The sequence below is a fragment of the Salvelinus alpinus genome, chromosome 39 (genome assembly GCF_045679555.1).
Source record: "Salvelinus alpinus chromosome 39, SLU_Salpinus.1, whole genome shotgun sequence".
Lineage (NCBI taxonomy): Eukaryota > Metazoa > Chordata > Actinopteri > Salmoniformes > Salmonidae > Salvelinus > Salvelinus alpinus.
The window spans coordinates 8816695-8887898 of NC_092124.1; the positions used below are offsets into that span (position 1 = coordinate 8816695).

Consider the following 71204-nt stretch of genomic DNA (forward strand, 5'->3'; position numbering starts at 1 on the left):
AGTGGACTTCTGATGATTTCTGTTTTTCTTCTGCCCAGAGGGAGTGGGCGCTTCGCATCACATGCCTCGGGACAAGACCTGTGACTTGAACGGAGTGATTACTGGGGTGACGTTGAAGTGGAGCAACTGAAATGGAAGATTCCCTGTGTCTGTGACGCCCGCCGTTTGGTGCGACGCAGACCCGGTGGCAAGCGTGGTGAAACTGAGAAGACACGTCTCTCCTTTTGAGTTTTGAAGCAGTCTTTACCTGATGAAGTCATGTTAGGATATGTCAGTTGTCCCATGAGAGCTTTTGTGCCGAACCCACTAAGGTGTTTCAGATGCCAAGCTTATGGTCATATTACAGAAGTGTGTAGGAGTGAGATTCCAAAATGTGATAAGAGGGCATAGGACAATAGAATGTGTAGTATCGGTGGAAAAAACTGTGTCAATTGTGGGGGTGCCCATGTTGCAGAGGATCAGAAGTGCCCGGTGCAAGAGAGACCGGTTGAGGTTGCCAGGGTCAGAGTAGAATAGAAGGTGTCATATGCTGATTTAACCGATGTGAAATGGCTAGCTAGTTAGCGGTGGTGCGCGCTAATAGCGTTTCAATCGGTGACGTCACTCGCTTTGAGACCTTGAAGTAGTGGTTCCCCTTGCTCTGCAAGAGCCGTGGCCTTTGTGGAGCGATGGGTAACGACGCTTCGTGGGTGACTGTTGTTGATGTGGGCAGAGGGTCCCTGGTTCGCGCCCGGGTCGGGGCGAGGGGATGCCATAAAGTTAAACTGTTACATTGATGCTGTTGACCCGGATCACTGGTTGCCGCAGCTTTTGTGGAGCGATGGGTAATGATGCTTCGTGAGTGACTGTTGTTGATGTGTGCAGAGGGTCCCTGGTTCACGCCCGGGTCGGGGCGAGGGGACGGACTAAAGTTAAACTGTTACATTGATCCTGTTGACCCGGATCACTGGTTGCTGCGGAAAAAGGAGGAGGTCGAAAGGGGGGTGAGTGTAACGGATGTGAAATGGCCTTTCTTTAGAGGCAAGTGGAAACATAACCAACCCTGTTACACTGAGGCAGTGAAGAGAGTAGAGGATGATGGGTCAAGTGTGAGTAGTAGGCCTAGGCCAATACATAGTGATACGAATTTGTGCTTTGGTAAGGTTGGCTTCTTAGCATTCATTGTCATGGTTATCAACTGTACCACAGTAATGGCATGTAAATCACAGAAAATAGCTGTTGTGGTGGCAGCTGCAGAGAAGTACTTGGATGTACAAGGTTTTACAGCAAAAGAGTCAAGGTGTGTTGAATTAGTCATGTCCTCCCCAGGCCATCAGCCTGTTGTAGGATCAGTTGGGGTCAAAGTAGTGAAATGGGGTGGTGTTAATTACATGTTTTTTTAAGTCCCTCTTTTTATTTTTGTGTCATGATCGACCACACACTCCTCCTGTACAGTAGGTGGCAGGATGCACAAACAAATGTGGAACGCCATGATAACAAAGAAGACCAAGAACCATTTACACGTCAGCTTTTTATTGTTATTTAGACGTTCATTAACACCCTGGAACTCATACTTAAACCATGTAGTCTTTAATTCACGTTTGATACAAGACTTGGTTTATAGATGTTATCGAGGTAAAGCTAGCTAGCTGCTAACAATGGCTAACTGTGTGGGTTTTCACACTCAAATAGCCTCCATCATGGAGGTACTAGCGAATGCAGCCGTGGCAGAGATCTGTAAACTCGTAGACGACGACTATGCAGTGTTTCGTTTGGAAGTAACTCAAAGCCAGAAAGAAAACAGGGGATTGCGGAGGAAACTACAGCTACTGGAACTGAAGGTGTCACGGGAGCGCGCAGAGAGGACAATACGAGAGCGCGTACTCGCCAGTCGTCCCAGTAGTGTTAAGATCCTCGACCGATACAGAGGAATGGCAAGAGGTACATTTAGCAGGCCGAGGCGGCAACGGCCTGTCGCCCGTTTCCCCTCTGCACATATGCTTAGATGTATTACCCAGATTTGGGTCTTGGTCAGTTTTTGGATAGTATGCAATAATTCCCCTGATTTACATGGCTATCTTGTGCAAATAAGAGCCAATATCATAGTGTAGCTATTGTACAGTCATTGCACCTCAAACCATAGGGATTATATGGTGCTCACCAAGTGTTGGCACGTCCCCTGTAATTCTATTGGCTACTGTTGTTCATGGGAATTTCATATATAGTGGGCATGCGTCTGGTGATTGTCTTCTTTTGCTTCATGGTTTAACGAAACTTAGAGCACTGCTCATCTTGTGCCAAAGCTAAGCATTATAACACATACTAACGAACCGGTATAGCTAGTTGCTACTAAACTCCCACAGCACAGTGTGAATATCTTACTTGTGGAAGGTAATTAACAGCATCAACAAGAGTACTCCTTGTTGTGGCATCAACGTAACCCATACACCATACAAAAGATGACCCACAACAAAATTCTTACCAGGTTCTTGATGTACTGCATTTCCTATTATTTACTCGATGAAAACAATGTGATGCATGGAACATAATACATCAATCAATAAATCGTATATCAAGAAGTTATGAGAAATGTTACCTTACATCCTTGTCAATTCTAGACAGTGTCTATAGTGTACAATATACTGTTGCATTGACAGTAGCTAACCTAACCACCTCTTTTCCCCCAATCACTCTCTCAGGAGAAGGACATATCACTGGAGGCCACAGAAACTTTGTGAAGCCAGCAGGGCACAATACATGGAGAGATGATCAAACAATCACTGTTGATGAGGGGAGTGGAACCTCAACCCAGCATGTTATCATGATAGAGGTTAGTGTAATAGTGTTATGTAAAAAATTACAGTTACTTTGTAAATCAAATGTGGACGGTTTATTTCAAAGGCTCCCCTCAGCTATTCACTTGCTTACATTTACATCCTAAGTTATATGCCATAGGGGAGCTTGAGACTTCCCTTTGACATTGTTATCCAATTCAACCCATGTACTGATAGTAATGTCCTCTCTTGTGTCAGTCTGCAGATGCAGAGGCTGCAGGTCCTGGGGTCAAGCAGGAGAGGTCTGAAGGAGAGGAGGACCCACGGCACAGCAGAGACAACCAGACTGGAGCAGCTGGTGATCCCCCTGTAGCCACGGAGGATACCGCCCCAGCGCCGCTCAGGACCCAACGCAGCATCACGGAGGTCAGTGGAATGCCGAACACCGTCCTCAAGTCAGAGACAGACACAGAGACTTTAACTGTAACACACAGGCTCTTACACACAGGATCTGACCACAGATCAGACCCAGAGAGACAGGGCCTGGGGAGACTGGGCTGTCCTCCTGCCCCTGGCTCGGAGTATTTACCGGTATTTCATCAGAGCCACAGGATGGTTCATACCCGTGGGGATAGCTATGGTGATGTGTTAAACATTGGCGGTGATGATCCGTCTTGTTCTTATGCTACAGAGATGGACCCAGGCAACATGCCTTTGGGTTTAGAGACACAGACTGATCTGTCTAAAGGGGACTGGAACCGGTACAGTAGTAGTGTACACTCTGAAGGGTGCCTAGATAAGAAAGGGGAGGTTATCGTCGTAGATGAAGTGACTGTGAAAGTGGAGGGCGACGTTCCTCCCACATGGAATGCAGAAAGTCACCTCGTAGAGGGACACTCACAGGGCAGAGATTTCTTAGATTACAGGGGAAGCTTAGAGACAAATCTAAATATCTCCACCCCCTCCTCTTTACATGCGTTCAGGGATCGCGACCCAGTGTCCGCGTCGATGGGGCCTTCCGATTCACATGGAAGCGTCCGTTTCGATCAGGTATTGAACTCAAATGACAGGGCTAAAGCCCTGGCTCCGGGAGGGGAAGACACATCAGGCAATATTAAAGAGAAACGGTTCCTTTGCATGTTCTGTAACAAAGGCTTCAGCTGCCCCCAGAAGGTGGAGATCCACCAGAGGGTCCACACAGGGGTGAAATGCTTCAGCTGTACCCAGTGTCAGATGCGCTTTGTCCAGGCTGGTGACCTGAAGAGGCACCAGAGGGTCCACACAGGGGAGAAACCCTACAGCTGCCCACAGTGTGAGAAGAGGTTCTCCCGCCAGGACCACCTGAAGATGCACATGAAGGTCCACACAGGAGAGAGGCCGTTCGCCTGTACGCAGTGTGGGAAGAGGTTCTCAGAAAGGAGATGCCTCAGGATACACCAGCAGAAAAACCATTCCACTCTATAACATAGAAAGAAACCATTCCACTCAATAGCTTCTCACATTTACATCAAACCCTGCATTAAAGACAAAGATGAATTTTCATTGTTGTCAGCAGAATGGATCCACAGAATCATTTGGAATAACGAGAGAAACAGATTTCAGTGTTGAATATTCCTGGATAGAATATCGCATCCAGACATTGTGTGATATACACTACCGCTCAAAAGTTTGGGGTCACTTAGAAATGTCCTTGTTTTTGAAAGAAAAGCACTTTTTTTTTAGGTCCATTAAAATAACATCAAATTGAGCAGAAATACAGTGTAGACATTGTTAATGTTGTAAATGACTATTGTAGCTGGAAACGGCTGATAAAAATTTAAAAAAGAATATCTACATAGGCATACAGAGGCCCATTATCAGCAACCATCACTCCTGTCATTCTTTAGACTAGTTGAGTATCTGGAGCATCAGCGTTTGGGGTTTCGATTACAGGCTCAAAATGGCCAGAAACAAAGGATTTTCTTCTGAAACTCATCAGTCTATTCTTGTTATGAGAAATGAAGGCTATTCCATGCGAGAAATTGCCATGAAACTGAAGATCTCGTACAACGCCGTGTACTACTCCCTTCACAGAACAGCGCAAACTGGCTCTAACCAGAATAGAAAGAGGAGTGGGAGTCCCCGGTGCACAACTGAGCAAGAGGACAAGTACATTAGAGTGTCTAGTTTGAGAAAGAGACGCCTCACAAGTCCTCAACTGGCAGCTTCATTAAATAGTACCCGCAAAACACCAGTCTCAACGTCAACAGTGAAGAAGCGACTCTGGGTCCTCTGTCCAGTGTCTGTTCTTTTGCCCATCTTAATCTTTTATTTTTATTGGCCTGTCTGAGATATGGCTTTTTCTTTGAAACTCTGCCTAGAAGGCCAGCATCCCGGAGTTGCCTCTTCACTATTGACGTTGAGGCTGGTGTTTTGCGGGTACTATTTAATGAAGCTGCCAGTTGAGCACTTGTGAGGCATCTGTTCCTCAAACTAGACACTCTAATGTACTTGTCCTCTTGCTCAGTTGTGCACCGGGGCCTCCCACTCCTCTTTCTATTCTGGTTAGAGCCAGTTTGCGCTGTTCTTTGAAGGGAGTAGTACACAGCGTTGTACGAGATCGTCAGTTTCTTGGCAATTTCTCACATAGAATAGCCTTAATTTCTCAGAACAAGAATAGACCGACAAGTTTCAGAAGAAAGGTCTTTGTTTCTGGCCATTTTGAGCCTGTATATAAAGGCATATATAAGCCTGAAAAGTCTGTTACATATTGTTTGTACTGTGTAGGATATATGATGTTCACACAATTTCCCAAGACACCTTTTATGAGAAAATTAATGCAGTTTATCAAGTTCATGCTGACTTTTCTTGTTGATGTGTGGTTTTCATATGGTGTATTTTACTCTTGCTTATGTTTAATAAACACAAAATGGGACTTTTGATTCTAAAGACTCTATAATAACAAACCTAATGCAATGATAAATCTTAGCGCTGGCAGTAATGCAACAGGTCCAGGGTTGTGTCTGAAATATGTTTGCTATTTTCACAGCGATAATTGTGGGTGCAGTAGCTAGTGGTGGCGAGAAAGGGCTGGAGTTGGTGACCATGAGACATCCTGAAAATCGGTTTTCTCACGAGAACAACTGTAGCGTCCAAACCTGACCATAACCAAACACTCCAGTACAATCAGGTTGCTTCTCAACCAAATTTGTGGCAACTGTTGTGAAAAAGGTTTTGAATTTATCAGTTACCACTTCCTTGTCAAATGTTATTTCCCCAATGACCTCCAGACCAACTATTTTACAATTTGCCTTCTGCCCATCACTGTTTAGTGACTGCCACAACTTCTTAGTATTATTCTTATTTTCACTATTTTAGTTTTTTTAAATGTTTTGTTGGCATCTTCAATCATCTGACTAGATTTCTTCCTTAGGATTATGTGTCTATTGAGAGGCTCTTCATCTTTGGTACTGTTATATTCTTGAAAAGTAGTATTCCTTGATTTATTGGCCTCAAGGATTTCCTGATTCATCCAAGGTTCAGTTCTTTGTTTAATTCTAACAGTTTTCCATGGAGCCGTAGTATCCACAATGCTTAAGAAACATTTTGTGAAATAGTTAACCTGTTTCTTTTTTTGGTGTTTTTGTTAAATAACATTTTTTAATTTTTTAAGGGTTTTCAGTTATTATCCATATCTAGACATTGAAGTTATGGGTCCCAGTTAACTTTACTCAATTGATCAATAAATGCATCTTTGTTATCATGTTTCATTGGTCTCGCAGTTATTGTGTTGTGACAGTGAGAGCTTTTTTTTTCTTTTTTTTACCTTGTGCAGTAAATCATAGAATGATCACTAATCCCCAAGGGAATGACACCACTTTTTAAAAAATCTTAGATTTATCAGACACCAAGATCAAATCAGTGAAGGTTTGGTTGGGGTTACATACTCTAGTGGGCTCCTTTTTTATCAGTTGATGCAAATCAAATATCCTGCAAAAATTCCTGAAAGCTTTAAATAACCGTTATATCCAATGTTCCAATATAGACAAGTTTGTTAAGTAGCATACAGAAACAAAATAACAAAATCTAGGCCTATCTATTGCTAAATATGTTGAACATGTTTGCAGTCCACATTGTTCTAAGTAATGCATGGCTTCAATATGGAAATACAGTGCCTTCATACCAAGAATTGTTTCACTTGTCTATTTTCAAAGAAGAAAGCTAAGAACATGAACAGCTTCATAGTTAAGAACACTGTAACAATATGGAAGAAAATGAAACGTATTCTACAAGAACCAATATCATTCACTAACAACCCTATGGAACAATTCTTGGATAGCTTTTCACATTTCAGCAATGGAAAGGTCAAATGCTGTATTATCTAAATGTTGAAAGTGTGCCGGCGACGGAGAGAAACAAAATGGTGCAGTTTGAGGCCATTTGGCAGAGAGTGATGGGGGTGTGAGCAGGTGGGTCTGGGCAGAGATGATGTGGATGTTTGTGAGCATCTGTATGTTGTCATTTGTATGTGGATGTATTGTAAAAAAAGATTGTACAAAAAAATAAGTATTAATGCCCCATGATTTATTCCACATTTAGTTACATTACAGCCTGAATTCAAAATTAATTCGATTTTTTTTCTCACCCATCCACACGCAATACCCCATAATGACAAAGTGAAAACATGTTTTTTGAGATTTTTGCAAATGTATTAAATGAAATCCAGAAATCTAATTTACTTAAGTATTCACACCCAGCGTTCAGCTACCCCAACCCCTCCCATCTATCTCTGAACACCATCCAGTTTTGATTTCTAGCTGCCATATATTTTTCCACTGTGCTGTGATTTTTCACAAAAGTTCTGAACCTTTCAATTCTCAGTTTCTACAGATTGTAAGTTAAAGTTAAAGAAACACCTATGCTAAGAGTATGATTGATTGACTATGACTATCAAATCACCCAGCAGTGCTATTTGCAGAGTTAGCTCCAAGTAAATGTTGCATTTTTTCAACCATTCCTGAACCTGCAACCAAAAACAAGCTACATATGGGTAGTACCAAAACAAGGGGTCTAATGATTCTGTCTCTTCACAGCAAAATCTGCAGAGCTGGGATGGTTGTATCCCCCATATACAGTGGGGAGAACAAGTATTTGATACACTGACGATTTTGCAGGTTTTCCTACTTACAAAGCATGTAGAGGTCTGTAATTTTTATCATAGGTACACTTCAACTATGAGAGACGGAATCTAAAACAAAAATCCAGAAAATCACATTGTATGATTTTTAAGTAATTAATTTGCATTTTATTGCATGACATAAGTATTTGATACATCAGAAAAGCAGAACTTAATATTTGGTACAGAAACCTTTGTTTGCAATTACAGAGATCATACGTTTCCTGTAGTTCTTGACTAGGTTTGCACGCACTGCAGCAGGGATTTTGGCCCACTCCTCCCTACAGATCTTCTCCAGATCCTTCAGGTTTCGGGGCTGTCGCTGGGCAATACGGACTTTCAGCTCCCTCCAAAGATTTTCTATTCGGTTCAGGTCTGGAGACTGGCTAGGCCACTCCAGGACCTTGAGATGCTTCTTACGGAGACACTCCTTAGTTGCCATGGCTGTGTGCTTCGTGTCGTTGTCATGCTGGAAGACCCAGCCACGACCCATCTTCAATGCTCTTACTGAGGGAAGGAGGTTGTTGGCCAAGATCTCGCGATACATGGCCCCATCCATCCTCCCCTCAATACGGTGCAGTCGTCCTGTCCCCTTTGCAGAAAAGCATCCCCAAAGAATGATGTTTCCACCTCCATGCTTCACGGTTGGGATGGTGTTCTTGGGGTTGTACTCATCCTTCTATTCCTCCAAACACGGCGAGTGGAGTTTAGAGCAAAAAGCTCTATTTTTGTCTCATCAGACCACATGACCTTCTCCCATTCCTCCTCTGGATCATCCAGATGGTCATTGGCAAACTTCAGACGGGCCTGGACATGCGCTGGCTTGAGCAGGGGGACCTTGCGTGCGCTGCAGGATTTTAATCCATGACGGCGTAGTGTGTTACTAATGGTTTTCTTTGAGACTGTGGTCCCAGCTCTCTTCAGGTCATTGACCAGGTCCTGCCGTGTAGTTCTGGGCTGATCGCTCACATTCCTCATGATCATTGATGCCCCACGAGGTGAGATCTTGCATGGAGCCCCAGACCGAGGGTGATTGACCGTCATCTTGAACTTCTTCCATTTTCTAATAATTGTGCCAACAGTTGTTGCCTTCTCACCAAGCTGCTTGCCTATTGTCCTGTAGCCCATCCCAGCCTTGTACAGGTCTACAATTTATCCCTGATGTCCTTACACAGCTCTCTGGTCTTGGCCATTGTGGAGAGGTTGGAGTCTGTTTGATTGAGTGTGTGGACAGGTGTCTTTTATACAGGTAACGAGTTCAAACAGGTGCAGTTAATACAGGTAATGAGTGGAGAACAGGAGGGCTTCTTAAAGAAAAACTAACAGGTCTGTGAGAGCCGGAATTCTTACTGGTTGGTAGGTGATCAAATACTTATGTCATGCAATAAAATGCAAATTAATTACTTAAAAATCATACAATGTGATTTTCTGGATTTTTGTTTTAGATTCCGTCTCTCACAGTTGAAGTGTACCTATGATAAAAATGACAGACCTCTACATGCTTTGTAAGTAGGAAAACCTGCAAAATCGGCAGTGTATCAAATACTTGTTCTCCCCACTGTATATACAGTGCCTTGCAAAAGTATTCATCCCCCTTGGCGTTTGTCCTATTTTGTTGCATTACACCCTGTAATTTAAATAGATTTTTATTTGGATTTCATGTAATGGACATACACAAAATAGTCCAAATTGGTGAAGTGAAATGAAAAAAATTCCCTGTTTAAAAAAAATTCAAAAAAACAGAAAAGTGGTGTGTGCATACTGTATGTATTCACCCCCTTTTCTATGAAGCCCCTAAATAAGATCTGGTGCAACCAATTATCTTCAGAAGTCACATAATTAGTTAGATTGCACACAGGTGGACTTTATTTAAGTGTCACATGATCTGTCACACGATCTCAATATATATACACCTGTTCTGAAAGGCCCCAGAGTCTGCAACATCACTAAGCAAGTGGCACCGTGAAGACTAAGGAGCTCTCCAAACAGATCAGGGACAAAATTGTGGCGAAGTACAGATCAAGGTTGGGTTAAAAAAATATCAGTAACTTTGAACATCCCACGGAGCACCATTTAAATCCATTATTAAAAAATGGAAAGAATATGGCACCACAACAAACCAGCCACCAAAACTCACAGACCAGGCAAGGAGGGCATGAATCAGAGAGGCAACAAAGAGACCAAAGATAACCCTGAAGGAGCTGCAAAGATTAGAGTATCTGTCCATAGGACCACTTTAAGCCGTTCACTCCACAGAGCTGGGCTTGGCCAGAAAAAAGCCATTGCTTAAAGAAAAAAATAAGCAAACAAGTTTGGTGTTCGCCAAAAGGCATGTGGGAGACTCCCCAAACATATGGAAGAAGGTACTCTGGTCAGATGAGACTCAAATTTAACTTTTTAGCCATCAAGGAAAACGCTATGTCTGGCGCAAACCCAACACCTCTCATCACCCCGAGAACACCATCCCCACAGTGAATCATGGTGGTCGCAGCATCATGCTGTGAGATGTTTTTCATTGACAGGGACTGGGAAACTGGTCAGAATTGAAAGAATGATGGATGGCGCTAAATACAGGGAAGTTCTTGAGGGATACCTGTTTGTCTTCCAGAGATTTGAGACTGGGAAGGAGGTTAACCTTCCAGCAGGACAATAACCCCAAGCATACTGTTAAGGCAACACTCGAGTGGTTTAAGGGGAGCCATTTAAATGTCTTGGAATGGCCTAGTCAAAGCCCAGACCTCAAACTAATTGAGAACACCAGCTTGAAGGAGCTGGAGCAGTTTTGCCTTGAAGAATGGGCAAAAATCCCAGTGGCTAGATGTGCCAAGCTTATAGAGACATACCCCAAGAGACTTGCAGCTGTAATTGCTGCAAAAGGTGGCTCTACAAACTATTGACTTTGGGTGGGTGAATAGTTATGCATGCTCAAGTTTTCTGTATTTTTTGTCTTATCTGTTTGTTACACCAAAAAATATTTTGCATCTTCAAAGTGGTAGTCATGTTGTGTAAATCAAATGATATTAACCCCCCCCCAAAAAAATCTATAATTCCAGGTTGTAAGTGCCAAGGGGGGTGAATACTTTCGTAAGCCACATTCCATTGGTTGCAAGAATTCTGTATAATAATTTAAATTGAAAAACTAAGATTTGAATCCGGCGTCGTTTTGTGTATCAGTTCATAAACCATGTGCCATGGAATCGGTACATCCAAAACTATTTTGTATGGTGCAGCTGTACATTTTTTGGTCCTTAAATGAAACTGGTTAACTTTTTTTAATTATCACAATTTTCTTTAGCAAATTTTGGTCTTTAATGCACGGCCGACAGACAAGTTCCTTACCTTCTCCCCTTTCCACTTGCCTCCTCCATTTTTGTGGCAATGCTGCAATCAGTTGGTTGTAATTTTGGATAGAGCAGACATTTCCATATATTTTTGTTAACTGCATGTGCGACAACTCCACCAGTCCTCTTTATGATATCATTTACAAAGATTACAGTTTTTAATAAATTTCCATTTTTATTTTCATCGATTAGTATATTTGAATTTAACCATAATAAACGATATATACAAACGTACACTACCGTTCAAAAGTTTGGGGTCACTTAGAAATGTCCTTGTTTTTGAAAGAAAAGCACATTTTTTGTCCACTAAAATAACATCAAATTGATCAGAAATACAGTGTAGACATTGTTAATGTTGTAAATGACTATTGTAGCTGGAACCGACAGATTTTTTATGGAATATCTACATTGGCCAATTATTAGCAACCATCACTCCTTTGTTCCAATGGCACGCTGTGTTAGCTAATCCAAGTTTATCATTTTAAAAGGCTAATTGATCAGTAGAAAACCTTTTTGCAATTATGTTAGCACAGCTGAAAACTGTTGTGCTGATTAGAGAAGCAATAAAACTAGCCTTCTTTAGACTAGTTGAGTATCTGGAGTATCTGGAGCACCAGCATTTGTGTGTTCGATTACAGGCTCAAAATGGCCAGAAACAAAGTACTTTCTTCTGAAACGCATCAGTCTATTCTTGTTCTGAGAAATTAAGGCTATTCCACGCGATAAATTGCCAAGAAACTGAAGATCTCGTACAACGCTGTGTACTACTCCCTTCACAGAACAGCGCAAACTGTCTCTAACCAGACTAGAAAGAGGAGTGGGAGGCCCCGGTGCGCAACTGAGCAAGAGGACAAGTACATTAGTGTCTAGTTTAAGAAACAGACGCCTCACAAGTCCTCAACTGGCAGCTTTACCCGCAAAACACCAGTCTCAACGTCAACAGTGAAGAGGCGACTCCGGGATCCTGGCCTTCTAGGCAGAGTTGCAAAGAAAAAGCAATATCTCAGACCAATAAAAAGAAAAGATTAAGATTGGCTAAAATAACACAGACACTGGACAGAGGAAGATTGGAAAAAAGTGTTATGGACAGACATCTATGTTTGAGGTGTTCAGATCACAAAGAAGAGCATTCTTGAGATGCAGAAAAAATGAAAAGACGCTGGAGGAGTGCTTAACGCCATCTGTCAAGCATGGTGGAGGCAATGTGATGGTCTGGGGGTGCTTTGTTGGTGGTAAAGTGGGAGATTTGTACAAGGTAAAAGGGATCTTGAAGAAGGAAGGCTATCACTCCATTTTGCAACGCCATGCCATACCCTGTGGACGGCGCTTAATTGGAGCCAATTTCCTCTTACAACAGGACAATGACCCACAGCATAGCTCCAAACTATGCAACAACTATTTATGGAAGAAGCAGTCAGCTGGTATTCTGTCTATAATGGAGTGGCCAGCACAGTCAACCCTATTGAGCTGTTGTGGGAGCAGCTTGACCGTAAGAAGTGGCCATCAAGCCAATCCAACTTGTGGGAGGTGCTTCAGGAAGCATGGGGTGAAATCTCTTCAGATTAACTCAACAAATTGACAATTAGAATGCTAAAAGTCTGCAAGGCTGTAATTGCTGCAAATGGAGGATTCTTTGATGAAAGCAAAGTTTGAATGACACAATTATTATTTCAATTAAAAATCATTATTTGTAACCTTGTCAATGTCTTGACTATATTTCCTATTAATTTTTCAACTAATTTCATGTATTTTTTTCATTTCTAAGTGACCCCAAACTTTTGAACGGTAGTGTATGTGGACACCCCTTTAAATTTGTGGATTCGGCTATTTCAGCCACACCTGTTGCTTACAGGTGTATAAAATCGAGCACACAGCCATGCAATCTCCATAGACAAACATTGGCAGTAGAATGGCCTTACTGAAGAGCTCAGTGACTTTTAACGTGGCACCGTCACAGGATGTCACCTTTCCAACAAGTCAGTTAGTCACAATTCTGCCCTGCAAGAGCTACTCCGGTCAAATGTAAGTGTTGTTATTGTGAAGTGGAAACGTCTAGGAGCAACAATGGCTCAGCCACAAAGTGGTAGGCCACACAAGCCTTTGGGATGAATTGGAACGCCGACTGCAAGCCAGGCCTAATCGCACGACATCAGTGCTCGACCTCACTAATGCTCTTGTGGCTGAATGGAAGCAAGTCCCCGCAGCAATGTTTCAACATCTAGTGGAAAGCCTTCCCAGAAGAGTGGAGGCTGTTAAAGCAGCAAAGGGGGGACCAACTCCATATTAATGCACATGACGAGCAGGTGTCCATATACCTTTGGTCATGTATTTGTTCTAATATTTGTTCTGTTTTTTTTTCTGGTGGATTAAATTGAAATTGCAACCAGCTTTCTATTGCTTGTTTTAAAAATAGCGATATTATGGAGATCTTTTCTTTTCTGCTTTTCTGCTGGAGAACCAACTAGGATTTAAGTATAGTTTTTGAATGACTGAAGCCTTTCCTATGCTTTCATATTTAATCATTTCTGCCCTCCGAATTCATATTCATTATAGAAATAGGCCCATTTAAATTTTTCCTGGCTTGCCATTCCAAATAAAGTGGAACATAAATAAATGGGTAAACTGGGATATGACTAAAGAATTAATCAGGGTGATTTTTCCATAAATTAATGGGTAAACTGGGATATGACTAAAGAATTAATCAGGGTGATTTTTCCACAAATAGACAGGTGTTGTCCTTTCATTGGGAGCAAAATCTTATCTAATCTGGCTAACTTTATATTAAAATGTATTGTAGTGAGAATTTATTTATTTCGCGATATGAATGCCGAGTATGTCCGCCTTACTGTCGGATAATTTTATTGGGAAACTACACAGTAATGTAAAAGTTTTTTTTTTTTTAGATGTAATATGGCATTTATCATAATTTGGTTTTATGAACCTCCAGAGAGGTTAGAAAAGTTATCTAGATCCTTTATGAGGCTGTGCAGGGATTCAAATTGCAGAATTAAAAGAAAACATGAATCATCAGCGTACAATGACACCTTTGTTTTCAAGCCCTGGATTTCTAGCCCCTTGATATTATTGTTGGATCTGATTTTAAAAGTTAGCATTTCGATGGCCATAAATAGATATGCCGATAGTGGACAACCTTGTTTTACTCCTCTTGACAATTTAATACTTTCAGAGAAGTAGCCATTATTTACTATTTTACTCCTGAGTTTACTATACATAACTTTAACCCATTGTATAAGAGATTCTCAAATTAAAATAGTCCAGGCGTTTTATATATAAATTCCAGTCGTACTTTATCAAAGGCCTTTACCAAAGGAATACCAGACCTGGTTCCCCCCCCCAAAAAATGTCATAGTGTTCTTTTGTTTCCAGTATTTGTCTTAAAGTGCATTTGGAAAGTATTCAGAGCCCTTGATTTTTCCCCCTTTTGTTATGTTACAGCCTTACTTTAAAATCTATTTAAATTGGGGGGTTTTCCACATCAATCTACACACAAAACCCCATAATGACAAAGCGAAAACAGGTTTAGACATTTTTGCAAATGTATTAAAAATAAAAACATACCTTATTTACATAAGTATTATTTACATAAGCCTTTAAAATGATAAAAAAAACGTTTTTGCTTTATTACGGGTTATTTTGTGTAGATTGATGAAAAAACAAACATTTTAATCAATTTTAGAATAAGGCTGTAACGTAACAAAATGTGGAAAAAGTCATGGGGTCTGAATACTTTCCGAATACACTGTATATTATCTCCAATGTATTGTCCATGTAAAACACCTGTCTAATTAGAATGAATAATATCCTACAATACCTTTTTAATGGAGAAGACTGAAATTAAAACATGCTTAAAGTACTTTGCTTCCTCCTTCAAACTGTAAGTTGGTGAATCATTTCTATGTTGAAGATAAAACAAATATTTATTCCATCCAGTTCGCTTTATTTTTATAATATTTACACTTGATCTTTCTTGAATAAGTTCCTCCATTTCTATTTGTTTACCCTCTAACTTATTCTCTGCCTCTATGGTACTGTTTTTATAACTATCTATTTGTACTGTTAGTTCTTCTTTTTCCTTTTTAAGATGAACTCCTTTGACCTAAAAAAGAAATGGCACCTAAAGGCACAGTTAGATGCCATTTTCACCGGACGAGCTACCTGTCCCAGACCTGCTGTTTTCAACTCTCTAGAGACAGCAGGAGCAGTAGAAATACTCTGAATGATCGGCTATGAAAAGCCAACTGACATTTACTCCTGAGGTACTGTACCTGTAGCACCCTCTACAACCACTGATTATTATTATATGACTCTGCTGGTCATCTATGAACATTTGAACATCTTGGCCATTTTCTGTTATAATCTCCACCCTGCATAGCCAGAAGAGGACTGGCCACCCCTCATAGCCTGGTTCCTCTCTAGGTTTCTTCCTAGGTTCTGGCCTTTCTAGGGAGTTTTTCCTAGCCACCGTGCTTCTACGCCTGCATTGCTTGCTGTTTGGGGTTTTAGGCTGGGTTTCTGTACAGCACTTTGTGATATCAACTGATGTAAGAAGGGCTTTATAAATAAATTTGATTGACATTTAAAAGTGTCCCATACAATAAGGGGATCTGCTGTACCTATGTTATGTAGGAAAAAGTTATTCTGTCTTGGTTATAAACTATTTGTCATCCAGTAGGCTTAGTGTAGTGCTAGAGCAAAAACCAAAACGTGCACTCTTTGGGTTCCCGATGACCAAGTTTGGGAAACGTTGGATTAGACTAAGATCAACATACTGTATATTCACAGTGGCACATTTCCTATTGCCAAAGATGGCCCAATAACAAGGTCCCTGAGTCCATATTCATCAACCCTTTTCCCGATCTCTGGGCCAAAAAATTGCCTATCTGCCCCCCAGTCACTATTGTCCTCATAAGATTGAATACTTTCTTACATTTAGTCTCAATACATGTAATATGATGCCTCCATGTAAGCTTTTTCTCAAACCATAGCCCCAAATACTTAAATTCTGTTACCATTTCCAATCATTGTAAATATAATCTATCACTGACATCTTCCTTTATCTTTTTGTTTCGCGAACATGGTTTAAATACAGATAACTTGAAACCCCATGATAAGGATCATTCCTCTGCTACTAAAACCGCTCCTTGCCTTTTATCTATTACAATGGCACCATCATCTGCATATAAGGCCGCCCCATACCCGGTCCGATATTTCCTAAGATATCATCAACGTGAATAAGGTGGGACTAATGGTGCTACCCTGTGGAGTTCCATTTTCCACCTCATATTCTCTTGATAACTCCGATTCCAACCTGACCTGGAAGGTTCGGTCAAACAAATCCATAATCCAGTTGTATAGGTGGGAGAATGTACACATGCCATGCAATGTAATCAGTAGACCTTCCCTCCACATTGTATCATATGCTTTTTTGTGTCAAAATATACTTTTGACATCACTTCCTTCATTGCCAAAGCTTTGGTCACCTAGGTACTAACTGTAACCAATGCATCAAGGGTAGTCCTTCTTTTTCTGAATCCACTCTGAGATGGACTTAATAGACCCCTATGTTCCAGATAATGCAGCAATCTACCCACAATCTAATTTTCTATTAGTTTACAGAGATTTTATGTAAGTGCAATAGGTCTATAACTAGCAGGACTGGATGGATCTTTACCAGGCTTCAGCTGATTTCTTTTTATCCACAACACCATGATGTGTTTACAAATAACAAAGTAATTATATAACTACAGTATAGGACTCAAGCGTAGTGGGGATGGGTAAACACTCCATGTTGAAAGTGTGTTTATTATCTGTGTGTATGTACCTGAGGGAGTGTATGTCTGTGTAATCTGTATCACCTCTCTTTTCCAGGAGGAGGAGGGTCCAGAGGTGCTGCTGGTGAAAGAGGAGGGGTGTGAGGAGGGTCTGGGAAAGCCTCAGGGGAACATGGTCATGGAGGACAACCAGACTACACCTCCTCCTGAACCCACAGAGGATCCAGCTAAGCAGCACAGGACCACACACAGTCTTACTGAGGTGAGCCTATTGTGAACTACTGGCTGAATGGTATTCGATCAGGGCCCGTTTTCAAAAAGCCTCTCTGAGTAGGAGTGCCTTTTAGATCAGAATGAATAAGACTATATAGACAGGTAGGGAACTGATCATCGATCAGCACTTCTACTCTGATATTTTTTGTGGATCCGGGCCCAGATCTTGATACATTTTATCCTAAGTGTGGGACCATGCCTTTCAATGATCAAACCATTAGAGTGTCAAGTAATCAAATCAACTAACATGTTTGCATAGTACTCATAGCAATCCCTCATTGCCCAATCAGAAGATGCTCCATAGCAGGGTGCTTATATCAGATTTCTCACTCTGTATCTCTTACAGTCAGTAGACTGTAAGAGCATTTTGCTACACTCGCATTAACATCTGCTAACCATGTGTATGTGACCAATAAAATTTGATTTGACATGTAGGATAGGAAGCCTGATCTGCTGCTAATAAAATAAGACACCATACAAGATGGATCAGAGAGCATTGATCTGCTGAGTGGACTAAAGATGGGGGCGCAAGGTAAGGGAGAAATACATATAGCCTACATACAGTAATAGATCTTCAATGGGAATTTTCTTCATTCATAAAATGAAATCAATACAACTTATGTTTACTTACAAAAATACACAATGTATGAACTTGACCAGGTAATTGACAAAAACTCCAGAGTAGAGTTCTCTGTCATGTTTTTAAAGTATATTTTCTAAACTCTTCATGCAGGTGGTTGGCTGGAGGCTAACAGAGGAGACTGGGCGGCCATCTTGGATTCCCATAGATGGGGAGGACATCACTGAGCATGCCAGGACCAGCGGCGACATAGTGGAGGTCAGTGGATTGGACAGTGTCTTCAACTCTGGGCTGGGGAACAACACTGTTAACTGTCGGGGTAGGTTCCTTGTCAATCATTGGCTTATTGGTGAAATCAGCAGTCAGACAATACATTTTTTAAGTAAATCAATCAAACCTTTATTTCAGACAGAAGTTGACAATGGAAACACAGCATGTGTGTTTCAGATTAAGTTCTGCATCCCACCTAAGGGCGCAGCTGATTTTATACAAGTGATCACTCCCTGGTGGTATGATCACCTACGTCAATGTATGTATACAGCAATATGCTGAGGTTACCTTATAAGGTAACCTAGTACACTAGCTTCTCTGAATTCATTAGCATTGTCCACTGTCACACAAGATCAAAATGTCAAAACCAGACAGTGGTTACTTCTCTTTATCTAGTTTCGGTCTGACTCAGACTTAGTCTGCAAGCACACTCTTACAACAGCTAGGTCTTAACCACAAATACTAATATAGATGGCTTGTACAACGTATAGTGGCAGAGTTTTAGGCACATAACAGTATCTATTATAAGGCCTGCAGCAAAACATATGACTCTTAAGGTCGCCTTAATCAATAATGGGGAGGGTCTTTGGGACCCTAACCCCTTCATAACCACAATCAGAAACACAGTCGAATACAGAACAACAACCAAACTTAGTCTCCATGACAACAGACTGGCAGAGACGAGGGCAAGGTGTAGATTTGGTCTACGGGGAGGTGTCCATATGCGTTGGGAGAGAACAGACACAGACTTGGCTAGCGATGCTCCATCCTGCTATTATAGTTGTGATTCAGAGAGACTGACGCCTCAGGTTAACCCCCTAACAGGTGCTGCCTTCAGCCTGCCTTCTATAGGATCTATCAACTGAACCATGGATCCTGCAACAACACAAACACTGCCTGACCTTCATCCTTCTCTCCTTATGTTAAACCAGACCTCAGACAATGTCAGTTCCTCAACACTAAATCGCTACACAAGCCCATTGACAAATGACAGTAGTAGTAACGCTATCAGCAGATCTAATGGCAAAGAGAAGCATTTCCCCAAACAGGTGGAGATCCAACAAGAGGATGCACACGGGGGTTGTACACTTTTGGCTGTACCCAGTGTCAGATGCGCTTTGCCAATGCTTGTCACCTGAAGAGGCACCAGAGGGTCCACACGGGATATATCTATTAGCTGCTCCCAGTGTGACAAAAGGTTCTTCCACCAGCATCATCTGAAGATGTTACTTGAAGGTCCACACGGGAGAGAGGCCACTCGCCTGTATGCAATGAGTTTCTCAGAGAGGAGCTATCTCAGGAATGACCCGCAGAAAATGCACATGGCCCATGTATAGAGTATAGTGACATGTAATGTAGTCCTAGTTAGTTAGTTTGTAGTTAATTCTGTTGGTTTTGGATGTAGTAGGGAACTGGATGAGGTGAACTGAGGAAAGAATGAGTATGATGAGGCAGGGTTGATGGTTGGTGTGATGGCATCTGTAAAAATGCTTCTCTGATAAAGTGACAACCATGTCCTGTTTGATGCCTGTGTTTTATCATGTGGAAATGATAGTGCCTTAATTCATGTTTATTTGACATGAAGATGTGTGTAATGTTGAACCTTTTCCAAAGTATTCTCAAATAAATGTTCTCAAAGCGAGGGTACCAAATGTACAGAAAGGCAGAGGCTACGAATAGAGTTTTCATCCCCTCTTTCTCAAATCTAAGGATCCAAATCACATTCTGCGCATGTGTTATTTACGCATGTTCAAGTTTCTCTATTTACTCACCCTCTTCTGAACCCAAAAGCAATTTGATCGATATGATGATATAGCCGATGTCTCATATGTCTGAACAGCTTTTTAATGAAAGTTCCAAAAATATGTATGAAGGCTACAACCTTCTCTGTCTGGTGTAACTGATATTGCTGTAAAAAATAGTCTCAAACAAGACGGTCTACACATTGGGACAAAACAATTAGCGTTTTGTGTGATGATATAAATCTTTATAGTTATGCTGCCATATAGCCAGTTTTCTGCCTCCTGTTTAGCCCATGTTTGCAATGATGATGAAAAAATAACATTGCTAGACGACTGTTACAAGAGACATAACTATGTTTTTTCTAACTGTTTTGTGTACAGTTGAAGTCGGAAGTTTACATACACCTAGGTTGGAGTCATTAAATATCGTTTTTCAACCACTCTACAAATTTCTTTTCAACAAACTATAGTTTTGGCAAGTCGGTTAGGACATCTGCTTTGTGCATGACACAAGTCATTTTTCCAACAGTTGTTTACAGACAGATTATTTCACTTATAATTCACTGTATCACAATTCCAGTGGGTCAGAAGTTAACATACACTAAGTTGACTGTGCCTTTAAACAGCTTGGAAAATTCCAGAAAATTATGTCATGGCTTTAGAAGCTTCTAATAGGCTAATTGACATCATTTGAGTCAATTGGAGGTGTACCTGTGGATGTATTTCAAGGCCTACCTTCAGACTCGGTGCCTCTTTCCTTGACATCATGGGAAAATCAAAAGAAATCAACCAAGACCTCAGAAAAAAATGTGTAGACCGCCACAAGTCTGGTTCATCCTTGGGAGCAATTTCCAAACACCTGAAGGTACCACGTTCATCTGTACAAACAATAGTACGCAAGTATAAACACCATGGGACCACGCAACCGTCATACCGCTCAGGAAGGAGACGTGGTCTGTCTCCTAGAGATGAACGTACTTTGGTGCGAAAAGTGCAAATCAATCCCAGAACAACAGCAAAGGACCTTGTGAAGATGTTGGAGGAAACAGGTACAAAAGTATCTATATCCACAGTAAAATGAGTCCTATATCGACCTAACAGGCCGCTCAGCAAGGAAGAAGCCACTGCTCCAAAACAACCATAATAAAAGCCAGACTATGGTTTGCAACTGCACATGGGGACAAAGATCGTACTTTTTGGAGAAATGTCCTCTGGTCTGATGAAACAAAAATAGAACTGTCTGGCCATAATGACCATCATTATGTTTGGAGGAAAAAGGGGGAGGGTTGCAAGCCGAAGAACACCATCCCAATCGTGAAGCACGCGGGTAACAGCATCATGTTGTGGGGGGTGCTTTGCTGCAGGAGGGACTGGTACACTTCACAAAATAGATGGCATCATGAGGCAGGACAATTATGTGGATATATTGAAGCAACATCTCAAGACATCAGTCAGGAAGTTAAAGCTTGGTCGCAAATGGGTCTTCCAAATGGACAATGACCCCAAGCATACTTCCAAAGTTGTGCCAAAATGGCTTAAGGACAACAAAGTCAAGGTATTTAAGTGGCCATCACAAAGTCCTGACCTCAATCCGATAGAAAATTTGTGGGCAGAACTGAAAAAGCGTGTGCAAGCAAGGAGGCCTACAAACCTGACTCAGTTACACCAGCTCTGTCAGGAGGAATGGGCCAAAATTCACCCAACTTATTGTGGGAAGCTTGTGGAAGGCTACCCAAAACGTTTGACCCAAGTTAAACAATTTAAAGGCAATGCTACCAAATACTAATTGAGTGTATGTAAACTTCTGATCCACTGGGAATGTGATGAAAGAAATAAAAGCTGAAATAAATCATTCTCTCAACTATTATTCTGACATTTCACATTCTTAAAATAAAGTGGTGATCCTAACTGACCTAAGACAGGGCATTTTTATGAGGATTAAATGTCAGGAATTGCGAAAAACTGAGTTTAAATGTATTTAGCTAAGGTGTATGTAAACTTCCGGCAGTGGAGTCACAGAGCATCAGCTGAAATGAGAAGGCTAGTAGATCCCGCATGCGCAGAAATCTCTATTTTTAGCAACAGCAAGGTTCCAGAAAATCCAGAACTGCAGCCACTTGGTTACAGAAAAAGTAAAGTGTTACCATATTGAGAAAAGTTATTTTACTCTTAATGTATCGTTTTGTGCAATAAAACTACTGTACACGTTATGTGAGTGTTTTGTTGAAATTAAATACGAACTACTCTGTGCTGACTGACTTGGTTATTTTTGTATCATTGCAGTTTCCCTTATCTCATTTGAACCAAAACATTATACTTAATTATTGAATCAACCATTATGGAAATGTTTTTAAACTCCAAAGGCCCCATATTGTTAGTTACTTTAACCACAGTGTTAGAAATGGGCTTGACTGTGGTTAACATTTTGTTTCTGTGTGTACAGCAAAGAGTTTCTTATATAAACCTGTATATCCTTTTCTGTAAAATTAGTGTTTGCAGTCAATGAGAACCTGCTGAAATCTGGTGTTGCTGGTGGTAGAGACTGGACCTCTGAAGCGGCTGGCTCCAGATCAGGACCTTAGATCAAGAGCCTTCACTCTTCCTTCCCAAGTCGGAACCAGGATCAAACCACAAGGGACAAAAACTCCACCACCACACAGAACACAACCAGTGGACAGGTGGGCTGAACAACCTCAGTCCTGGTGGTCATCAGAGAGATGGATGGTCCAGTCAGGGATCCAGTCTGCAGCCCAGACCCTTCTCTTCACAGTCTCAGTGCAGGGATGAAGCAGGGCCTGGAGCTGATAGAGATAGACCCTCCGTTTCCTATGATACAAACACCACAGTATCAATGATTAACAGAACAGGTCACCCTGGGCTTCAGCCTTCACAGAGAGTAGTGGGAGACTAGGAGGTCTGTCTTCTTCAGGGTCTCATCTTTAATATAGATCCTTTCTGTTCAGTGTAAACGCAAGTGGTCCGAGTATGGAAAGTCATGACAGTGAGGATGAGTGGGTTTGTGGCGAAAAAGGAAGGAAACCACAGAAGTAAAGTTGTCGTGGAAACCCTTAGACTCGTCTTTAGTCTGAGTGAGTGTTTTGGAAATCTGTTTTAAGTCTCAATAGATGTCATGGAATGGGTTAGGTGAAGTGGTGTCAGAGTCACAAGAAGTGGGTTTATTTTGATTTTTTGTGTGTCTGCAGAGTAGAAGAGGTGTGCATTGTGTCTCAAGAAGATATGAGTGGAATGTTTTGTGTATGGATCTTCAAAGCAGAGCACCTATCAACAGGATTATATCTGGGATGGTGCATAAAGTGTGTACAGATTTAATACCTGAGGAAGTAGGTGGAGTTATTGGAGCAGGTTGACTGACCCGTATGGTAGATTTAATGAAGAAATACACTTAATCCACAATCTCTCCCTCATGTAAAGTTGGGCTATGTGAGATACCCTTTAAGAGCCTACATGCTAAATATTTGGTAAGGTGTCAAGTGTATGCAGACAGGAAGAGTATCGAATGCTAGTGGAGGTTAGATGCACCCGGATCGAACAAGACAGAATTGGACTGTCCAGCGTGTGTCCTACATGGAGGCGGTGAGAAGAGTTGAAGGAACGAGTAGAGCTGTAGATGCGTGCATCAGTGAATGTGTGTGTAAAAATGTGTGCTTTGTAGCATTTATTGCAATGGTCATTAACTGCACAGCACAAACGGAGAAGAAATAGGACTAAATTGGCATAATTTTAAGTGCAGCTGAACGTTTTTTGTGGGACTCAGGGATTTGACAGAAGAGGCAGTACAAGTAACCCTATCAACGAAGATACTGCCCTAACAGACTCCTGAGCCTGTGTTGGGATGTGATTTAAATTGTAATGTGACTGAAGGAGGGGGAGTTTTATTTTTTACTTTGTATAATGTCGGTTTTAACCCGTAGTTTACCACCCATACAATAGGTGGCGGCATGCACCTCTAACAGTTTTTTGCGAACCGTCATAAAATCAAAGAAGTTAACGGAAGTTACCAGATACCGTTACCAAGAACAATTTCCTCTTTTGAATTTGTATGGGTTATTTAGATGTTTATTAACATCATGGAACTCACAATATGACTCATTTAACTAGACAGTATCACATACTAACCTCAGGTAGTCTTTAATTCGCGTTGGAGACGAGACTTGGTTGATTTATGTTATCTAGGTAACGCTAGCAAGCTAGCTGCTAACCTTAGCTAACAATAATGGCTAACAGTAATTGTATGGTTTTTCACACTCAAATAGCCTCCGTCATGGAGGTGCTAGCGAATGCGGCCGTGGCAGAGATCTGTAAACTCGTAGATGACGACTATGCAGTGTTTCGTTTAGAAATAACTCAAAGCCAGAAAGAAAACAGGGGATTACGGAGGAAACTACAGTTACTGGAACTGAAGGTGGCACGGGAGCGGGCAGAGAGGACAATACGAGAGCGTGTCCTCGCTAGTCGTCCAAGTAGTGTCAAAGTCGTCGACCGATACAGAATAGCAAGAGGTACATTTGACAAAAGGCCGCCCGTTAATGCCTGTAGCCCCATTACTCTGCATTAGCCAGCAGATCCGACCAGCTTGCTTGCAGCTGCACTAGGTCTAGGTCAGCCATATTTTCTGAGTAGATTAAAACAACGGAGCCGGGGCGAGACATGGCTCAGAAAGCATACCTCAATCCAGGGATTAAAAAATGCTTTGTATTCTGAATTGTCCAATTATCCCAACTGTTACACTGAGAGAATTGAAAGACTGCTAGTTTTTCTGGAAAACTGGACTGTTCGTTATCATGCTAGGTAGCAGAAACCACAGCGGCCATTTTGGGAATGGCAGTGTCAGCCAATCAGCTCCTTTGTTGTTCAACGCCATTCCATAATGGCTACTGTTAGCTAGCATGAGGACAAACATGGCAGTTTAGCACTCTCACTAGCACTCTTCAATATTCTCTGTGTAACAGTTGGGATAATGGGACAAGAGTGTCCAAAGCAGTTCTCAATAGAAGTACATTTTCTAAACCATATCTCACTCCGGCTCCACATTTCTTAATCTACACAGGAAGTCTGTCAAATCCTAGTGCAGCTGTAAATAAGCAGATATGATCTGCTGGCTACCCTCTGCACGTGTTCAGATGTGTTAGCCAGAATTGTGTCTTGGTCAGTTTTTGAATAATAAGCAATAATTCCCCCAATTAATTAGCTATCTTGCGCAAAGACACATGATCATTTCGAACCAGACTCTTATCTGATTATTGATTTACCCCATTTCCTATTTTTTACTAAATGAAAACAATGTGATACATGGAACACTATACATTGATCAATAAATAGTATATTAAGAAGTTGAGAAGTGTTACCTTGCATTCTAGCCAATTCTAGACAGTGACAAAACTGTCAATAGTGTACAATATAGCATTGACAGTAGCTAACCTAACTGCCTCTTTTCCCCCAATCACTCTCCCAGGTGAAGGACATCTCACTGAAGGCTACAGAAGCATTGTGAAGCCAGCGGGACACAATACATGGAGAGATGACCAACCAATCACTGTTGATGAGGGGAGTGGAAACTCAACCCAGCACATTATCGTGATAGAGGTTAGTGTAATAGTATTACATCAAAATTACAGTACATCAAATGTGTCCAGTTTATTTCAGAAAGGCTCCCCTCAGCTGTTCACTTGCTTACATCCTCATTTATCTGTGAGATTTCAATATTACATTGTTATCCAATTCTACTCATGATACCGGTAATAACTGGGGATGGGCATTTGAAATATTTTCACTATTCAAATAATTATAATTGTATTTAATTGAGACAAAGCCTTTTCATAGTTAAAATAGGCCTATGATTTTTTTCATTCCAAAATGAATACTGTTGCAAGTATTCGAATACTAACCTCCATTCAGATATTCAAATAACCTCTCCCATTCCTGGTAATAACCTCCTCTCTTCTTATGTCAGTCTGCAGATGCAGAGGATGCAGGTCCTGGGGTCAAGCAGGAGAGGACTGGAGGAGAGGAGGACCCACAACACAGCATTGACATCCAGACTGGAGCAGCGTCTGGAGTGGCGCCCCCTGTAGCCACAGAGGACCTATCCACCCCCAACGCGCCCCAGGCCAAGACATGGCACAGCATCACGGAGGTCAGTGGAACGTGGAATGCCGTCCTTAAGTCAGAGACAGACACCAAGACTTTAACTGTAACACACAGAATCTGACCACAGATCAGACCCATAAAGACTGAGTCTGGGGCCACTAGGCTGTCCTGTTCCCAGCTCAGAGTATTTACCGGTATTTCACCAGAGCCAGAGGACAGTTCATTCCCCTGGAGATGGTGAGGCGTTAGACACTAGTGTTGATGATCTATCTTGTTCTTACACTACAGAGATGGACTCTGGCAACATGCCTGTGGGGTTTAGACACACAGAATGATCTGTCTAGAGGAGAATGGAACTGGTACAATAGTATTGTATACTCTGAAGGGTGCCTAGATTTGAAAGGGTAGGTTGTAGTCTTTGGTAGATGAGATGACTTTGAAAGTGGAGGGTGACGCTCCTCCCACATGGAATGCAGATAGTCACCTAGGAGACGGACACTCACTGCAAATATTTCTTAGATTACAGGGGAAGCTTTGAGACAAATCCAAATGTCACGACCCACTCCCCTGTACATGCGTTCAGGGATCGCGATCCAGTGTTCATGCCGATGGCACTTTCCGATTCACACGGCCGTGTCCTTTTCGATCAGGTTTTGAACTCAAATGACAGAGCTCGAGCCCAGGCTCAGGGAGGTCGCGCAACATCAGGGGGTAGTAAAGAGAAACGGTTCCTCTGCATGTTCTGTAACAAAGGCTTTAGCTGCCTTCATTGGGTGGGGATCCACCAGAGGGTCCACACAGGGGTGAAATCCTTCAGCTGTATTCAGAGTTACATGCACTTAGCCCAGGCTTGCATTCTGAAGAGGCACCAGAGGAGGCATACAGGGGAGAAATCCTACAGCTGCACCCAGTGTGAGAAGAGGTTCTCCCGCCAGGACCATCTGAAGATGCACATGAAGGTCCACATGGGAGAGAGGCCGTTCGCCTGTACTCACTGCGGGAAGAGGTTCTCAGAGAGGAGCTATCTCAGGATACACTGGCAGAATTACCATTCCAGTCTATAACATAGAAAGTAACCATTCTGCTCGATAGCTTCTGAGGTTTAGATCAAACCCTGCATTAAAGACAAAGATTAATTTTCTTTGTTGTCAGCAAAACATATCCACCGATGCATTTGGAGTAACAGATTTCAGTATAGAATATTACTGGGTAGAATATTGCATCTATACATTGTGTGATATACAGTGCCTAGTGAAAGTCTACACACACCTTGCACAGTCTTCACATTTTGCTGCCTTAAAATTAAGTCTAAAAAGGGATTAATTCGGATTTAGAAAGTTAAAGTATTGTGGTGGCAACACCTAACCCTGGAACAGTTGTATTCTTCACAAATTATACACATTTTAATGCCAAATACACACCAGAATGACTTTCCAAGAGGTGTTGAGTGATCCTGACTTAAATCTGAGACAATGTTTGAATATTGCTGTCCATCAATTATTCCCAATCCAATGTACTGAATTTGAGCAATATTGACAGGAACAATGAATATACAAGTAAAAGAATAGAAAGACTTGAGTAAATAAGGATAAAGTGTGTGTGTGTGTGTGTGTGTGTGTGTGTGTGTTTGACGTACCAGTCAACAGTTTGGACACCTACTCATTCCAAGTTTTTTATTTATTTAGACTATTTTCTACATTGTAGAATAATAGTGAAGACATCAAAACTATGAAGTAACACACAAGGAATCATGTAGTAACCAGAAAAGTGTTAAACGAATCAAAATATATTTGAGATTCTTCAAATTAGTCACCCTTTGCCTTGATGACAGCCTTGCGCAGTCTTGCCATTCTCTCAACCAGTTTCATGAGGTAGTCACCTGGAATGCATTTCAAAACTGAATTTGTGGAATCTGTCTGTCCTGAGTGGCGCAGCGGTCTAAGGCACTGCATCTCAGTGCAAGAGGTGTCACTGCAGTCCCTGGTTCGAGTCCAGGCTGTATCACATCTGGCTGTGATTGGGAGTCCCATAGGGCAGCGCACAATTGGCCCAGCATCGTCCGGGTTTGGCCGGAGTAGGCCGTCATTGTAAATAAGAATTTGTTCTTAACTGACTTTTCTAGTTAAATAAAAATGATTTAAAAAATTGCCTTGACGACAACTTTGCACACTCTTGGCATTCTCTCAACCAGCTTCATGAGGAATGCTTTTCCAATGGTCTTGAAGGAGTTCCCACATATGCTGAGCACTTGTTGGCTGCTTTTCCTTCACTCTGCGGTCCAACTCATCCCAAACCAACTCAATTGAGTTGTCAGGTGATTGTGGAGGCCAGGACATCTGATGCAGCACTCCATCACTCTCCTTGATCAAATAGCCCTTACACAGCCTGTAGGTGTGTTTGGGGTCCTTGTCTGTTGAAAAACAAATGATAGTCCCACTATGCACAAATTAGATGATGGCGTATCGCTGCAAAATGCTGTGGTAGCCATACTGGTTAATTGTGCCTTGAATTTTAAATAAATCACAGACAGTGTCACCAGCAAAGCACCATCACATCTCCTAGTCCATGCTTCACGGTGGGAACCACACATGCAGAAATCATCCATTCACCTACTCTGCGTCTCAAAGACATGGCGGTTGGAACCAAAAATCTCACATTTGGACTCATCAGACCAAAGGAAAGATTTCCACCGGTCTAATGTCCATTCTCGTGTTTCTTGGCCCAAGCAAGTCTTCTTCTTATTGGTGTCCTTTAGTAGTGGTTTCTTTGCAGCAATTCAACCATAAAGGCCTGATTCACTCAGTCTCCTCTGAACAGTTGATGTTGAGATGTGTCTGTTACTTGAACTCTGTGAAGCATTTATTTAGGCTGCAATTTCTGAGGCTGGTAACTAATGAACTTATCCTCTGCAGCAGAGGTAACTCTGGGTCTTCCTTTCCTGGCAATCCTCATGAGAGCCAATTTCATGATGGCACTTGATGGTTTTTGAGACTGCACTTGAAGGAACTTTAAAAGTTTTACGGAGTGACTGACCTTCGTGTCTTAAAGTAATGATGGACTGTCGTTTCTTTTTGCTTATTTGAGCTGTTCATGCCATAATATGGACTTGGTTTTTTACCAAATAGGGCTATCTTCTGTATAACACCCCTACCTTGTCACAACACATCTGACTGGCTCAAACGCATTAAGAAGGAAAGAAATTCCACAAATCAACTTAAGGCACACCTGTTAATTGAAATGCATTCCAGGTGACTACCTCATGAAGCTGATTGAGAAAAGGCCAAGAGTGTGCGAAGAGGTTGCTACTTTGAAGAATCTAAAATATATTTTGATTTGTTAAACACTTTTTGGGTTATTTCATAGTTGTGATGTCTTCACTATTATTCTGCAATGTAGAAAATAGTACAAATAAAGAAAAACCCTTGAATGAGTAGGTGTGTCCAAACTTTTGACTGGAACTGTATACGCCAAAAAGGTATTTTACACATTGTGTTTGTACTGTGTAGGCTATGATGTTAAAAAATGCCTATTTCATTACTTCCATTCAACTACCTAATTTTTTTCGCCAGATAGTTTTAATTTGAAAATTAATTCAGTTCATCAGGTTCATGCAGATTTTTAGTTGAGACGTTGTGTGGTTATCATGTTGTGTATTAACGTTTTAATAAACACAAAATGGGACTTTTCATTCTAAGACTTTCATTGAGACATATTTTAACATACATTACATATGATCTGCATACACACAGTACTTTATAACCAATACACTTACCAAAATAGTTTAGTCACATTTGAATGACTTTTGACTTGTCATAGCTGACTTATATTTACCCACAACATCATATTTATGTCCACCATGATGGGTTTAACGACAATGAAGTCATTCTGTAACTACAGTATAGGACTCAAACATAGTGGCGATGGGTAAACACTCCGGCGTCATACTTGCTAACATGAGAAAAAGTTTAAGTTAAACTGTTTCTCTGTCTCAAAATGTGCATCAGCCAAATAACATTGTTGATTAACTTGCACGTGATAAGAGGGTTAGCCAATTAAAATTGTCCATGTAGTTGGACGTGATCCAACACTTGTTCATTAAACCCAAAGATTCGCCTCTTCCTCTCTGTGAAAGCATTCTGATAATCAAAGCAACTAGATCACATGCGTTTAACTGACTGGTCATATAGTGTAGAGCGTCTCAAACTTTTTTCCCTTTGAAATGTAGAGTGTGAAGGGAATTGCAGCCAACAGCTTGAAGATTAAGAATGAATTTAATAAGTAGCTACGTCTTTCTTCAGCCTTTCAGACAAAGATATTGCATAAGCTATTACACGGACGTGTCCACTTAAATGTAGGCCTACAACCTTTTTATATGCATTTATAATGATCAACTTTGTCACATGCATTATTTGACTCGAGGACTAACAGTGGAGCGTCTTTTCCTCTAATAAAAACTTTCTCCCGAGGGGGATCGAAGCTCGCGGCCATCATCTCTCTCCGTCTCTGGGTTTATCACGCCACCAATTAGTGATGGCAGTCAAGAGGAAATTACAGCAATTTGACAAGAAGACCACGAGCAACTTCAACTTTTTTTTATGATGTACGCGAATATAACTTGTATAATCCTCCTACATCTTTAGTGCTATGAAAGCACATTAATATATGTGAAACGGATAGGCAAAAACTTTTTGGTCATATATGCGAGGTAGTAGCCTAGTCAAGGATGCATCATCATGCAATATTGGGACACAACACTTTACAGACCTAGACCTAGTGGAACAAAATAACCTTGAATTTGTAGGTTTTAAAATAATCCCTCTGGTGGCCAAATTGATCTATTTTAATTAATGCCATTTGTTTGTGGATAAAAAGTCTAAGGTCTTTGATAGGATGATGTGAAATTTGTTACAGGAAATAATCACTGCCACCTTGTGAGATTCGCGTAAGGATAACATGTGCCAGGTTTTCTGATCGGACCAGCTAGAATGTAAAGAAAGAGAAAGGGGGATACCTAGTCAGTTGTACAACTAAATGTATTCAACCCAACCACTCTGAATCAGAGAGGTGCAGGGGGCTGCCTTAAACAACATCCACGTCATCGGCGCCCGGGGAGCAGTTGTATAGCTTTTATCATGTGCAAGTAAATCAACAATTTTAGTTGGCTGATGCACATTTTGAGACTGAGAAACTGTTTATAATGTTAGCAAGTATGGCCTATCCATGTTGAAAGTGTGTTTATTATCTTTGTGTATGTACCTGAGGGAGTGTATGTCTGTGTTATTTGTATCACCTCTCTTCCAGGAGGAGGAGGGTCCAGAGGTGCTGCTGGTGAAGGAGGAGGGGTGTGAGGAGGGTCTGGGGAACCCTGAGGGGACTATAATCATGGAGGACAATCAGACTACACCTCCTCCTGAACCCACAGAGGAACCAGCTGAGCAGCACAGGACCACACACAGTCTCACTGAGGTGAGCCCACTGTAAACTACTGTCTGAATGGTATTAGGTCAGGGTCTGTATCCACAAAACCTCTCAAGAGTAGGAGTGATGAACTAGGATCAGTTTAGCCTTTTAGATCATAATGAATAGGATTATATGGAAAGATCAGCACTCCTACTCAGACTCTTTGTGGATACGAGCCCAGGTCTTGATAAATGTTGTCCTAAGTGTGGGACCATGCCTTTGAATTTAAAACCATGTAAAACAATCAAATCAACTAACAAGTTTCCATAGTACACATAGCAATCCCTCATTGCCAAATCAGAAGCTGCTCCATAGCAGGGTGCTCATATCAGATTTCTTGATCCAACATCCTCTCACTCTATCTCTTACAGTCAGTAGACATGGAGGATGGGAAGCCTGATCTGCTACTAGTCAAAGAGGAGACTATAGAAGACGGACCAGAGAGCATTGACCTGCTGAGTGGACTAAAGATGGGGGAGCAAGGTAAGGGAGAAATACATCTGGGTCTTTTATAAATAATGAGCTCAGAATTGGGATCAAAATTTCAAAATGGTTTGAAACAAAAAATATTTATGATTTTCTTGCAGTTCCACAGTGTACTTAAAGAAATATATGCAAATTGTCCCTTAACGCCACCTATACAACAACATAGGCCCAAGACTATACATCCTTTAAGAAGGGTTCATACAGACATTGGAAAGTCAAATTCAAGGACTTTCAGGGACTTTTTTTTCAGGCACTTAATAGTAATTTTCAAGGACCTCAATATTGTACAATTGTATAATTTATATAATTGGAAATATAGGGCCTAATATAGAACCCCCCCACCACCAAAAAGTGTCCCCCCAAAAAAGTAAACCATTACAACTTTTTTTTTGTCCTTGTCAATGCGTTGATATTCAAATTAGAATTACATTCTAAAATATGAGAATAATGTGGAGTTGCCTGACTAAATAGATTGGTTGCATGCATGGCGGTTTTCCTGTAGCCGATGCAGGCACACATAATAAAGCCGTGAATAGCGGTAGCATCAAACTCAAACTCACCGTTTGAATCTCACCATCAGTTGTTTTTTTATGAAGAGAAAGCGACCAAAAACCAGGTTCCTTTTGTACTGGAAGGATTTGTATGGAAAGACAAGTTGAAGCCAGAATTAGATGTTGTCATCCTCTTAATAACCACACGTGGTTTTACCAAAACAGAGTAGTGCAACACCCTTTAATTGAAGCAGCGGGAAACAAACGCAAGTGGCCACTCACAAAAACGGATCAAAAAAGAAATCAGGGATAATTATAAGGGAGCAGGAGGACTTATAAATTGGCTACAATAATTACAAGGACTTTTCAAGCACCAAATTGAGGAAATGTCTGATTTTCAAGGTAGGCCAATTCCAGTACTTGAATTTCTCAGCTACAAATTAAAGTTCAAGTAGGCTACTTCAAGTCCCTTGTATTATTTAAAATTACAGGTGTAACATGGAAACCAAAATGTATTTGTCATGTCATTACCAGATCATATTGGGATGAAGCCCACTGGGCTGTGTAATGTGTTGTCTTTATATCCAGAATAATTCATAGGAACAGCTTGGGTGTTGCGCAATAGTCTATCCTTCACAACTGTGTACAGTTGACTCGGTGTAATAGTCTATCCTTCACAACTGTGCACAGTAGACTCGGTGTCCAATCTGAGGCACAAAAACATATTAAAACATCAACTCATTACCTTGATGCTTTCTCTGTTAAATCTTACGAGACCCTGCTGTAAATCAAGCAGATGACCAACATCAATTCACTAGGGACATTAGATCCAACGTGGATCCATGCACAACTGTCTTCACAGGCGTAACAAATGAGACAAATATTCAGAACATTCCTCGCAAACACCTTTTTTTCCAGCACTTGTGCCGATGTTTTATCGCATTTGCTATCACTAACAGCTGTTCATCACTTGAATGTAATTCAAAAAAATTCAGATGCCGATGTGTGAAAATATCACAGCATAATTAAACAGCTCGACATCAAATGCGCATCCAACAAGTATTATGTAATTATTGAAGAACCACGTTAATGACAGTATCGACTTAGGTTTTAAGTATCAAGGTAAGGTGACTCATTCGGTTGGAAGCATTCGATTTTGCAATCTTTTTGGGGATTTGTGTCCATAAACTGTTTTCACCCCGTAACACACGGACACACAAAATGTTACGTAGTTGCACTGTATTTCTGAGATCTCTATACAAAAAACTGTCCGACAGCTAGATCGAGGATTCTTACAGGGTTAAAGTTAGTCTAATATATGATATAATGGCAACACTGCCATAAATTTAAGGACAGAAAATAATGTTTTATGTCACACAGTGTTGGACAAATCCGTCAAGACACAACCCATGAGAAAGGGTTAACAGGTTTTAAATCAACTCTGCAATTGTATTGAATATATACTATATATACAAAAGTAATTGGACACCCCTTCAAATTAGTGGTTTCGGCTATTTCATCAACATCCGTATAAAATCGAGCACACAGGCATGCAATCTCCATAGACAAACATTGGCAGTAGAGTGGCCTTACTGAAGAGCTGTGACATTCAACGTGGCAATGTCATAGCATGCCACCTTTCCAACAAGTCAGTTCAACAAATTTCTGCCCTGCTAGAGCTGCCCCGGTCAACTGTAAGTGCTGTTATTGTGAAGTAGAAACGTCTTGGAGCAACAACGGCTCAGCCATGAGGTGGTAGGCCACACAAGCTCACAGAACAGTGCTGAAGCGTGTAGTGTGTAAAAATAGTCTGTTCTCGGTTGCAACACTCACTACCGAGATCCAAACTCCCTCTGGAAGCAACGTCAGCATTAGAATTATTAGGCAGGAGCTTCATGAAATGGGTTTCCATGGCGGGCAGCTGCACACAAGCCTAAGATTACCATGCGCAATGCCAAGCGTCGGCTGGAGTGGTGTAAAGCTTGCTGCCATTGGATTCTGGAGCAGTGGAAACGCGTTCTCTGGAGTGATGAATCATGCTTCAACCTCGAAGTCCGACGGATGAATCTGGGTTTGGCGGATGCCAGGAGAACACTACCTGCCCCAATGCATAGTGCCAACTGTAAAGTTTGGTGGAGGAGGAATAATGGTCTGGGGCTGTTTTTCCTGGTTTGGGCTAGGTCCCTTAGTTCCAGTGAAGGGAAATCTAAACGCTACAGCATACAATGACATTCTAGACGATTCTGTGCTTCCAACTTTGTGGCAACAGTTTGGGGAAGGGCCTTTCCTGTTTCAGCATGACAATGCCCCTGTGCACAAAGCGAGGTCCATACAGAAATGGTTTGTCGATCGGTGAGGAAGAATTGACTGGCCTGCACAGTGCCTTGACCTCAACCCCATCGAACACCTTTGGGATGAATTGGAACGCTGACTGCAAGCCAGGCCTAATCGCCCAACATCAGTGCTCGACCTCACTAATGCTCGTGGTTGAATGGAAGCAAGTCCTTGCAGAAATGTTCCAACATCTAGTGGAAAGCCTTCCCAGAAGAGTGGAGGCTGTTATAGCAGCAAAGGGGGAACAATGCCATATTAATGCACAGGATTTTGGAATAAGATGTACGAGGAGCAGGTGTCCACATACTTTTGGTCTTGTAGTGTATCTATGCTCCCCCCCTTATACCTTAATGTAATGACACAAAAAAATGTGGCAGATTATTATCAATGTCTTATCAGCAGCTATAACAAGTTGTCCAGCTTAGGAAATCCTCACTGGTACCATAGTCTATAGAAAGACCCACATACAGAACATAATAGATATACTTCAATGGAAATAGTGATGCACCTGGCTATTTAATCAATACAACTTATGTTAACATACAAAAACACACATTATATTGTATTGTATGAACTTCACCAGGTAATTGACTCAAACTCCATATGTAGAGTTCTCTGCCAAGTTTGTAAAGTCTACTTTGTAACCTCTTCCTACAGATGGTTGGCTGGAGGCTAACAGAAGAGACTGGGCTGCCATCTTGGAATCTCAGACCCAGATGGGTGCAGCCAAGGGCCCGGGGGACAACATCACTGAGCAGGCCAGGACCAGAGGCGAAATAGTGGAGGTCAGTGGATGGGACAGCATCTTCAACTCTGGGCTGGGGAACAACACTGTTAACCACAACCAGAAACAGACAGTCGAACACAAAACAACATCCGATCTTAGTCTCCATGACAACAGATTGGCTGAGACCAGAGCGGGGCGTAGATTTGGTCTGCAGGGATGGGGATGTGTCGGTTCGCGGCGGGAGAGAATAGACACAGACTCGGCTAGCGATGCTCCGTCCTGTTCCTATAGTTGTGACTCAGAGGGATTGGTGGCACCTCAGGTTAACCCCCTAGCAGGTGCTGCCTTCAGCATACCTTCTATAGGATCTATCAACTGGAACATGGACCCTGCGACATCACAGACCCTCCCTGGCATTCGTCCTCCTCACACTCTCCTAATGTTAAACCAGAACTCAGACAATGCCAGTGCCTCAACACTAAATGGCTACACAAGCCCATTGACAAATGACAGTAATAGTAACGCTATCAGTAGATCTGGTGGCAAAGAGAAGCGCTTCCCGTGTTCGTTCTGTGGGAAAGCCTTCAGTTTCCCCAAACAGGTGAAGATCCACCAGAGGATGCACACAGGGGAGAAACCGTTCAGCTGCCACCTGTGCCGGGCCAGTTTTTCAGACTCATCCAACCTGAAGAGGCACCAAAGGGTCCACACAGGGGAGAAACCATACAGCTGCCCTCAGTGTGAGAAGAGGTTCTCCCACCAGCACCAGCTGAAGAGGCACCTGATGGTCCACACAGGAGAGAGGCCATTCTCCTGTATGCACTGCGGGAAGAGATTCTCAGAGAGGAGCTACCTCAGAATACACCAACAGAAAATGCATAAAGTCCATGAATAGTGTATGGTGACATGTAATGTAGTATTAGCTAGTTTGTAGTTTATTCTGTTGGTTTTCGATGTAATACAGAACTGGATGGGGTAAAATGAGGATGATGAAAATGTGTGATGAGGAAGAGTAGATGATATGATATGGTGATAGTTGGTGTGATGGTGTCTGTAAAAATGCTTCCCTGATGAAATTTGACAACCTTGTCCCGTTTGATGCCAGTGTTTTATAATGAAGCACTGATATTGCCTTAATTCATGTTTATTAATGTAGTGAAGCTGTGTGTAATGTTGAACCTATTTCAAGGCGTTCTAAAATTCAATTTATCAAAGTGAGAGTGCCTAATTTACACAAAGGATAAAGTGTTACCATAGGGAGAAAAGTTATTCTGGTCACATGTATCATTTTATGCAATAAAAGTACTGTACTTCACAATATTACAATTTTGTTGAAATTAAATACATATTCAACTCTGTGCTGACTGACTTGGTTATTCTTTTATCGTGGTAGGGACTGAGTTTGCCTTCTCAGTCGAACCAAAACATACTTAATTCTTGAATCAACACATGGACAATTTTTATAAACTCCAATGACTCCATATTATTGGGTACTTGAATCACAATATTAGAGATTGGCTTGACTGTGGTAAACATTTTATAATGTCTACAGTAAAGAGATTCTTATATAAACCTTTTCTCTGCTCTTCTGTACATTTTGTGTTTACAGTCTGCAGTCCATGAGGACCTGCTGATATCCGGTGTTGCTGGAGGGAGAGACTGGACCTCTGAAGTGGCTGGTCACAAACCCTGGCCCCGGATCCGAACCCTGGATCAGGAGCCGTCGCTCTTCCTTCGCGAGTCGGAACCAGGACCGAACCACCACCACACAGAACAAAACCAGTGGACAGGTGGAAGTCCTGTTGGTCATCAAAAAGACAGAGGCCCCAAACAGGGATCCAGTCTGCAGCCCAGACCCTTCTCTTCACAGTCTCAGTGCAGGGATGGGGCTGATAGAGATAGACCCTCCTGTTCTCATGATACAAACACCACAATATCTATGATGAACAGAGCAGGTCACCCTGGGCTTCAGCCTTCACAGAGAGTGGTGGGAGACCCCCCTGGTAGGAGTCTAACAGGAAGTCTGTCTTCTCCAGGATCTTGTCTAATGCCTGGTGAATGGGTTCATAGAAGGCCTGGGCATGGACCTCGTCCTAGCCTTCCTCAGCTGCCTCATGGGTACCCCATGAATACAGACAGTGTCAGGATGGCCGTTCACAACGAGAGTTACCTAGCCTATAACACAGCACCCAATCCCAACAACACCCAAACAATGGCTACAGGTCAAGGAGGGAGCTCAAAGACTCCTGCTTCTACCTCCTCTGGTGTCATTGGGTCACAACGTGGGAGGCCGAGCATTAGGACAGACGCGGACAAGCCGTACGCCTGTCCCACGTGTGGGAAGCGCTTCGCTAGGGCACACTATTTGAGGGAGCACCAGACCGTTCACACCAAGGAGAAGCCCTTCAAGTGCAAACTATGCTACAAGAGCTTCTCCTTCCTGAGTAACCTTACCAGACATAGGAGTGTCCACAACCGGGAGAAATCGTAGCACTGTGGTTTGAGATGTATGTCTGGGATAGTTATCATGTTAAGTGTCTTGGGTTAAGAGGGTAATTAAACCACATACCCTTCATTAACCCTTTAACTGGTCATTTGAAACAGTTTTTAGAGAGAGTAAACCTAGGCTAGAACAAGGAAAGTTGAATATTTACCTTACTGATGTGATTGATGGAATAAAGTCCTATTATTTTACTATTTTTGATAACACATTGTTCTTTCTAAACAAGTCTGCTCTCAGCTTAAAAGATACTGATCATAGGAGATATGGGTAATGTAATAAGCTGTACCTTATTTCAAATAACAGTGCACATACACTTTTTTCATTTAACCATACCCTTTGGTGACTATTTAACAGTCGGATGGCCTGGAGATAGAAGCTGGTTTTCAGTCTCTCGGTCCCAGCTTTGATGCACCTGTACTGTCTCCACCTTCTAGATGGTAGCGGGGTGAACAGGCATCCTTGATGATCTTCCTGTGACATTGGGTGCTGTAGATGTCCTGGAGGGCAGGCAGTGTGCCACTGGTGATGCTTTGGCGCTAACTGCACCACCCTCTAGAGAGCCCTGCAGTTGCGAACAGAGCAATTGCCGCACCAGGCAGTGATACAGGATACTCTCATTGGTGCATCTTTGGAGCCAAGCCAAATTTCTTCAGCCTCATGAGGTTGAAGAAGTGCAACACCACACGGTATATTTCAGGTTGTCAGTGATCTGTATGCCGAAGAACATCGTTTTTTTTAATAGGTCTATTTTTGTGTTTTTGTATCGATGTCTTTTTTTCTTCCCCTATCCTAAATGCTTTATTTTTTCTATGGTTTACCGCCCTGTGCAGTAGGCGGCGGTATGCACCTCTAAAGATTGTTTGCAAACTGCTGTAATACCGAAGAAGAAGTGAACAGTGTCCGATAACATTTTCCACGTTAAGCGTTTTTTGTTATTATTTAGACGTTTATTAACACCATTTAACTGCACAGCATCACATAATTACCTCATAATTCGCGTTGGAGACGGGACTTGGCTGATATATGTTATGTTGGTAACGCTAGTTAGCTGCTAACTGTATGGTTTTTCACACTGAAATAGCCTCCATCATGGAGGTGCTAGCAAATGCAGCCGTGGCAGAGATCTGTAAACTCGTCCGTAGACGACGACTATGCAGTGTTTCGTTTGGAAATAACTCAAAGCCAGAAAGAAAACAGGACATTGCGGAGGAAACTACAGCTATTGGAACTGAAGGTGGCACGGGAGCGCATCCTTCCCAGTAGTTTCAAGATCCTCGACCGATACAGAGGAATGGCAAGAGGTACATTTTGCAGAAAGCCGAGGCTGTGGGGCCCTGTCGACCCCTTCCGCTCTGCGCATGTGTGACTTTAGATGTGTTAACCATAATTGGGTCTTGGTCCGTTTTTGGATAGTATGCAATAATTCCCCTGATTATTTAGGTATATTGCAAAGACAATATAATATTCTAACCAGATTATTGATTAGCTGCATTTCCTATTATTTACTAATTGAAAACAATATGACGCATGAACATAATCAATCGATCTATAAATAGTACATAAATAAATTATGCTTAATGTTACATCCTTGCCAATTCCAGACAGTGAGTACGTTGACATGCACAGTAATAATTCGATATTAAACTGATTATGGCAGTAGGCCTATTATGAAATAATCACGTAAACAGACACTTTATCATAATCGGCATAATGTCCAATCGGATTAAGCATACGCCAATTAAATCATCTGGTTTTCTAAGCAATCTTTAGTATTATTAGAGCATGTAAACACCTTAATCAGCGTTTCAGCCGAGAGAACCTCCCTCTTTAGCACAAGTGAAGTCTGACCGGTTGCGTCAATTTGCTTAATTCTGCTGTCAAACTTTTTCATTATGCAATCCAACATTTTTACTGGATATGTGTGCAACAAAAGTTCAACATTCACCTTTTCCTACTAGTTCTGTCAAGTCTATGCATACAATATGATGCATATGTTGGAGATATCCAATGTGTGCACCACACAGAACACTGCAACAGCAATGCTGTGAGGCAAACGATGCGTTCCAATGGGAATGAATGTACTTCTGGTGTCCGAAAACGCAATGACAATGTCGGTGTAATGGAGGCGTGAGTTCTGAACAACTGAAAGTAGGCATCTTAGAAGTAGTTTTCACATTACAAACTTTATATGTCCGAACTCTGAATCAAATATGCTTCCCAAAAATAACATGGCCCTGTGGTAGAACGTTTATTTTTATTGGCAATTTTCTGCATTCATCAGAGTGCCATCAGGTAGTGTGATATCAGATGTGTCCATGTAAAGAGGATTATTAGGGAAATCGTTGTTCTTGCAAAACATGTCTACGTTTTAATCAAACTATTATATTAATCTGTATGGAAGTCCAGAGAGGACATATAAATAAATAATTCCCTCGTTATGTCGATCACAACGACATAACAAAATTAGTTTTGTAGAGCTCACGAGATATACTATAAATATGAGTGGACGCATTGATGATAGAATGACAGTGTGGCTGAGGTGATTGCTACACTAAGGGATGGTACATTTCATACCAACATCATGCTTTCATTTGTGTTTGGAGCTCATTATCAGTTTTTAAGTTAGAATGTTAGCAAGCTAAATGTCCCTTACCTTGAGCTAAGAGCTCTTGGGGCATCTAAGTCCTCGTGGGGCGTCTATGCCCTGAACGAGCACGTTCCCCCAGGCTGTTTGCCACCCCCAAGACCACAGTCAATCGCATGCAAGCAACAACGCAGCTACAGAGCCTTCAGAAAGTATTCACACCACTTGACTTATTCCATATTTTGTTGTTACAGGCTGCATTTTCTCACGCATCTACACACAATACCCCATAATGACAAAGTGAAAACATGTTTTTAGAAATGTTTGCAAATTTATAGAAAATGTAAATACAGAAAAATCTAATTTCTAGTTTTCACACATCTGAGTCAATACTTTGAAGAAGCACCTTTGGAAGCGATTACAGATGTGAGTCTAAGTCTCTAAGAGCTTTCCACGCCTGGATTGTGCAACATTTGCCCATTATTCTTTTCAAAATTCTTCAAGCTCTGTCAAATTGGTTGTTTGTCATTGCTAGAAACCATTTTCAAGTCTTGCCATAGATTTAAGTAGATTCATGTCAAAACTGTAGGACATCCACTCAGGACATCCACTGTCTTCTTCGTAAGCAACTCCAGTGTAGATTTGGCCTGTTTTAAGTTATTCTCCTGCTGAAAGGTGAATTCATCTCCCAGTGTCTGGTGGATAGACTGAAACGTGTTATATTTGGGAAAACCTAACACTTTGTATTCAGGACAAAAAGTGTATTGCTTTGCCACATTTTTTTCTGTATTATTTAGTGCCTTGTTGCAAACAGGATGCATGTTTTGGCATATTTGTATTCTGTACAGGCTTCCTTCTTTTCACTCTTTCATTTAGATTAGTATTGTGGAGTAATTACAATGGTGTTGATCCATCCTCAGTTTCTCCTCCTGTAACTGTTTTAAAGTCACCTTTGGCATCATGGTGAAATCTCTGAGTGTTTTCCTTCCTCTCCGGCAACTGAGTTCGGAAGGATGCCTGTATCTTTGTAGTAACTGGGTGTACTAGGTGTACACCATCCAAAGTGTAATTAACTTCACCATGCTCAAAGGGATATTCATTGTCTGCTTTTTTCATTTAATTGTATCTACCAATAGGTGCCCTTCGTTGTGATGCATTGGAATACCTTCCTGGTCTTTGTGGTTGAATCTGTGTTTGAAATGTACTGCTCGACTGAGGGACCTTACAATTTTCTGTATGTATGTGGTACAGAGATTGAGGTAGTCATTTAATAATCATGTTAACTTATGTGACTTGTTAAGCACATTTTTACTCCTGAACTTATTTAGGCTTGCCATAACAAAGGGGTTGAATATTTAATGACTCAAGACATATCAGCTTTAAATTTTTGTTAACTTGTAAAAATGTCAAAAACACAATTCCACTTTGACATTACGGGGTATTGTGTGTCGGCCGGTGACAACAAAAAAAATCTAAATTGAATCCATTTCAAATTCAGGCTGTTGCAAAAATGTGGAAAAAGTCAAGGGGTGTGAAGGCACTTTAACTTGTCTAGAAGGCCAGCATCCCGGAGTCGCCTCTTCACTATTGACGTTGAGACTGGTGTTTTGTGGTTACTATTTAATGAAGATGCCAGTTGAGGACTTGTGAGGTGTCTGTTTCTCAAACTAGACACTCTAATGTACTTGTCCTCTTGCTCATTTGTGCACCGGGGCCTCCCACTCCTCTTTCTATTCTGGTTAGAGAGAGATTGCACTGTTCTGTGAAGGGAGTAGTACACAGCGTTGTACGAGATCTTCAGTTTCTTGGCAATTTCTCGCATGGAATAGCCTTAATTTCTCAGAACAAGAATAGACTGATGAGTTTCAGAAGAAAGTACTTTGTTTCTGGCCATTTTGATCCTGTAACCGAACCCACAAATGCTGATGCTCCAGATACTCAACTAATCTAAAGAAGGCCAGTTGTATTGCTTCTTTAATCAGAACAACAGTTTTCAGCTTTGCTAACATAATTGATCATTAGAAAACCATTTTGCAATTATCTTTTCAAAATGATAAACTTGGATTAGCTAACACAACGTGCCATTGGAACACAGGAGTGATGGTTGCTGATAATGGGCCTCTGTTCACCTATGTAAATTTTCATAAGAAATCAGCCGTTTCCAGCTACAATAGTCTACAACATTAACAAATGTCTACACTGTATTTTTGCACAATTTGATGTTATTTTAATGGACAAAAAATAGCTTTTCTTTAAAAAATAAGGACATTTTAAGTGACCCCAAACTTTTGAAAGGTAGTGTATGTCCTCTCTGGACTTCCATAAATCTGACTGTCCACAATAATCACATTATTATATTATTGTGTGCATGTAACTGTACTCTGTGTCAAAACGGTCAATAGTGTACAATATAGTGTTGACCATTGACAGTAGCTAACCTAACCACCTCTTTTCCCCAAATCACTCTCTCAGGTGAAGGACATCTCACTGGAGGCTACAGGAGCTTTGTGAAGCCAGCGGGACACAAAACATGGAGAGATGACCAACCAATCACTGTTGATGAGGGGAGTGGAAACTCAACCCAGCACATTATCGTGATAGAGGTTAGTGTAATAGTATTACATCAAAATTACAGTACATCAAATGTGTCCAGTTTATTTCAGAAAGGCTCCCCTCAGCTGTTCACTTGCTTACATTACATTTATCTGTGAGACTTCAATATTACATTGTTATCCAATTCTACTCATGATACCGGTAATAACTGGGGATGGGCATTTGAAATATTTTCACTATTCAAATAATTATAATTGTATTTAATTGAGACAAAGCCTTTTCATAGTTAAAATAGGCCTATAGTGATCGAGGTTAGTGTAATAGTGTTACATCAAAATGGCCAGTTTATTTCAGAAAGGCTCCCCTCAGCTACTCACTGTCTTACATGTACATCCTCATTTATCTGCCATAGGGGAGCTTGTGAGACTTCCCTATGACATTGTAATCCAATGCTACTCATGTACCGGTATTAACCTCCTCTCTTTCTGTGTCAGTCTGCAGAGGCTGCAGGTCCTGGGGTCAAGCTGGAGAGGTCTGAAGGAGATGGGGACCCACGGCAAAGCAGAGACATCCAGCCTGGAGCAGCTGGGGCGCCCCCTGTAGCCACAGAGGACCCCACCACCGCCCCAGCGTCCCCCAGGACCCGATGCAGCATCATGGAGGTCAGTGGAACGCCGAACGCCGCCCTCAAGTCAGAGACAAACACAGAAACAGAGACTTTAACAGGGTTGGGGCGACTGGACTGTCCTGCTCCTCGCTCAGAGTATTTACTTCACGGGAACCTGAGCCCGAGAACAGTTCTGTCCCATCGGGACTCAGGTGATGCGGTACAGACTTGCAATGATCTGTCCTATTCATATGCTACAGAGACAAAGATGATACCTGCTGACATGCCTGTGGTATTAGATACACAGACTAATCCAATGAGAGGGGACTGGAACCGGTACAGTAGTAGTGTATACTCTGAAGGGTCCCTAGATAAGAAAGGAGAGGGTCTGGTCGTGGATGAGGTGACTGTGAAAGTGGAGGGCGACGCTCCTCTGACATGGAATGCAGACGAGACTCAGTTACGAGGAGGACACTCGCAGGGTAACGGTAGTGACTTCTTAGACTACAGGGAAAGCTTAGAGACCAATCTAAATGTTGTGACCCATTCCCCTTTACACTCACTCAGGGATCGTGACCCAGTGTCCATATCGATGGGGCCTTCTGATTCACACGGCTGCGTCCTTTTTGATCAGGTGCTGAATTCAAACGACAGGACTAGGGCTCAAGCTCAGGGAGGGGGAGCCACATCAGGTAATAGTAAAGTGAAACGGTTCCTCTGCATGTTCTGTAACAAAGGCTTCAGCCGCCTACAGAAGGTGGAGATCCACCAGAGGGTCCACACAGGGGTGAAACCCTACAGCTGTACCCAGTGCGATATGCGCTTCGCTGAGGCTGGCAGCCTGAAGAGGCACCAGAGGGTCCACACAGGGGAGAAACCCTTCAGCTGTACCCAGTGTCATATGCGCTTTTCCCACTCGTCCAGCCTGAAGAGGCACCATAGGGTCCACAACCCTACATCTGCCCCCAGTGTGAGAAGAGGTTCTCCCACCAGAACCAGGTGAAAATGCATCTGAAGGTCCACACGGGAGAAAGGCCATTCACCTGTACCCACTGCAGGAAGAGCTTTTCAGAGAGGCGCTACCTCAGCATACACCAGCAGAGTAACCATTCCACTCGATAGCTTCTGACGTTTAGCTCAAACCCTGCATTAAAGACAAAGATTCATTTTTATTGTTGTCAGCAGAAAAGACCCACTGATGCATTTGGAATCAAGAGATGAACAGATTTCAGTGTTGAATATTCCGGGGTAGAATATTTCATCAAGACACTGTGATATATAAGCCTAAAAAGTCTGTCACATATTGTGTTTGTACTGTGTAGGCTATATGATTGTCACAAATGCCTATTTCATTACTTCCATTCAACTACTTTCCCAAGACACTTTTAATGGAAAGATTATTGCGGTTTATCAAATTAATGGAGATTTTTAGTTTAGACGTCTGTGTGGTTTTCATATGGTGTATTTAACACTTGTTTATTTAATAAACACAAAATGGGCCTTTTCATTCTTAGACTTTCATTGCGACTCGTTTTGGCCCTGTACTCCAGCACTTTGGATATGAAAATGACTGAGATTAATATGTAGACTGTCAGCTTTAATTTGAGCATATGTATTTTCATCCATATAACCTTTTAGAAGTTTCAGCACTTTTTATCCCCCCTTTTTAGAGGACCAAAAGTATTGTAAATTCACTTAAGTGTATTGAAGTAGTCAAGTTTAGTATTTGGTCCTATATTCAATGATTACATCAAGCTTGTGACTCTACAAAGTTATGAGATGCATTTGCTGTTTGCTTTGTTTGTTTCAGATTATTTGATGCGTCTTTCACTCATTGTTCAAGATTCATTCAGGATTATCTGTAATCATGGTAGCATCCACATTAATATATACAGTTGAAGTCGGAAGTTTACATACATTTAAACTCAGTTTCACAATTCCTGACATTTAATCCTAGTAAAAATTCCCTGTCTTAGGTCAGTTAGGATCACCACTTTATTTTAAGAATGTGAAATGTCAGAAAAATGGTAGAGAGAATGATTTATTTCAGCTTTTATTTCTTTCATCACATTCCCAGTGGGTCAGAAGTTTACATACACTCAATTAGAATTTGGTAGCATTGCCTTTAAATTGTTTAACTTGGGTCAAACATTTTGGGTAGCCTTCCACAGGCTTCCCACAATAAGTTGGGTGAATTTTGGCCCATTCCTCCTGACAGAGCTGGTGTAACTGAGTCAGGTTTGTAGGCCTCCTTGCTCGCACACTCTTTTTTCAGTTCTGCCCACACATTTTCTATAGGATTGAGGTCAGGGCTTTGTGGTGGCCACTCCAATACTTTGACTTTGTTGTCCTTAAGCCATTTTGCCACAACTTATGGAAGTATGCTTGGGGTGATTGTCCATTTGGAAGACCCATTTGCGACCAAGCTTTAACTTCCTGACTGATGTCTTGAGATGCTGCTTCAATATATCCACATAATTGTTCTGTCTCATGATGCCATCTATTTTGTGAAGTGCACCAGTCCCTCCTGCAGCAAAGCACCCCCACAACATGATGCTGCCACCCACGGTTGGGCTGGTGTTCTTTGGTTTGCAAGCCTTCCCTTTTTCCTCCAAACATAACGATGGTCATTATGGCCAAACAGTTCTACTTTTGTTTCATCAGACCAGAGGACATTTCTCCAAAAATAACGATCTTTGTACCCATGTGCAGTTGCAAACCGTAGTCTGGCTTTTTTGTGGCGGTTTTTGAGCAGTGGCTTCTTCCTTGCTGAGCGGCCTTTCATGTTATGTCGATATAGGACTCGTTTTACTGTGGATATAGATACTTTTGTACCTGTTTCCTCCAGCATCTTCACAAGTTCTTTTGCTGTTGTTCTGGAATTGATTTGCACTTTTCGCACCAAAGTACGTTCATCTCTAGGAGACAGAACGCGTCTTCTTCCTGAGCGGTAAGATGGCTGCGTGGTCCCATGGTGTTTATTCTTGTGTACTATTGTTTGTACAGATGAATGTGGTACCTTCAGGCATTTGGAAATTGCTCCCAAGGATGAACTAGACTTGTGGAGGTCTACAATTTTTTTCTGAGGTCAAGCAAAGAGGCACTGAGTTTGAAGGTAGGCTTTGAAATGCATCCACAAGTACACCTCCAATTGACTCAAATGATGTCAATTAGCTTATCAGAAGCTTCTAAATCCATGACATCATTTTCTGAAATTTTCCAAGCTGTTTAAAGGCACAGTCAACTTAGTGTATGTAACCTTCCGACCCACTGGAATTGTGATACAGTGAATTATAAGTGAAATAATCTGTCTGCAAACAATTGTTGGGAAAATTACGTGTCATGCACAAAGCAGATGTTCTAACCGACTTGCCAAAACTATAGTTTGTTAACAAGAAATTTGTGGAGTGGTTGAAAAATGAGTTTTAATGACTCCAACCTAATTGTACGTAAACTTACGACTTCAACTGTAAGTGTTTAGAAACATTCTATTCTTATTTACAATAAAAGTGACTCCAAAATGACGCCCTACATTATTTACCATTCATTTCTATTGGGTGCAAAATAATTTGAAAAATAACCAAAACAAACAACAAATACATCCAAGTTTGTAGTTACAAGCTCGATGTAGTCATTGCGTGCTAGGAATATGGGACCAAATACAAAAATTACAAAAGTGAATTTGTCCCAATACTTTTGCTCCCCTAAAATGGCGGGACTATGTACAAACAGTGCTGTAATTTCTAAACGGTTTGCCCGATATGGATGGAAATACCCTCTAATTAAATCTGTCGGTCTGCACGCTCATTGTCATTTCAAATCCAAAGTGCTGGAGTACAGAGCCATAACAACAGAATTGTCACTGTCCCAATACTTTTGGAGCTCCGTGTACATCACATATAATCTCACCCTATTCTGCATACACCAAACAGCGCTTTAGAACCAATATACACAAACTGGGACTTTTTTATTTTATCTTGTCTCATCGCTGCAGCTCCCCAACGGGTTCAGGAGGCGAAGGTAGATTCATGCGTCCTCCGAAACGTGACCCGCCAAACCGCGCTTCTTAACACCCGCCCGCTTAACCCGGAAGCCAGCTGCACCAATGTGTCAGAGGAAACACAGTTCAACTGACTACCAAGATCAGCCTGCAGGCGCCCGGCCCGCCACAAGGAGTCGCTAGAGCACGATGAGCCAAGTAAAACCCCCTCGGCCAAACCCTCCCCTAATCCGACGATACTGGGCCAATTGTGCGCCGCCCTATGGGACTCCCGATCACGGACAGTTGTGATACACCTCTAGAACTGCGCCACTCGGGAGGCCAAAATGGGACTTTTCATTCGAAGACTTTCATTGAGACTCTTTTAGACCCATACACTAACAAACACCTACTGTATACGTCGAAATAGTTTAGTCAGGTTTGTCTGATGATTACTTTTGACTTATCATAGCTGACTCATATTTACCCACAACAACATATTTATGTCCACCATGATTGGTTTAACAACAATGAAGTCATTCTGTAACTACAGTTTAGGACTCAGATATAGTGGGGATGGGTAAACACGATGTTGAAAGTGTGTTTATTATCTGTGTGTATGTACCTAAGGGAGTGTATGTCTGTGTAATCTGTATTACCTCTCTCTTCCAGGAGGAGGAGGGTCCAGAGGTGCTGCTGGTGAAGGAGGAGGGGTTTGAGGAGGGTCTGCGGAACCTTAAGGGGACCATGGGCATTGGAGGACAACCAGACTACACCTCCTCCTGAACCCACAGAGTATAGGACCACACAGTATCACTGAGGTGAGCCCACCCAGGTCTTGATTACGTTTGTCTTAAGTGTGTGACCATGCTTTTGAATGATCAAATCATTAAAGTGTCAAGTAATCAACTCAAATCAAATTGTATTTGTCACATACTTCGTAAACAAGCATGTGTCATAGACAAACAGTGAAATGCTTACTTACGGACCCTTCCCGACAATGCAGAGAGAAAAATAAAAAAATAACTAGAATGTACTCATAGTACTCATTGCAATCCCTCATTGCCCAATCAGAAGATGCTCCATAGCAGGGTGCTCATATCAGATGTCTTGATCCAACATCCTCTCACCCTGTATCTCTTACAGGAAGTAGACATGGAGGATGGGAAGCCTGATCTGCTGCTGGTCAAAGAGGAGACAATAGAAGATGGACCAGAGAGCATTGACCTGCTGAGTGGACTAAAGATGGGGGAGCAAGGTAATGGAGAAATACATATAGCCTACATACAGTAATAGATCTTCAATGGGAATAGTGATGCGCTTGGTTGTTTTTTTTGTTCATTTTCTTCATTCATGAAATGAAATTAATACAACTTAAGTTAAAATATAAAAACACACATAATGTATGAACTTGACCAGGTAATTTATTTTAAAATAATTCCCTCTACAATGTTTGTAAAGTCTATTTTGTAATTTCTTCCTGCAGGTGGTTGGCTGGAGGCTAACAGAGGAGACTGGGCGGCCATCTTGGATTCCCAGACCCAAGAACTTGGGGGACGACCGAGCAGGCCAGGACCAGAGGCGGCATAGTGGAAGTCAGTGGATTCGATATCATCTTCAACTCTGGGCTGGGGAACAACACTATTAACCACAACCAGAAACAGACAGTCGAACACAAAACAACAACCGAACTTAGTCTCCATGACAACAGACTGGCTGAGATCAGGGCGAGACGAATATTTGGTCTCCATGGATGGGGAGGTGTCCGTAAGACAACAGGCACAGTCTCGGCTAGCGATGCTCCATCCTGCACCTATAGTTGTGATTCAGAGAGACTAATGGCGCCTCAGGTTAACCCCCTAACAGATGCTACCTTCAGCTTGCCTTCTATAGGATCTATCAACTGGAACATGGACCCTGTGACAACACAGACACTCCCTGGCCTTTGTCCTCCTCACAATCTCTTAATGTTAAACCAGACCTCAGACAATGCCAGTGCCTCAACACTAAATGGCTACACAAGCCCATTGACAAATGATAGTAGTAGTAATGCTATCAGTAGATCCGGTGGCAAAGAGAAGCGCTTCCTGAAACCTTTAGTTTCCCCAAACAGGTGGAGATCCATCAGAGAATGCACACTCGTACAGCCTGTGGAGTCCAAACGGGACAAATCCCGACGCTGCCCCAGTGTGAGAATAGGTTCTCCCACCATTACCAGCTGAAGATGCACCTGAAGGGCCACACAGGAGAAAGGCTGTTTGCCTGTACGCACTGCGGGAAGAGGTTCTCAAAGAGGAGTTATCTCAGGATACACCAACATAAACTGCATACGGCCCAGGTATAGTGACATGTAATGTAGTCCTAGTTAGTTTGTTTGTAGTTAATTCTATTTGTTTTGGATGTAGTAGGGAACTGGATGATGAGAACTGAGGTAAGAATGAGTATGATGAGGCAGAGTAGATGATATGGTGATGGATGGGGTCTGTAAAAATGCTTCACTGATGAAGAGTGACAAACTTAGTCCCTTTAGGTTGATACTGGTGTTTTATAGTGAGGTAAGGATAGTGCCTTAATGCATGTTTACTTGGCAGGAAGATGTGTGTAATGTTGAACCTTTTCCAAAGTATTTTATAATTAATTTAATCAAAGCGAGGGTACCAAATTTACAGAAATATAGTGTTACCGTAGTGAGAAGTTAATCTACTTTGCAATAAAAGTACTGTACTTCAAAGTTATGAGTGTATGATTATTTTGTTGAAATCAAATACAAAATTGACTCTGTGCTGACTGACTTGGTTATTTTTGTATCATTACAGGGACTGAGTTTCCCTTATCTCAGTCGAACCAAAACATTATACTTCATTCTTGAATCAACACATGTGGACATTTTTTATAATGAACTCCAATGGATCCATATTGTTGGGTACTTGAATCACAATGTTAGAGATGGGCTTGATTGTGGTTCACATTTCATAATATCAAGTTTCTGTGTGTTACAGTAAAGTTTCTTATTTAAACCTTTATGCTCTTCTGTACAATATGTTTGTAGTCTGCATTCCACGAAGACCTGCAGGTATCCAGTGTTACTGGTGGAAGAGACAGGACCTCTGAGTTGGCTGGTTACAAACCATGGCCCCAGATCAGGACCCTGGTAGAGAAGCCTTCGCTCTTCCTTCCTTGGCAATTTCTCACGTGGAATAGCCTTAATTTCTCAGAACAAGAATAGACTGACGAGTTTCAGAAGAAAGTACTTTGTTTCTGGCCATTTTGAGCCTGTAACCGAACCCACAAATGCTGATGCTCCAGATACTCAACTAGTCTAAAGAAGGCCAGTTGTATTGCTTCTTTAATCAGAACAACAGTTTTCAGCTGTGCTAACATAATTGCAAACGGGTTTTCTAATGATCAGTTAACTTTTTAAAATGATAAACCTGGATTAGCTAACACAACGTGCCATTGGAACACAGAAGTGACGGTTGCTGATAATGGGCCTCTGTACGCTTATGTAGATATTCCATATAAAATCAGGCATTTCCAGCTACAATAGTACTTTACAACATTAACAATGTCTACACTGTATTTCTGATCAATTTGATGTTATTTTAGTGGACAAAAAATATGCCTTTCAAAAACAAGGACATTTCTAAGTGACCCCAAAGTTTTGAACGGTAGTGTAAATATAAATATTTTTTGGTGGGGGCTTGCTTGTTTTGCATGTTATTTTGGCATTAATACGTGTCACATATCAGTTTGCAAACAATGTAAAATAATAAAGCTGCATACACACCTGGTCTCTTTTTTGTTTTCTTGAGTAAGGCAGCTCCAAAATGCAGGTGTTTCAGCCTAGCTCAGTGCTTTCTGTGGTGTTAGGGCGAGCCAGCAGAAAATAGGAGCATTGCGCCATGAATGGCTCAGTGTTCTGTCACTCATGGGGACAATATGTCATCGCCAAGTTTAAGTCCTTAGTAAGGGTAGACATCCAAACACAATTGAACATGAATTTCTCTTTAGGTCTCTTAAACTTTTTGGATTTGGTGAACATTTTATTAAAGTAATTCGCATGTTTTACAAAGATAAAAATAGTTCTGTGCTACTAAACCTTAATACTTCCAAAAGATTTAGTATCAACAGAAGTGTACGACAGGGATGCCCAATTTCACAATTTTTATTCATTTTGGTTGTGGAACTTCTATCTCTAGATATTCTGAATGATGCAAATTTGTATGGCTTAAACATTTTTAACAAAGAAATCTAAATTTCCCAACTGGCTGATGATACTACTCTTTTCTTAAAACCTCTAACGAGTCACCCTCTCGGATCCGGGATCCTCCTCATCAAAAAAGCTGACTAGCATAGCCTAGCCTAACGCGACAGGGATATCATATAATATAATTTCATGAAATCACAAGTCCGATACAGCAAATGAAAGATAAACATCTTGTGAATCCAGCCATCATTTCCGATTTTTAAAATGTTTTACAGCGAAAACACAATATATATTTATATTAGCTCACAATAGCCAAACACACAACGCCATGTTTTCACCATGTTTCCACCGCAAAGGTAGCTTTCACAAAACCCACAAATAGAGATAAAATTAATCACTAACCTTGAACAACTTCATCAGATGACAGTCTTATAACATCATGTTATACAATACATTTATATTTTGTTCGAAAATGTGCATATTTGAGGTATAAATCGTAGTTTTACATTGCAGCCACCATCACAAATAGCACCAAAACAGCCAGAATAATTACAGAGAGCAACGTGAAATACATAAATACTCATCATAAAACATTTATGAAAAATACATGGTGTACAGCAAATGAAAGATAAACATCTTGTGAATCCAGCCAATATTTCCGATTTTTTTAAGTGTTTTACAGCGAAAACACAATATATATTTATATTAGCTCACCACAATAGCCAAACACACAACGCCATTTATTCACCGCCAACATAGCTTTCACAAAACCCAGAAATAGAGATAAAATGAATCACTAACCTTTGGACAACTTCATCAGATGACAGTCTTATAACATCATGTTATACAATACATTTATGTTTTGTTCGAAAATGTGCATATTTAGAGCTACAAATCCTGGTTTTACATTGTGAATAAGTAGCCATGATGCACCAAATTGTCTGGAGCAATTTTGGACAGTCACGTAATCTAACCAAAAAACTCATCATAAACTTTACTAAAAAATACATGTTGTGCAGCAAATGAAAGATACACTGGTTCTTAATGCAACCGCTGTGTTAGATTTAAAAAAAATAACTTTAGTACAACATACAGCATGCAATATTGTGAGACAGCGCTCACCTATTCTCCGCCTTGTTGGAGCCAACATATTCCACAAAAATACGAAATAACATCATAAATATTCTCTTACTTTTGATGATCTTCCATCAGAATGTTGTGCAAGGAGTCCTAGTTCCAGAATAAATCGTTGCTTTGTTTTAGAATGTCCATTTCTTCTGTCGAATTAGCAACTTTGGCTAGCCATGTGGAGGGCACATGTCCAAGAAATCTTTGCGCACTGAACGAAAAATTCAAAAATTCCCAATAAACGTCGAATAAACTGGTCAAACTCGGTTGAAAATCCTACTTTAGGATGTTTTTCTCATATGTATCCAATAAAATCAGAGCCGGAGCATTTCGTCGTGTATACGTAACGCATTTCAGAAGACAATGTTAGGTTCCCTGGTGCGCAGGTGAATACTGACTAAAGAGCGGACCTGTCACTCCAAAAGCTCTCATTCGGTCTCAGATCAAGCAAGACACCCCATTCAACATTCTACTGCCTGTTGACATCTAGTGGAAGGCGTATGAAGTGCATACAGATCCATAAATATAAGCCAGTTGAATAGGCAGGCCCTGACACAGAGCCCCATTTTCAGAATTTTCACTTCCTTTTTGGGAGTTTGCTGCCAAATTAGTTCTGTTTTACTCACAGATATAATTCAAACAGTTTTAGAAACTTCAGAGTGTTTTTTATCCAATAGTAATAATAATATGCATATTGTATGATCTAGAACAGAGTACGAGGCCGTTTAATTTGGGCACGATTTTTTCCCAAAGTGAAAACAGCGCCCCCTATTAAGAAGAAGTTTTAAGAGACAAAGACCAGGTCGCACATGCCCTTAATGCTATAACTGCATTTTCTATTGCATCAGGATTAATGCTGAATGTTTCTAAATGTGAAATCTTATGTTTATTTGACTCTGATGATAAAGAAATTGAAAATATTCCTGTAAAGGTCTGTGTTAAATATTTAGGAATACATCTGTCAAAAAACCACTTAGTCAGACAACATTTGAATTTCTCTCCTAAAATTAAGAGAACTAAAAATATATTTAATAATTGGCTACAAAGAGATCTTTCTATACTTGGGAGAGTACTTCTGTCCAAGGCAGAGGGACTGTCTCGTTTTGTGTACCCCTCATTATCGTTATGTGTAAATCCAGCTACTTGTAAAGAGATCAATAAGACCTTTCTTGACTTCGTCTGGAAAAATAAGTCTCACAAACTAAAAAAATATGTCCTTTCTAACAAAAGAGCTGAAGGTGGTCTAGAAGTGTTGGATTTTGTTGACATAAATAACACTTTCAAGATAAACTGGTTGAAGAAATGTTTGCTTGATACTGATTCAATATGGTATTTCATTCCAAATAATGTGTTTAATAAATTGGGAGGTCTTCAATTTTTACTGAAATGTAATTATATTCCTGAAAGATTACCTGCTAAATTGGCAAGGTTTCATCAACAAGCTTTACTGGCCTGGAAATTATGTTTCCTGCACAATTTTTCCCCTCATAAAGCTCGTTTGTGGAATAATTCAGACATAACTGTAAGGAATTGTTCTACCCCAGCTGGCATGAGAGGAATATTGACTTTGTTCTTGATATTTTCGACAACAAGGGTAATATTCTCCAATATGAACAATTTATAACATTGAAAGAGTTTCCAATACCTTTCAGAGAGTTTATTTCTGTGATCAAAGCCGTTGTGGTCAGTGGTCTAACTACACTTATGAAAAGTCATCTTAATTTTGGGAATGATCACAAATTTTATCCAGAACTCAGATTGGAAGGCGTGGGCTTACTTGAGAAATCTTGTTGTAATAAATATATAAGACAAATTCTTCATTCACAAAATCAACTTACACCGAGAGGAAAGTTTTTCTGGAACATGCTTATTCCTGACATTGTCTGGAAAAATGCATGGTTAAGGCCTTACAAATACTGTATACCAAACAAAGTTAAGGAAGTGCACTTCAAAATGTTACATAAGATATATCCATGTAATTCTATAATTTCCAAATTTGTGGCTATTGATGATATCTGCGTTTTCTGTGAAAAACAAGGTGAGAATCTGTCTCACTTGTTCTTTGAATGTAAATTTGTGTCAGAATTTTGGGAAAACCTTGCAAAGTACTTATTTAACATTATGAACACTGCCTATAATTTTAACATAAAATATTTAATATGTTACTATTGCAATGATAACAAAACCACTGAAATTATTGTTAATTTTTTTATTCTTGTTGCCAAATACTTTATACACAAACAAAAATTCCAAAATTCTATACCAAAATTACAAATTTTTCTGATTGAATTTAATTATCTTATTAAAACACTAACCCTAGTGAATAACAACAAGAATAACATCTTCATGAATCATTATAATAAGATATTTTCAGAGTGAATATAATTGCACTTAAATTGGTTATTTTTGGTATTTTATTTGTATTTATATTTTTTGTATGTTTGAGCATTGTTAATACCTGTGTTTGGTTTGCTAGACATGTTTGATGTAGCAATATAAGTTGATTTTTGTATTATGAATAAAATAAAATAAAAAAAAATTTTAAGTAAAAAAAAAAAGGGTAGACATCCAAAATGTCTGCCTTTTGGGTCCTGCCATAGAGTTATAGTACCAGTGCCCTTCCAAGAAGGCTCAATGTTATTGGCCACAGATAAAGTTACATCAAATCACATTATATGTACTGTAGCTTTGATTGGACTGATCATGTCAACATCTTACTTTCAAAGTCTTAGCTAGCAGTCATCATCATGAATCAAGTCGACAATCTACTGGCAAATCCTTTTCAACCCTTGTCATATGAAGTTAAATAACGAAGAGAAATTCAAGATAAAACATATCAGTGCTCATCGGCCATTGGAGATAAAGATTACACAACAAGTTGGAAAACACAACAATGAGTCGTTTAGAAGGAATCAGTGGCTAACTGCAAGCATTGCAAAGCAACTACTAACGTTAGCCTGCTATTCAATGGAGTGGCTGTGAATGCTAGACTTTGATGACAAAATTTGCCCACAAAGGACTGCTTCACAAGATGGGTCCAAAAATGTCTTGTATGCTGCTGCATAAATGATGTAATATGCAAGGGAGTTATGTATACTGTAGCTAAGAAAGTATTACTAAGTATATCCTGTGTAGTATGCTGTTAGTAGCCCATGTGCCTCACCCTAATAATTTGGTCTATTTTCACCAACGAGGTATTGCACACACTAACGTTCGTCGTTAAGGGTAGACCAAGGTGCTGCGTGATTTGGGTTCATCATACTTTATTTAAATGTGAACCAGCGAAAAAAAACAATAAACAACGAACGAAAAGCTTCGTCGTGCAAAATACATGCAACCATACAAAGACAAAATCCCACAACTGAATGTGGGAAAAAGGGCTGCCTAAGTATGATCCCCAATCAGAGACAACGATAGACAGCTGCCTCTGATTGGGAACCATACTAAGCCAACAAAGAAAAAGAAAACATAGATATACAAAAACTAGAGTACCCACCCTAGTCACACCCTGACCTAACCAAAATATAGAGAATAAACAGGGATCTCTAAGGTCAGGGTGTGACACACACATTGTTCGTGGCCTGTGTGTTGTGTGCTTGTTTTGTACAGCTTTGACAGTGCTACTGATAGCAGTGGTGGCGCTTAGCTTGCACGTGCAAATTCAGCACACACAACATTCTATAATAGAATTGTGCTATTTGACACGTCAAATTAAAAGCTTATTTAACGCGTCAAGTAGTGTTATATGACGTGTATCTTTTTTGACACGCAAAGACCCAAACGGCGTTCAATGTGCCTCACCCTAATAATTTGGTCTATTTTCACCTCTTAATTTCACCTACTGTTCTAACTTGGTGGTGCACATGTAGCCTATAACCTGTTTTAGAGAAATGCAATCATTGAATATTGTAAGAGCTTTCATTGTCTGTTTATATGCCCCTTTATTTATCCTACGGTTCTGACTTGTTGTACAGGGAGTACATTGTAAGAACGGCCCATGTTCTGAATTCTGTCGCTGTACATTTCAAAAGTGCTGAACAAATAGTTGTATTGACTACGTCAGTCGTCGCTCGCTCGTTAATATCTTAATCGATATTATGTATTGCCTCTTATACTTGTCATCCCCTTATGCCATAGTTTGTACATCTCAATTGTCAGTAGAAACCACATTTGTTTAAGCAAGTCAGCCATATCAGCTATGTTTTTTTAAAGGCAGTAAATGAGGCTGAATTAACTGTTTCGCTGCTAGACAAGGCTCTGCTGAAATCCAGGTGTAGCAGTGGTAAGATGTTGGAACTGCTGTTGGGACTGCTGTTGGGTCAGCTTTATGTAGTCCCTAACAATTTGTGGGCACTGTTTGTCACCGTTATAGTGCATTTAATGTATTGTTTAGTGTTGTGTTGTGTAGTAGCTTTGCTGGTGTAACAGGTGTAAAATATACTTTATGTATTTCACCCCGAAAATCCCTCATATTTATTTTTATTTATTATTTTAAAGTTATTTTGAGATGTATTACACTACTTACAAGAGTGAATTATTTTGTATTTATTTTCTGAATTGTGTTAATGCTGTGATGTCATCAACAGGAGCCATGTTTTTACTCAGTTTGCTCAGAGCGTGATGAGGAGAGGTACAGTTGAAGTCGGAAGTTTACATACACTTAGGTTGTAAACTTTCTAATTTCAATAGCTCCTTGGTCATGTCACCTACTGACTTAAAACAAGGTTCGGAATGTCCACTGACTACCCTTATATAGTCAGTGGACTATAGTTATTCGATTGTACTGGATGTAATACATATTAGCATTTTTCATACATTCATAAGTGTAATAATTTTTTATGACATACTGTGAAAAACGACATACTCTTGGCTGCTGGCTCTGTCACTTTCAGACATGCGCAGAGCAGACTGAAAGGGGAAGGGTAGCTCTTGACTTGAACCACAGGGGTTCTCTGTAAAGAGAGAGTAATCCAAAAGGCACAGACACACCCCTTGACTTTCAATTGGCACTCTTGATCTGTATGTATTCTCTCCCCTTTCTGATTGGTCTCCGTGGTGCTTAGTCAATGGGAACTCTGTTGCAGGCCCCATCACAAAGTTTTTACACAGTCTGGCTGTCTGACTAAAGTGCCAGAGGTATGAGGAGATACATCCTCCTTTGTATTTATGGGAACAAATATTTCCTAACACTTTGGATCCTATTCTTGGTCAATTAGAAGACACAATGCGTCAATGCAAAAAAATTACTTACTGTCCATGAGTAACCTCAACCTTGTGGGTCTGTGGGTGTTTGGGCCAATAAAGTGCCAACTCAATTCTACCACTGACTAGTCTCTCATGCCCCTATGAACGGGGACACAGGGCAATAGTTTTTAATCTAAACCACCCCTTTTTTACTGGAGTACACTAACCCCTAATTGGGGCTCTTTTCTTGACACATAGTAGCAGTTTACCAGATAAGAAGTCAAGAAGATCTAAAAGTAGATTGTTGTATGGGTGTATTACGTCCTGTGCTGGCCCCGTTGTCATATCCACTCTGGATTCTGAGTGGTAAAATCATAGCTGAAAAATGCCTCTGTATGTGTATACTGTATGTGGGAATGTCTTATGTCCCTATATGCTACTTTTATTATTCTCCTGTAAATGGTTCAGTGCCTATAATTTAGGCTGTGTATAGAATGGGGCATAATGGAAATTACCTCTACTAGATTATAGTGATAAGGAAATCAGACTACAGGTTTGGCCTGTGTATTCATTTGCCTACAACTAATCAGAATTCCATTATGTTTGCATAAAAAAATGAGAAGATCTTGACATGGAAAAGACGACTGGGTGGACATAAAGTGGAAAGGAGGGGAAATAACTCACACCATGCAGCAGGACACCTTCAGCTGCAAGGTCTTTGTAATGCAGGTTTGATAGTTATATTTTCAATAATGAATGGTAAGCTGTTATGTGACAATTAGGTCAAAAACTCTATTTTGTTTTTTGGTGTAGATGGCCAAGGAAGATGCACAGAACTTCCCCAACATCCCAAATTGATATAGAATCTTCACAAAAACACATGGAGCAACTGCGAAAATAAATGGCTTGAGGATATACTAAAAATGTCTGGTATGTAATGACATTTAATTCAAAGTAAATGTAAATTCTTTATTTTTATGTGGTTGTGTGGAAAAGCCATATGTTCAGTTCATGCCTATGATTTCAGAGTTCAACAAAGCCAACAACTGCTTCATGTGTGCCACTGATAAAGAACCTGGATGTGGCCCAAAGACTGACTAGTAACTTTATTTAACATGTTTATAATCTTTTGACAACAGTGACGGCATATAAGACACTTTATGATATAACACAATGGATGGCTAATTTGTTATACTGCATTGATATGTGATATTATTTATAACATGTTACGCTTTGTTTTGTTTTAGATTTAATGTTTTGCATGCCAACGGTGGTTCCATGTGCTGTGCCTAGGAATGAAGGCAAAAGAGTTGAACAGAGTGAACAGAAACTGGAAGTGCTGTCTTTGTTGTTGAAAATGTATGCTATACCTCATCCACACTGAAGAGGCTCTGAAATGTACATCAACCAGGGATAAAGAGAAAGTTAACACTGTGAAATGTTTCTTACTTATTTGAAGTAAAGTGTCTGTTGACATGTTGGAAAAGATTAAAGGTCTACAATTTCTGTCAATATTCCATTTTTATTCATTGATTTTATGGCCACCATTACTGGGGTAACATGTTCAGTATATTTATTGACCAGCAAACCCACTGCAGCCTACCTTACTAGCTCACTCTCCATCCCTACTTTGAACAATTAATAGCATGACTCTCGTATTTTGCCCTTTTCCTTTATGGTTGATATTAACGATGAAAGGAGATATTATCTGTCTCTCTCCTATTGTGTACCGCTGTTAAATACTGTGGCAAAATAAAAAACAGAGAAAATAAGTACTTAGAACTACCAATTATTATAGATAAATATGAAAGGGTAAACAACACTGGACTGAACCCCCTAATTGTCAAACTAATATTAATGTACAACAATATAGAAGATACAGGTTATGCAATATGGGTGTATATCCACCTCACGCTTCTTAGGTGTGTAATTGACATGACCAAGGAGCTATTGAAATGTAAAACTAAGAAAAATGTACTTTACACTGCTTGATTTCACAGTACACAAACAAGAGTGTGCAATATATAAGGCTAGTCCTTGGACATTCTGAAGTTTGTTTGAGTCAGTAGGTCACATGAACAAGGAGCTATTGAAATTTGAAAGTTTGAATAATTCATGTAAAACGTGAGATGAAAATGGACAAACCAAAGGGTGTGCAATATAGAAGGGTAGTCAGTGGACATTCTGAACCTTGTTTGAGTCAAGTAGGTCACATGACCAAGGAGCTACTGACATTCGAATGTTAAAAAAGTTTGTACTTTGTTTACGCTCCCTAACTAATTCAACTATGAATACAAAATGCTGCTCACATTTACACATGTTGATTAGCTTTGGAACGCGAATTAATGTCCAGATCGTGAAAATAAGACCTGTGCAATGTTGTGCGCAACTTTCCCAACATCATGACACTTATTTGGAGTCTTTGGCTCAAGTGGTTTGAAAGCGCGAATATCCGTCGAATATCCAAATTTAAACTGTCTTTACCTCGGTCGATAGCTTTGTTGCGGGAGAGGGTCTCTTTCAGGTGCAGACAGCATGAGTTTTCTGATGATTTTCTTACGGGTATTCTGCACTGTTTTTGTCAGACACATATACTTGTATGGGAGTCCACAGACGGCAGCATTAACTTTAGCCTTGTATTTTTACCCATTCCATGCAGTCGTTAAAAGAGAGACAATCGGCAGAATTGTGTCCAGAGCCTCGTCTTCCATCTACACCTTACCAGAACACAACGCAGAAAGGTACCGGTACAGAGCCGGTTACACTGGCATGCATCTAACATTTTTTGTTATGTTTGTCCCACCAAGATTTACATGCTAAAATCGCCACCGGCCAAGGTTTCACTGGGAGCCCTCCAGTGAGCAGGTCTGAAGAGAGATCCAGAGAGGGTGAGTTTTAGTAAGGTAGGATTTATTGCTTTTATTCCTATGGTTATTAATTGTCTGCACTGATGGAGCGTAAATCCCAGAAAATAGATGTGGTAGTGGCAGCAGCTGTTGGCCTGTAGTAGGATCTGGTAGGACAAAATTATTAGTATAAAGTTGTATATGTGTAGCGTTAGATAGTGGTGAGATTTATTTTCCCCCTTCTTTTCTGTGACATATTGTGCAATTCACACTCCGACCTGTAAAAGTCAGCAACAGCGTCAAGTCTGCCGGAAACTCGCAGGAAGATGAAGTAAACGGAAGCAGAGAGGAGTCGAAGCGAAAGGATTTACGCCGCCCAAAATCGGTCCTCGTGAGATAAGGTTTAGGGGTGTCGAAATACGTGAGACTTATTCAATCGAATATAAGTTTCGTAATGTTTAGGCTATTATAAATGTACTGATATAAGTGGACGCACGTGGAATTCAGGCAACTGATAAATACGACCTAGTTGTATATAATCTTTACGGAAATGAAGTGTCCAAAAACAATTTCCACGTTCGCGTTTTTATTGTTATTTAGGTGTGTATTAACACCCAACTAAAAATATTACTAATTTAACTGCATAGCATCACATACTTAATTCGCATTAGAGACAGAACTTGGTTGATAGATGTTATCTAGGTAACACTGGCTAGCTGCTAACAATGGCTAACTGTATGGTTTTTCACACTCAAATAGCCTCCATCATGGAGGTGTTAGCGAATGCAGCCGTGGCAGAGATCTGTAAACTCGTAGACGACGACTATGCAGTGTTTCGTTTGGAAATAACTCAAAGCCAGAAAGAAAACAGGACATTGCGGAGGAAACTACTGGAACTGAAGGTGGCACGGGAGCGCGCAGAGAGGACAATGCGAGAGCGCGTCCTCGCCAGTCGGCCCAGTATCAAGATCCTTGACCGATACAGAGGAATAGCAAGAGGTAGGTCAGTTTTTGGATAGTATGCAATAATTCCCCTGATTACTTAGCTATCTTGCGCAAAGACAAAATTATAATATTCTTGATTTACTGCATTTCCTATTTACTAATTTAAAACAATGTGATGCATCAAACATAATACATTGATCAATAAATAATATTTCAAGAAGTTATGCAAAGTGTTAGCTTACATCCTTGCCAACTCTAGACAGTGTCAATAGTATACAACATACCAATAACTGTCAACAGTGTATAATATAGTATTGACAGTAGCTAAACAATCTGCTTCTTTTCCTCCAATTACTCTCTCAGGGGAAGGACATCTCACTGGAGGCCAGAGGAACTTTGTGAAGCCATCGGGACAAAATACATTGAGAGATGACCAAGCAATCACTGTTGATGAGGGGAATGGAACCTCAACCCAGCACATTATCATGATAGAGGTTAGTGTAATAGTGTTGAATAAAACATTAGTTACTTTGATGCCCCTTTATTTCAGAAAGGCTCCCCTCACCTATTCACTTGCTTACATGTACATTCTCATCATAGGTGCGCTTGTAAGACTTCCGAACGACATTGTTATCTAATTCAACTCATGTACCGGTAATAACCACCTCTCTTCTTGTGTCAGTCTGCAGAGGCTGCAGGTCCTGGGGTCAAGCAGGAGAGGTCTGAAGGAGAGGAGAACACACTGCACATTAGGGACATCCAGACTGGATTGGCTGGAGCGCCCCCTGTAGCCACGGACGAACCCGACACCGCCCCAGCGCAGCCCAAGACCCGACGCAGCGTGACGGAGGTCAGTGGAACGCTGAACGCCGTCCTCAAGTCAGAGACAGACACAGAGACTTTAACTGTAACACACAGGCTTTTACACACAGGATCTGACCAAATGTTGGACCCAGAGAGACTGGGGCTGGGGAGACTGGGCTGCCCTCCTGCTCCCGCCTCAGAGTATTTACTTTATGGAAACCCGAGCCCGAGGACAGTTAATTCCCATCCGGACTCAGGTGGCGCGTCAGAGACTGGTAATGATCCGTCTTGTTCTTACACTTCAGAGATGGACCCTAGCAACATTCCCTTGGGTTTAGAGGCACAGACTGATCTGTCTAGACGGGACTGGAACCGGTGCAGTAGAAGTGTATACTCTGAAGGTTGCCTATATAAGGCAGGGGAGGGTATGGCCGTAGATGAAGTGACTGTGAAAGTGGAGGGCGACATTCCTCCCACATGGAATGCAGATAGTCTCCTAGGAGATGGACACTCACAGGGCAGAGATTTCTTAGATTACAGGGAAAGCTTGGAGACAAATCCAAATGTCGCTACCCACTACCCTTTACACACGCTCAGGGATCGCGACCCTTTGTCCACGTCGATGGGGCCTTCTGATTCACATGGCAGCGTCCTCTTCGATCAGGTATTGAACTCAAACGACAGGACTAGAGCCCAGGCTCAGAGAGGGGAAGCTACATCAGGCAATAGTAAAGATAAACGGTTCCTCTGCATGTTCTGTAACAAAGGCTTCAGCTGCCCCCAGAAGGTGGAGATCCACCAGAGGGTACACACGGGGGAGAAACCCTACAGCTGTACCCAGTGTCACATGCGCTTCACCCAGGCTGGCAACCTGAAGAGGCACCAGAGGGTGCACACTGGGGAGAAACCCTATAGCTGTACCCAGTGCCACATGCGCTTCGCCCAGGCCGGTCACTTGAAGATGCACCTGAAGGTCCACACGGGAGAGCGGCCGTTCACTTGTACGCACTGCGGGAAGAGGTTTTCAGAGAGGAGCTACCTCAGGATACACCAGCAGAAAAAACACTCCACTCTATAACATAGAAAGTAACCATTCCACTCGATAGCTTCTGAGGTTTAGAATAACAGGAGTAACAGATTTCGGTGTTGAATATTCCTGGGTAGAATGTTGCATCCAGACATTGTGTGATATATAAGCCTACAAATCTGTTACATATTGTGTTTGTACTGTGTAGGCTATATGATGTTCACAAATGCCCATTTGATTACTTCCATTAAACTACTTAATTTTTTTCCCAAGACACTTTTAATGAGAAAATGAATGCAGTGTATCAAGTTCATGCCTAATTTTTTGTTGATGTATGTGTGGTTTTCTTATGGTGTATTGAAGTTGTTTGTTTAATAAACACACAATTGGACTTTTAATTTTAAGATTTTAATTGAGACTCTTTAGTATACATCACATCTGTATTCACCTGACAGCGCTTTATAACCATGTACTTAATAAATATACCCACACACTTACAAATAGCTACTGTACACGTCAAAATAGTTTAGTCAGGTTTGTCTGATGACTTTTGACTTATCATAGCTGACTTATATTTTCCCACAACATCACATTTATGTCCACCATGGTCTGTTTAACAACAATGAAGTCATTCTATAATATGACTACAGTGTAGGATTCATGACGTGGAGATTGAGGAGGGTCCAGAGGTGCTGCTGGTGAAGGAGGGGTGTGTGGAGGGTCTGGGGAACCCTGAGGGGACCATGGTCATGGAGGACAACCAGACTACACCTCCTGAACCCACAGAGGAACCAGCTGAGCAGCACAGGACCACACACAGTCTCGCTGAGGTGAGCCCACTGTGAACTACTGTCTGTATGCTATTAGGGCAGGGACTGTATCCACAAAGCCTATCAGAGTAGGATTGCTGATCTAGGATCAGTTTTGTCTTTTAGATCGTAATGAATAAGACCTGATCCTCAATCAGCACTTTTACTTAGACTATTTGCGCTGGGCCCGTATCCACAAAGCATCTCAGAAAAGGTCCTAAGAATCCTATAAGAACTTTTTTTTAAGACTTAAAAAACTCCCTGCACAGAGTATTTTATAAAAATTTTTACCCCTTTTTCGTGGTATCCAATTGGTAGTTATAGTCTTGTCTCATCGCTGCAACTCCCGTACGGACTCGGGAGAGGCGAAGGTGGAGAGCTGTGCGTCCTCCAAAACCCGTCCCAACGAAGCCACATTGCTTCTTGACACAATGCCCGCTTAACCCGGAAGGCAGCCGCACCAATGTGTCTGAGGAAACACCGTAAGTACACCTGGTGACCGTGTCAGCGTGCACTACGCCTGGCCCGCCACAGGAGTCGCTAGTGCGCGATGGGACAAGAACATCCCTGCAGGACAAACCCTCCCCTAACCCGGACGACGCTGGGCCATTTGTGCGCCACCCCATGGGTCTCCCAGCCACGGCCGTCTGTGACAGAGCCTGGACTCTAACCCCGAATCTCTAGTGGCACACCTTAGACCACTGTGCTACTCGGGAGGCCTAAGAGTAGGTTTTAAGATTATGTTAAGACACTGCCCAGACAAACTCTTGAGCCAGGAGTAAAATCGACTCATAAAAGTTTCTCAGCTGGTAATCACGACAGTTTGAGGTACCGCAAAGGAAAGATAGTGATGATGCTCATTGAAATTGTTGAAAATGATGGGGAATAACCAATCGCGATGAGGTATCGCCCGCTGTGAACTCTGTAGCACGTTTCCGACAACCACTGTGAATGTGACTGTGCATCAAATGTTGCGATGGTAAAACGCTTGATATCATTTTCACCTGACAAGATCACTTTTCCTTCTCTTAATTATCGCCTAATAAATTTATGTTGGCCTGCATAACCTTTTTTTAACCTTTTTTTTTTTTTTTTTACAATTACCGTTATATCAACACACTCGTCACTCCTGTTTGACAATTGTAAATTGCTTTGGCACAGTAGGAATCAAGTCACTTGCCGATAATGTTGTATACAATGTTGCCTACAACATTTAAGGTCTATTAAAGGTATATTATTTTAATTTAACCACAACCAAAGTTAACATAAGCCCTAGATGCCTTCAATTGCCCAATTTATGGGCATGCTCAATTTAGGCAGATTTTTTTAACAACTTGATATTGCGCTCCAAAGGGATAACTTGAAATAACATAATGTAGGTAACTAAATAATAATAACACTGCTACATTAATGTGGATGCTACCATGATGAGTGAAAAAGTTAGAGGCATAAATACCCCCCCCCCCCCAATTATGCTAACCTCCCCTGTTATTGGTAATGGTAAGAGGTTGCATGTCGTATGATCTTTGTGCATTTGTAACTTTCTCACTCATCATTATTCACGATTCATTCAGGACTATCCGTAATCATGGCAGCATCCACATTAATGTAACGTGTTCATAAACATATTCTATTCTTACTTACAACAAAAGTGACTCCAAAATGACACAATACATGATTTACCATTCATTTCTATTGGGCACAACTTAATCTGTCTGTTGCCTCATAAAACATTTGATTTCAAATCCAAAATGCTGGAGTAGGCTATACACCCAAGTTTAAGCTTCACTGTCCAAATAAATACATAGGGGAGTGTACATCACCATGTCACTGTGATAAGAGCCAATTTATGCTTGATCTGAAAATGTGGTCGGAGGTGCCGTATGGATGGTGTGACGCAATTGCGGACCCTCCGGAGGCACGCTGAAGCCAAATTGATCTCTGTACCACATTGACGTGCGCCTCTCAAATTGTGTAACAATGTGGAGGGCTCGGTATAGCGCCGCATTGTCATGATTGGTTGACGGTAGGTGAGGGCGGGATGTCTAAAATAAACACAAACTCACAACAGCTCTGTGCTGCTTGGTGAAGTGCAAGAAGTATGAATGCCCTGATTTCTGCAGAGGCCATATCACTGTAAATGCTGCGCGGTCAATGCAGATGTCGGTTTGACCATACAGCACCTTTTAGTCTACAGTCCTTGACCTCAAGCTGTTTGCAGTAAATTGCCTATAAGCTACCTTCAGGTCATGTGATGAATGAGGTGAAATATGAACTAAAGTGCACATGTACTTGTTATTCCAGACTCTACAAACTGGGTCAGAGTATGCCATCTGTTTACTTCTGTTTAGGACTGTAAATAACCACATACCCACATTAACCCTTTGTTAACTTGTCATTTGAAACAGGCTTGTGTAAATGCCTGTTTTTAGAGAGACAGTAAACCTAATATTTACCTTACTGAGGTGATGCAGATGGAATAAAGTATTTATATTATTTTCAACTATATTCTTGCTAACACACTGTTCTTTCTAAACAAGTCTGCTCTGCGCTGGCAAGATATTGATCATGAATAGGAGATTTGATGTATAATGTTATAAGCAGGAGAGTATTTAAAAGAACAGCGCGCATGATATAACCTTTTCATTTAGCCACACCCTTTGAACGATGATGCCTATCAATAACATCCCATAGAGATCCCACTAAATTACTAAAGGGGCTTTGTCATAAATCCTAAAAATTGTAGAATGGATCGAAATGGCAGCCATGTTGGTCAGGGAGAAATCCAAACCAATCGAATTGGAATGATTGGCAGTAGGGGCATAATCCTGATTTTGTTTATACAGGAAAATAAAAGGCATGTGATATAAAAAATTGTATAATAGAATTCTTGTCAACATAAAATATTGTCATAATTATAAGTACAGTTTATGTAAACAGACCATAAATGTCTCAAGTTGTGTTTTCTTGGAAAGCTGTGAGTGCTATTATACGATAGTATATCAGTACTTGTTGCATTTACATTTACTTGTTGCACTTGTCTATGTCCTATCATCAACTGATTTCAGCCAGTGTATGGTATATTGGCAGTTAATTTGAAAAATTGATCGAATTATTCCTCTAAGTTAGCTATCAAACATGCAGTGCAGATACATTTTTCAAATTCATTATTTTAACCAATATTTTATCACAGCACTGGCAAGGCATGGTTGACCAACTCCCTGACAGAAATGGCTGACCTTTATCCCATCACAGGCAAAGTCAAAATTGGCTATATGGTAAAGATTCATGAAAACGTGCTTTTTGGTTTTAATTTAAGGTTAGACATTAGGTTAGCAGTGTGGTTAACGTTAAGTTTAAAATCGCATTTTAATAAAATACATTGTAGAAAAGGGCGGGGTTTATGACTTTGTGGCTGTGGTAACGACTCCATAAGAAGGTTTATGTCCTTTCTAGTACCGGTATTCTAATTCCTAATTCTATGTAACATCCTTTCTCGCCAGTGTAAACGGAAGTGAACAGTGTCGAAGAACATTTTACACGTTAGTGGTTTTATTGTTGTTATTTAGACGTTTATTTACCCGCACAGCATCACATATGTACCCCATGCAGTCTTTAATTCTCGTATCTTGGTAAGACTAGCTAGCTGCTAACGTCAGTTAACAATGGCTAACTGTATGGTTATTCAAACTCAAATAGCCTCCATCATGGAGGTGCTAGCGAATGCAGCTGTGGCAGATATATGTAAACTCGTAGACGACGACTATGCAGTGTTTCGTTTGGAAATAACTCAAAGCCAGAAAGAAAACAGGATATTGCGGAGGAAACTACAGCTACTGGAACTGAAGGTGGCACGGGAGCGCGCAGAGAGGACAATGCGAGAGCGCGTCCTCGCCAGTCGTCCAAGTAGTGTCAAGATCCTTGACCGATACAGAGGAATAGCAAGAGGTACGTTTTGCAGAAGGCTGATGCTGCGCGGCCTAAGCTGTTCATATGTACAGTAGCTCCACTGGTGGAAAAAGTACCCCGTTGTCATACTTGAGTAAAAGTAAAGATACTTAATAGAAAATGACTCAAGTAAAAGTCACCCAGTAAAATACTACTTGAGTAAAAGTCTTAAAGTATTTGGTTTTAAATATACTTAAGTACTTTACACCACTGAGTGGCTCGGTGCCTGTCGTCGTGGTTTGCCTCTGCGAATGTGTTCAGATGTAGATTGTAACACCAGATGTGATTTAAGTAACAACAAAAATAATGGTATACAGGCATTATACTGGGAGTTACAGGTTTGCCTATATAAAGCAGAGATTTTCCTGCTAACCTGGTCTTGGCAATACTATCTTCGTTCTCAATTGGTGGAAACAGGAGTCTACTAAAATGTCTGTGTCCAGTGGCAGGGGCTACGTTTGAATGTAGAAAATGCTCCATTATAAAAAAATAAATCAATGTTTTGCTCCATTTTGTAATCCATCAATTTGTGCGCCGCCATCTTGTCTATTTCAATTCTTCTCTCATTGATGAGACAGGTGTCTGTCATGAAGCACTTTGGGGTGGACCCCCACCTGTCTCGATCAAGGAGAGAAGATTTGAAATACACAAGTTGTCGGAGTACACATTCTTGGATTAGTTCATGAGTACTTCATGGAGTCTTTGACACATTTTCTAAATTCAAATGAACCGCCTGCAACTGGACACTGACATTTTATGACACTCTTTCCACAAATTGAGAACGAAGATAGTATTGCCAATACCAGCTTAGTTAAAACCTCTGCCGACGTTTTGCATAGCCAGACCTGTAACTCCCAGTACAATGGATACCAAAATGTTAGGGTTAAATCACATTATCTGGTGTTAAAATCTGTAGCTAATAATTCCCCTGACTACTTAGCCATCTTGGGCTAAGACACCACATTCTAACCAGATTCTTGATTTACTGCATTTCCTATTACTCAATGAAAAAAAATGTGATGCATGGAACATAATACATTTATCAATAAATAGTACATCAAGGAGTTATGAGAAGTGTTATCTTACATCCTGGCCAATTCTATACAGTGTCAAAACTGTCAATAGTGTACATTATAGCATTGACAGTAGCTAACCTAACCACCTCTTTTCCCCCAATCACTCTCTCAGGTGAAGGCCATCTCACTGGAGGCCACAGGAGCTTTGTGAAGCCAGCAGGACACAATACATGGAGAGATGACCAACCAATCACTGTTGATGAGGGGAATGGAACCTCAACCCAGCATGTTATCATGATAGAGGTTAGTGTAATAGTGTTGCATAAAAAATGTGTTACTTGGTAAATCAAATGTGGCCTGTTTATTTCAGAAAGTCTCCCCTCAGCTATTCACATCTTAATTTATCTGCCATAGGGTTTGTAAGACCTCACTATGACATTATTAAATTCTCATGTACCGCAGGTATTCCCAAACTGGGGGGGGGGTACGCGCAATGCCGTCGGGGGTATGCCAAATAAAAATGTGATTCCCATTAAAAAAATTATATATATACAGTGGGGAGAACTGTATTTGATACACTGCCGATTTTGCAGGTTTTCCTACTTACAAAGCATGTAGAGGTCTGTAAGTTTTATCATAGGTACACTTCAACTGTGAGAGACGGAATCTAAAACAAAAATCCAGAAAATCACATTGTATGATTTTTAAGTAATTAATTTGCATTTTATTGCATGACATAAGTATTTGATCACCTACCAACCAGTAAGAATTCCAGCTCTCACAGACCTGTTAGTTTTTCTTTAAGAAGCCCTCCTGTTCTCCACTCATTACCTGTATTAACTGCACCTGTTTGAACTCGTTACCTGTATAAAAGACACCTGTTCACATACTCAATCAAACAGACTCCAACCTCTCCACAATGGCTAAGACCAGAGAGCTGTGTAAGGACATCAGGGATAAAATTGTAGACCTGCACAAGGCTGGGATGGGCTACAGGACAATAGGCAAGCAGCTTGATGAGAAGGCAACAACTGTTGGCGCAATTATTAGAAAATGGAAGAAGTTCAAGATGACGGTCAATCACCCTCGGTCTGGGGCTCCATGTAAGATCTCACCTCGTGGGGCATCAATGATCATGAGGAAGGTGAGGGATCTGTGCTCTTCACAGATGAAAGCAGGTTCACACTGAGCACATGAGCACATGTGACAGACGTGACAGAGTCTGGAGACGCCGTGGAGAACGCTCTGCTGCCTGCAACATCCTCCAGCACGACCGGTTTGGCGGTGGGTCAGTCATGGTGTGGGGTGGCATTTCTTTGTGGGGCCGCACAGCCCTCCATGTGCTCGCCAGAGGTAGCCTGACTGCCATTAGGTACCGAGATGAGATCCTCAGACCCCTTGTGAGACCATATGCTGACACATGCACATTTGTGGCCTGCTGGAGGTCATTTTGCAGGGCTCTGGCAGTGCTCCTCCTTGCACAAAGGCTGAGGTAGCGGTCCTGCTGCTGGGTTGTTGCCCTCCTACGGCCTCCTCCATGTCTCCTGATGTA

The 71204-nt window shown here is 41.1% G+C and overlaps 5 protein-coding genes and 1 long non-coding RNA gene across 13 annotated transcripts in view; 5 read left to right on the top strand and 1 right to left on the bottom strand.

Annotated features, from left to right (window-relative positions):
• The first annotated feature begins 1457 nt into the window (after positions 1-1457).
• Positions 1458-22156, top strand: LOC139566781 (uncharacterized). 2 transcript variants are annotated; one of them, XR_011673142.1, is made up of 6 exons: positions 1458-1920; positions 2679-2809; positions 3012-3179; positions 17139-17303; positions 17750-17846; positions 18048-22156. XR_011673142.1 is itself a non-coding variant. In XM_071388088.1 (3 exons), the coding sequence occupies exons 1-3, from the start codon at positions 1638-1640 to the stop codon at positions 4215-4217; spliced, it is 1620 nt and encodes a 539-aa protein (XP_071244189.1). In that variant the 5' UTR covers positions 1458-1637; the 3' UTR covers positions 4218-4758. The 2 variants fall into 2 exon arrangements, 1 of the variants encoding a protein (XP_071244189.1); XM_071388088.1 differs by lacking the exons at positions 17139-17303; positions 17750-17846; positions 18048-22156 and having other exon boundaries at positions 3012-4758.
• LOC139566820 (uncharacterized) lies at positions 19321-24178 on the bottom strand. Its single transcript, XR_011673162.1, has 2 exons — positions 24044-24178; positions 19321-22732 (listed from the first exon to the last, which is right to left on the bottom strand). It is a non-coding gene; the product is annotated as an uncharacterized lncRNA (long non-coding RNA).
• Positions 23861-38209, top strand: LOC139566747 (uncharacterized). Of its 2 annotated transcripts, XM_071388034.1 has the most exons (7): positions 23888-24426; positions 25380-25510; positions 25878-26060; positions 31316-31480; positions 31846-31957; positions 35443-35570; positions 37122-38209. In XM_071388034.1, the coding sequence occupies exons 1-7, from the start codon at positions 24141-24143 to the stop codon at positions 38001-38003; spliced, it is 1887 nt and encodes a 628-aa protein (XP_071244135.1). In that variant the 5' UTR covers positions 23888-24140; the 3' UTR covers positions 38004-38209. The 2 variants fall into 2 exon arrangements, with proteins under 2 accessions (XP_071244136.1, XP_071244135.1); XM_071388035.1 differs by lacking the exon at positions 37122-38209 and having other exon boundaries at positions 23861-24426; positions 35443-36870.
• A 550-nt stretch (positions 38210-38759) lies between these two features.
• LOC139566799 (uncharacterized) lies at positions 38760-51491 on the top strand. 4 transcript variants are annotated; one of them, XM_071388125.1, is made up of 7 exons: positions 38760-39316; positions 43072-43202; positions 43647-44241; positions 48411-48559; positions 48885-48996; positions 49225-50076; positions 50788-51491. In XM_071388125.1, the coding sequence occupies exons 1-4, from the start codon at positions 39121-39123 to the stop codon at positions 48455-48457; spliced, it is 969 nt and encodes a 322-aa protein (XP_071244226.1). In that variant the 5' UTR covers positions 38760-39120; the 3' UTR covers positions 48458-48559; positions 48885-48996; positions 49225-50076; positions 50788-51491. The 4 variants fall into 4 exon arrangements, with proteins under 4 accessions (XP_071244226.1, XP_071244225.1, XP_071244224.1 ...); XM_071388124.1 differs by lacking the exon at positions 50788-51491 and having other exon boundaries at positions 49225-50519; XM_071388126.1 differs by lacking the exon at positions 50788-51491 and having other exon boundaries at positions 38771-39316; positions 43647-43814; positions 49225-50519.
• Positions 51492-61384: 9893 nt separating this feature from the next.
• LOC139566783 (uncharacterized) lies at positions 61385-64277 on the top strand. 3 transcript variants are annotated; one of them, XM_071388092.1, is made up of 4 exons: positions 61385-61504; positions 61863-62102; positions 62412-62542; positions 62731-64277. In XM_071388092.1, exons 2-4 carry the CDS (start codon positions 61871-61873, stop codon positions 63928-63930), a joined length of 1563 nt encoding a protein of 520 aa, XP_071244193.1. In that variant the 5' UTR covers positions 61385-61504; positions 61863-61870; the 3' UTR covers positions 63931-64277. The 3 variants fall into 3 exon arrangements, with proteins under 3 accessions (XP_071244193.1, XP_071244192.1, XP_071244191.1); XM_071388091.1 differs by having other exon boundaries at positions 61420-61703; XM_071388090.1 differs by having other exon boundaries at positions 61420-62102.
• A 3866-nt stretch (positions 64278-68143) lies between these two features.
• The window catches only part of LOC139566802 (uncharacterized), a 7656-nt gene continuing 4595 nt past the window's right edge, over positions 68144-71204 (top strand). The window contains exons 1-2 of the mRNA XM_071388129.1: positions 68144-68636; positions 69825-69955. Of these exons, the coding sequence (XP_071244230.1) occupies positions 68354-68636; positions 69825-69955 (414 nt within the window). The 5' untranslated portion in view covers positions 68144-68353. The remainder of the gene's footprint in view (positions 68637-69824; positions 69956-71204) is intronic.

Coding starts and splice junctions, on each gene's coding strand:
- LOC139566781 (XM_071388088.1), top strand. CDS start 1,638: ATGGCTAACTGTGTGGGTTTTCACACTCAAATAGCCTCCATCATGGAG. Junction 1,921..2,678: donor ATACAGAGGAATGGCAAGAG/GTACATTTAGCA, acceptor TCACTCTCTCAG/GAGAAGGACATATCACTGGA. Junction 2,810..3,011: donor AGCATGTTATCATGATAGAG/GTTAGTGTAATA, acceptor CTCTTGTGTCAG/TCTGCAGATGCAGAGGCTGC.
- LOC139566747 (XM_071388034.1), top strand. CDS start 24,141: ATGGCTAACAGTAATTGTATGGTTTTTCACACTCAAATAGCCTCCGTC. Junction 24,427..25,379: donor CCGATACAGAATAGCAAGAG/GTACATTTGACA, acceptor TCACTCTCCCAG/GTGAAGGACATCTCACTGAA. Junction 31,958..35,442: donor ACTAAAGATGGGGGAGCAAG/GTAAGGGAGAAA, acceptor CTCTTCCTACAG/ATGGTTGGCTGGAGGCTAAC.
- LOC139566799 (XM_071388123.1), top strand. CDS start 39,121: ATGCAGCCGTGGCAGAGATCTGTAAACTCGTCCGTAGACGACGACTAT. Junction 39,317..43,071: donor ATACAGAGGAATGGCAAGAG/GTACATTTTGCA, acceptor TCACTCTCTCAG/GTGAAGGACATCTCACTGGA. Junction 43,203..43,646: donor AGCACATTATCGTGATAGAG/GTTAGTGTAATA, acceptor TTTCTGTGTCAG/TCTGCAGAGGCTGCAGGTCC.
- LOC139566783 (XM_071388090.1), top strand. CDS start 61,829: ATGGCTAACTGTATGGTTTTTCACACTCAAATAGCCTCCATCATGGAG. Junction 62,103..62,411: donor ATACAGAGGAATAGCAAGAG/GTAGGTCAGTTT, acceptor TTACTCTCTCAG/GGGAAGGACATCTCACTGGA. Junction 62,543..62,730: donor AGCACATTATCATGATAGAG/GTTAGTGTAATA, acceptor TTCTTGTGTCAG/TCTGCAGAGGCTGCAGGTCC.